This window comes from Triticum aestivum, chromosome 7A (genome assembly GCF_018294505.1).
Source record: "Triticum aestivum cultivar Chinese Spring chromosome 7A, IWGSC CS RefSeq v2.1, whole genome shotgun sequence".
Taxonomy (NCBI): Eukaryota; Viridiplantae; Streptophyta; class Magnoliopsida; order Poales; family Poaceae; genus Triticum; species Triticum aestivum.
The window spans coordinates 706,880,015-706,952,103 of NC_057812.1; the positions used below are offsets into that span (position 1 = coordinate 706,880,015).

Consider the following 72,089-nt stretch of genomic DNA (forward strand, 5'->3'; position numbering starts at 1 on the left):
CGGTAGCGCAAGTGGGGGACATGGGTCGCCCAAGTTTTTGACCCCGACACCGGAAAGACCTATTGGATAGGCTCCTTCCATATGACATCAAGTCGGTGCACCTGTACGATGCCTGCCGCTGTAACTTTCTCTTTGGCTGCCTGCCGCCATTGAAGTTGGTGGACCCTCAGGTGGCCACCCCATGCGAGAGATGGGAGGACTAGGAGGCCCGCGAGCATCTTGAGCCGGAGCACGCCGACGAGGCATAAATGGCGGAGCTCCACCAACGCTATCCGGGCACGTCGAGGTGGATCATATGCGGAGTACGCGGCGAGGAGGACCAGTGTCAATGACCTCTCGAAGGATGAAGGAGGCGACGGCGACAATGACTGCCCCAATCCAATGTTCGGCAGTTTGAGCAGAAGCGAGTGGAAGGAGCTCTCGGAAGAGTCGGACTAGGTTATATTTCGATTTTCTAGCCTAAATTTTGAATGTCATTTAGTATTTTTTATGTAATAGTTTGAACCTAATTTAGCACCAAATTTGCGTTCATGTGGCTTTCACTTTTTTACTCCGTTAAGTTTTGGGGTTCGGTTAAAAATGACATTTCTTTAGAGGAGCACTTGATCCTCTAAAGATTACTTAGCCGTTTACTCCTCTAAAATTTAGGAGATCGGCTAGAGTTGTTCTAACATGGCACACCAGCGAACAATACTCATGTTAGGAATAAACCTCATCAGGGCTTGTAGGATCGTTTAGAGCATCTCCAATAGCAGCCCTATTTTTGGACACGAAAATTGGGTGTTGTAAAAAATTCTGGGCACGAAAACACGTTTTTTTGGCACGAGCAAGCATCGTGTCCAACCACATCCCTATAATAGGGCACGAAATAGGGCACAACTGCTCCAATGGCTTGCTTAAAATAGGGCAGTCGCACGGCAGCTGCACCACAATTTGCATATGCTTTTGAATCACAACTATTCGTATTTAACATACACATTTTTATACCACAACTATGCAATATCACTACACACAATAAATGAAACAACAACATATAAAATTCATCTTCAAATTCACATATCAAGTTCAAATGCAAATCTGAAGCATAGTGAACCAACACAAACAAAACTGCATGACCAACATAAAGAAAAGATACATAGTCTCTCAACCATCCTTGCCACATGTGGTTTCTTTCTCCTCACCGTTGGCTTCATTATGATCACCGTATTTTCCTTCCTCGACTTGCTTTGTGCTATTCATGTCGCCACACATAGCTCCCATGCTACCATCCATACATCCAAAGCCACCTCCCATGGCATTCATCATACCTCCAAAGCCACATCCCATCATGCTCATCAAAACCACCAATTCAGCCACCCATGCCTCCCATGCCTCCCATGACGCCCACGCCGCCACTCATTCCTCCTTCCATGCCACCACCTATCAAGTTCATCAAACTCATGGAATTTTTTCGCCAACATTTGACTTTTGCACATCCCAACAAATTCCTTTACCATGTAGCCACACATGGCTCCCATGCCTCCCATGCCACCTATGTCTCCTCCCATGCCACCCATGCCTCCTCCCATGATGCCACTCATTTCTCCTTCCATGCCACCACCCATCAAGCTCGTCAAACTCATGACCGAAGGTCTATGCCTCTTCCCACACCTTCATATTGGGTTTCATCAAATTCTTGAGAGATAAATTCTTCATTTGCAACATTTGTATATATTAAAAATGCTTCATCATCAATGCTACATGCACACAATTGAACATAAAAATACATCACTACATGCTCCTTATCATTGCATCCATCAACTACAAGCACAATCAAAACGAAAAAAGCAATTTTTTTACCTTTCGGACATATCGTTGAGCATGTTGTGGGCACCAGTGGCCGTGGCCACGGGCGCCAATGGATCGTCCTCCATGGACACCGATGGGAAGGAGGAGGAGGAGGCGGTTGTGATGGCAGAGCAGCCACGATAGCCACATCAGTCGCCTTCTTGGCCGTCTCCATGGTCTTGTTCGTCGCGGCAACGACCGTCGGGTTACTGGTGGCCGCTTCACGCCTCCTCCTCGAGGCTTGGGTGCAGTGGTGGCCTTCTTTGGCCGCTGACGACCATCCTTTCCAGCAATGGCACCTAGTCACGAAGCCGCAAAACCACCATGGTGGCCATGGGCGGTGGCGGCAGCAGGGCCTTCGCTGGTCGTGGAGAGGAGGACGGGAGTGGCGGTGAGTGTATCGGGGTCCGCGGCGCTGGCCATGGCGCGTGGCAACCGGTGGGGGCATCTGAGGGTTTTCGGTTGCGGGCGGGAAATAGACGGTAGTGCTAGGGCGTCAAGATGTACCCTCGCATTTTTGCGACCGCAACCAAAGTATTGTATATTTGCAGCACTCTGCACTGCATTTTAGGGCTGCCTCGCAAAACATTTATGGTTGGGTGATACGTCTCCAATGTGTCTATAATTTTTCATTGTTCCATGGTATTATAGTATCAATCTTGGATGCTTTATATGCAATTATATGTATCATTTTTTGGACTAACCTATTAACCTAGTGTCGAGTGCTAGTTGCTATTTTTTTCTGCCTATTTTTAGTTTTTCGGAATATCAATATCAAACGAAGTCCAAATGCCACGAAACTATTTGGAGATTTGTTTTCTAGACAAAAGAGACCCTAGAAGGTTCGAAAGGAGACTAGAAGATGAAGGAGTAGCCCACAAGGCACCAGGGCTCGCCCAGGGGGGCTAGGCGCGGCCTGGTGTGTTGTGGGGCCCATGTTCAGGTTCTTTGACCTAATTCCGCCTCTATAAATTCTCTAAAATCAGGAAACCAATAGAGAGCCACCGAAACCCTTTTTCCGCCGCCGCAAGCTTCTGTTCTCGAGAGATCCCATCCAGGGGCCTTTTCTAACACTCTGCTGGAGGGGGAATCAACCACGGAGGGGTTCTACATCAACCTTGTCGCCCCTCCGATGATGCGTGAGTAGTTTACCGCAGACTTACGGGTCCATAGCTAGTAGCTAGATGGCTTCTTCTCTCTCTTTGATCTTCAATACAATGTTCTTGGAGTTTTATTCGATGTAATCACTTGCGGTTGTTTGTTGGGATCCGATAAATTGTGAGATTATGGTCAGATTATCCATATTATTATTTGAGTCTTCTCTGAACTCTTTTATGCATGACTATTATAGCTTTGTATTTCTCTCCGATCTATTGATTTGGTTTGGCCAATTAGATTGTTTTTTCTTGCAATGGGAGAGGTGCTTTGTAATGGGTTCGGTCTTGCGGTGCTCAATCCCAGTGACAGAAAGGGACATGACACGTATTCGTATCATTGCCATTAAGGATAAAAAGATGGGATTTATTAATGCGCGAGTTTACTTTGTCTGCATCATGTCATTTTGCTTAAGGCATTACTACGTTCTTTATGAACTTAATACTCTAGATGCATGCTGGATAGCAGTTGATGTGTGGAGTAATAGTAGAATATGCGGGCAAGAGCCGATCTACTTGTATCGGACGTGATGCTTATATACATGATCATTTCCTTGGATATCTTCATGATCATTCGCTTTTCTATCAATTGCCCAACAGTAATTTGTTTACCCACTTTATGCTATCTTCAAGAGAGAAGCATCTAGTGAAAATTATGGCCCCTGGGTCTATTTAAATCATATATTAGAATCCAAAATTACCTTGCTGCAATTTTACTTATGTTATTTTATTTGTATTTTTGTTCTATCTATCTATCACTACAAGATTTGATCCTTGCAATTAACCGCCAAGGGATTGACAATCCCTTGTTTGCGTTGGGTGCAAGTATTTGTTATTTTGTGTGCAGGTGCTGCTAACGAGGTGTTATGTGATTCTCCTACAGGATTGATAACCTTCATTCTTAACTGAGGGAAATACTTGTCTTTACTGTACTACATCATCCTCTCCTCTTTGAAGAAATCCCAACGCGGCTCACAAGTAGCATTGGGCAGCTGTTGGAGCATGACTTTTGCCCCCTCATGCCTAAACATGCCCCGTGCTCAGAAAATAGAGCTGCTATTGGAGATGTTCTTAGGCTAAGTCATGCAATTGAGCTATTTCACAAAAGAGGTTTACTTCAACTACCTTAGGTCATCTCGCGAACCCTCCGCCCGCAACCATTCGGATCGTGCGGTCTGGACGTGTTTTGCCATCCATGGTGGCCCTGTATCCGTCCACCGACTGGCCCGGACTTCCATTTTCCCGCAAACTAGGGGGCTTTACGGGAGTCCAGACAGCAGTCACGTAGGACTCTGACACACCAGACCCACCCAAAACACCTCCCAAAGCCCATCTGAAACCCCGCGCTTCCATCCTTCCATCTTTTCCTCCATTTGTTTTCTCTCTTCTCGACTCCGCTGCTCCACCACCCTGGCAACCCCGCTAAACCCTTCCCAGAACTCCGCGACACCATCACCTCCATAGCTACACCCAGGCTCCACGCCGCTTGTCCTCCTTAGCCAATGCACAACTCAGCTCTGTTCACCGCACAAGTACCATCTGCCCCAATGGTAATCACCACACTTGGCAATTGTTCGGTGAAATGCCAGTGCTAAATTTATTTGTCCCTTTTTCTTTGAAGCAATAGATTGGATATGGAGTACATATATAAGCACTATGTTGAGTCGTCTCACGACTCGTCAGATGTGGAGGACTACACGGATGAGATGGCGATGATGCAGGCAGTCCTTGTAGACGCGGAGCATGCGGAAGAGCATGTTCGCAATTTCAAGGGATCGATCAAGGGTCATTGAGTGTCATCGAGTTCTCAATCGCAATAGGGCATATGGCCATTTGACACTAATGGATGACTACTTTACCCCGGATGCCCTATTCGCTATCAATTTTTGTTGGTTCTTTCGGATGTGAAAAAATGTCTCTGGTTGTCTCTACCATATATGGTGTGCGGTCCTTCGATGACTACTTCTTATTGAAGAAGTATGCTATAGGAAGGATTGGATTCTTTGGTTACCAGAAGTGCAGGTCATATGGCAGATGCTTGCATATGGCACAGCCGCTGATTCGTGGGACGAATATCTACGGATGTCTGAGAGCACATGAGAAGATGCCATGATCAGATTTGTTACTGATATGGTCTCAGTGTTTGGACCTCGGTACATGAGAGAACCAACTGTCGCGGACATTGAGAGGATCTTGGCAATATCAGAAGCAAGGCGGTGGCCAGGTTTGCTCAGATCTCTTGATTGCATGCATTGGAGATGGAAGAACTGCCCAAAAGCTCTACAAGAGCAATGTCAGTGGCATGTTAAGAAGCTCACCATCATTCTTGAAGCATTTGCATTGCCGGTTTCTTCGGCATGCCTCGGTCTCACAATGACATCAATGTGTTGCACCGATCACCATTGTTTGCTAGGCTGACTGAAGGGCAAGCTCCTCCTTGCAACTATAATGCAATTGGGCATGAAAACAACATGGACTACTATCTGGTTGATGTTGTCGATCCTCCGTGGACTAAATTTGTCAAGACCATCTCCGAGCCACTTGATCAAAAAATGTCTCACTCCGCCCAAAGAGGAGAAGCAGTTAGAAAGGATGTTGATAGGGCATTTGAAGTTCTCCAGGCCCATTTTGCAGTTGTTCATGGACCTACTAAACAATGGGGTCTGGAGACCTTGTGGGAGATGATGACATGTTGTGTGATCATGCACAACATGATCATGGAAGACCAAGGTGAGGGATGCTTAAATATTTGAGAATTTTTTAGCTAAAGTAAAACTTGATATGTTGAGCGAGTGCGGAATTTTTAGGGGGGGGGGGATGTATGAGGCTACGATTGGATGGCCAGCTCCGCATCAGTGTCCGCTGACTGCTACCCCCCTGCCGTAGAGGGATGCAATGTTCAATTTAGGGGTCAGCATTAGAGATGCCCTTACGTCTTCTGTCGAGCACACACAATCATACTGTAGTGTGCGTTTGTAGGGTTTAGCTCGGAAGTTTCTAGCAACATGCATGGAGCTTGTGGATCGTGAGCTACATTGTAATCGAGAACAAAAGGGGGGAGGGAAATCAGAAAATTTGCAAGTTGAGCACCGCACAAAGAACTCCTTTTTTTCTTATTCGATATCTATTCTTTGTTTATTTTATTCTGCAATTTGTTATGTTGAATGTATCTTTGAGCTTATTTATATATAGATGGTGATGCTATAGCTGTCAAGAAGGCATTGTTTGTGGTATCAACCATCAGTCGACTTTGAAAACATCAATGATGTGAGCCTATTGCATCAAGCTATGTGTTCTTCCTGTGTTAATCGCCTCCTGGTTGTTGTGCGTGTGTAGATCCCGAGCTGATTTCCGACAAGGAATTTTTTTGGTTCGTGGCAATCACAATTCTGGATATTCGATGGCACTAAAACTTCACAAATTCGGTCTGTGCCACTAGCGCCTGTGTAGAAATTAGCTACATGCCCTTGGACGCCGTCTCCGCTCGTTGCCGTTAGGTAGCAATCTTCTTTGGACCGTTTCCACATCTTTGGAAACCGCGTCAATCACGACAACGAGGAGACCTGAGAGGCGGCCGATTTTCTCCTCACGTCAGCTGACTGGCACTTTTTTTAACCCTTGATTGTTATTTCGTGATCTCGTCGACACATGATGTGGCGGAGCCCTTCCCGTGTGCAAGGAGACTGTGTGGTAAAGCGGGAGAGTGGATAAAAGAGGAACGAAGGAGGCTGTGTACAATACAGAGGTGTCAAGCTGAGAAGATTGCTTTACTTCTTTTCTGGTGACAGTTGGAACGCGGGCGTTTAGCTTAGGTCAAAAGATGATCCAATGAGTGTTGTTTATCACTTCATTGAGATGAACTAATTATAGGCCAGACATTCCTAGTTTTTATGGGATTCTGTAGCATACTAGATAGATGGATTTTTTTTCTCTTCCAATCTTAGTGGTTAATTCCTGGAATCAATCTTCCATTTGTTTGATAAAGAAGCGATCTATACCGAAGATTTTTTCTGGTAATACTCCTATAATTATCTGAGATGCATGCTTTAATATGCGAGAATAACATGTGCATGTTGAAGAAAGTGCCACTGCTGTTTTGGTACATGCTTGATCATGTAAACATATACCCAAACCAAATATCAACAAATAAATTATACATTTGAATGTGTGAGTTTGTTCAAGACAAACGTGGCGGAAACTTGCAAGGTGAATCTTACCACTCTGGCTTGACAAAGTGACACAATATTCTGCCACAACATAGTGACACAATATGCATCTTCTATTTATCTTATAGGGTGTAGTAAACAAAAGATAGTTCTTATTTTAAGACCGGCGTGGGCATGTGATCCTTCACTGCTATTCAGTTTACTTCTGGTGAAAACGTGCAATCAATCGACACAATGAAATATCACAAACAGAAATTGAAACCGTAGGCTTAACATAATAACTAGCTTACGGCAATTGACTAGAATATGTAGTGTGCGTTGACTTAAATAATTGAATACCAGAGGAACCATTCAAGATTTAATTAAGAGTGCCTTATATATATCTGCCCAAGAACATAGATGATCAGTTGAAGCAACCAATTAGTCCTAAGACAAGGTAATGGAGTTGGTCACATGTGAAAGGATGATCTTTTAGCACCACGAATCCAGATGCAAGGATGAGCATCATGTCGATGGGCACTTTGGGCTGCCGTGCATTATCCTTGCAGAGGAAAATCACAACGAGAAAATGTGGAGTTTTTATGTGTTAAGAATGTTGCAACTGGAAAATAAAACACAATATGCTGTGAGCACAAAGAAACCCAATGGCAAATGAAATTCAGACAAGACAACCAACATCATTTAGTCTAGAAACCGTCTGATCCAAAACATATAGTTGTCATTGGCAATAAAACATAATACATGCTAAGCAGAAAGAAATGGCAAAGTACTTGATGCAGAGTTTAACTAGAACTAATAATTTGTACAACTAAACTCTATGATTCGCATGTCAACGCCACATTTTCGACAAAACATAAACAAGAACTAAGAGTTACATTTATGTTTCATCCACGAACATGCTAATAATGCATGCCAAACATATACTCACTAGAGTTGTGGTAAATATTGCATTGCACAGAGGAATATGCCTTGAAGATGTCATATATCTTCGCGCATCCGTAATTATTTCCCGAGGCCTCCCGTGAAAGCTTCACAATCATTTTTTTAAGCATCGGCACACATTTGAGTATCAGTTTCAGGAAATCAATCTCATGGCCGCATCCTTCGAACCCGTTGATCTCTACCGCGTCAAGAGAAGATAAGGAGATTACTTGAGATCTCCAGTTTGAAGGCTCACAAGGACAACCAAATGGGCATTCTTGTTTCACCTAAAACCAAAAATTATATGTGAATCAATTACTTTACAAATGTATCATTAGGGTATATAACTAAAACATAGAATTACCGTTGATCTCTGTAGGATGACCTTAAGCCTTCGCGTAGAACCACAAATTTTAATCATCCCAAGGAGATGAAACAGGAGTGCTCCAAAAACATGTACATTTGTTGTAAGATTTAGCTCCAAAACAGAAAACTTTGCAATCATATGCTTCTCTATCTCCTGCGCAAAGGTGTTCTCTTGGCCAAGTAAAAAATGCGAGCTCTATGAAAACAATTTGACATGATATATATATCATTCACGGATTTAATTATTTGATAAGGTCTGCAGTAAATTGAGCTGGAGAAGGGACGCACGGCACCGGCATAAATCTCCAGCGAAGGGAGCTGTCCTGCAGTCTGCAGTGTCACCTGTTGGAGTCGCCAAAGACCAAATGCCCTGTCATAGTTGAAGTACCAGCAGCGCCAATAGACCTTCTCCACCATTGGTACCAAGACAGACATGCTAACGTTCGTGGCGATAAATGACATGGTCAATTGCTTAAGCATCGGCGCGGTGATGTTGACACGGTCTGTCCGTTGGTTTGTGCGGTCAACGAAGAGCTCCTGCAGCGACACTGAGCTAACCCTCAGGTGGCCCCCGTCGTGCACAACGCTGCAGAGCCGGAGCGTGCGCAAGCGCGGGCAGCAGGAGAGCAAGGGGTTGAGATCCGGGACCCTGCCCGACAGAGACAGCGTCTCGCCGAGGAAGAGGAGACATGAGTCCAACTCGCGGCGGCGCACAGCAGCGAGTTGAGGCCGGCGGGAACGGGGACGGGGCTGGGACTCCAGTGGTAGGGGACGCGGATTTCCAAGAGGGAAACCGCGAGAGAGTCGACGCTGCCGAGCGCCGGTTCGAGCGACAGGAACGGAACGTCGCGGAAGACGATCTCGCCGAGGCGGGTCCAAAGGCCGGCGCTCCAGCGGCGCGAGAGGACGCTGGTGCGCGCGGCGGTGGCGATGCATCGGAGGCGGGCGAGGATCAGGAGGAGGAGGTCGTCGGGGAGGCCGCCGATGCGATCCTGTCCGCCGCCGCATGGGCTACCTTGCTGATGTTGGGAGGAACGGAGGCAGCGCCCCGATCTCAACTCCATCTTCGGGAACCCTACGTATACGTGGGCTACGTGCATTCCCCTCCCAGCTTCCCATTTGATTGTCCCGACTCACGAGGGACGTTTCCAACAAAAGATTGGCATGATGGTTCGGTCAGGTTGGGACACTGAAGCAGCACGGATCATCCCGGGATCCAACTGGTGAAACCGTGAAAGAGTGGTTTCCTAAAACCCTAGACCTCATGTCCTTTCCGATGTCGTGACAAGCCTGGTTTCCTCTGCCCCGGCCTAAATGCCTCTCGATGTCCTCCTCCCTTGTCGGTGCCGGCGGCTGTCACGGTAGCACCATGGCTTACCTCCATGATGGCTTCCCAGCGGTGGCATGTGGATTTGCGGGACGCACACTTACGGCTTTGTCAGTCGGCGGGTATAGGACCTCGACAGTGCAGAGGCAGGAAGTCATGATTGTTTTTTAGAACAACTTTCTTCTTCTAAACTTGCACTTCCTCCGTTTGGAATTTGTTGTCGCTCAGACAGATGTATCTAGCACTGAATAGACGGAGGGGGTACTTATTAAGTGACCACTCGGCAATATAATGAACGGATGCATCACAAAAGACAACAGCGTAGAAAAGACAATACCTTTTGTTGTTTAATGTTTATTATTATCTGATACAATATATCAGGAAACATGGACAAAGGCGTGATTCACACCATTTCAAATGATTTCATACCCAAATTATTGTTTCAGAGCGAAGCGAACATCTCATGGGTGCATTGAGCTTTGGTGTAGCCACAACTTTTCCAAAGTCTCAAATCTATACTCAAGATCGGATAATGCAATGCTTCAGCAGTTAATTGAGATGCCTCCATACAACAAACAAAATTCATGCTATGGTTTTGGTAAATTAAAGTGTTGAAAAAGACTTTCGCCTCGTTTTATGTATAAAGGAACACAACCGAACCGATACATGGTGATGAGGAGATCCTCTTACAAAGCAGATCAAAGGAAAAGAACATGAATATAGAGGAATCCACACCCTACCACAATAAAACCTAGACTACACACAAGGAGACTCGCTGCCAAGAGAGATTGCAAGACCTCGTTGCACAGCTCACTCCAAATTGCCTCCGAGAGGGCCCCTTGCCCTCGCGCTCTGGAGCATGGATCCCGAGCCTGCCTGCAGAAAACAAGGATTGCGAGGAGCAACTACGTGGGCCATGTAAATAATAGGAGGCAAGTGAGACCGCCCACACAAGAGCGAGGAAGCTTCATGCGAGGATTCGAAAATGTCCACCGATGATGACACGACATACTGGAAGAGACCTGGGCTCCATGACAATGCCCTTAGGAGGGAAACAACACTACACGTAGCCATTGTCGATACCGAGGAGACGATCAAGGGTTTTCACCTGAGGCCCTGGCTCGGCAACAGGGCCACAACAATGCCCTCAAGATCAAAAGATGCATCCATCACCGCCGCCACACGCTTGATGACAAGGCAATCTGAGTGAACGCCACCTGGAGCCGTTGCCCCGGCGTCCCGAATCACACCCTCGCCCCGCAAAACGACACCAACCCCCAACGACCTATCTTGCCGGTGGGATAGAAAGGCTCCTCCTTTTCAGTCCCACGGCATACCATGATGAAGGCGCACACCACGCGGTGCCCTAATATAGTGCAGTGACCAGCGAACCCAAATCGGTCAACGGGGAAAAAATTTGGCCAGCAGCAGCCGTCCACATCCTGCCCCACCCTGCAAAGATGGGCACGGTTGTCCACCCTGACGGTGCCCAGACCATCGAGGAAGACGAAGCAGTCCCGCCCCTGTCCATGGTCGCAAACTCCCAGGAGGATGAGCCCACAAAGTCAGAGGATCCACACACCGGATACCATCAAGCTCCACGGGCTGATGTGGAAGCATCCGGCGTTGCCATTCTCTGGCACGGCCGAAACTGTAGCTAGGCCAGCTAGAGCCATGCAGGAACTTGAGGAAGACGCTTCGGAAGCGAGGGGAGGAGGGTAGGATCACCTAGGCCGCACAGTCGTTGTAGACCATTGCCCGACCACACCGCCACCGCCCCGGAACGCCGCCCCGCTGCCATGCCCTGAGCTAGAGTGAGACACCCCCATCGATATGTCGCGCCTGCGTCGCCACGAACCAGACAAGGTTCAAGATGATCCCCGCCACCACCAACGCCGGTCGAACTTCACCTAGTAGCACCAAAGGGAATGGGGGAGATGGGGAACGGAGGTTGGCAGCGCTAAAGGTTTCACCCGGTCTCTCGCGGGAGAGACACAGACGAAACGGGTTCCTACCAACACAAACATCAGCAAATTACTAGTACAATTGCATGCATGAGTTTGTACAATACAATCATGGTGGAAATTTGAGAGGATGCACCTTCTCTTCATCATATAGGGCCAACTAGTTAGAAAAGGAGAAGAAACGAAAAGTAATTCTCAGTTCAAGGCACTGAGCTACTACATCATAGAGGTCATTTGGCTCATCTAACCAGAAATACAAGCATAAAGAGATGTAAGGTGAAGAACATTCACCGTTGCCCAATTTACATCCGGTGAAAACATGTCGGGCATCATCAAATAAAAACAACACAAATAGCAATTGATACCATAGGCTTGCCAATAACTAGCTTAGAGTAATCACTGGCATACGTAGAGTGCATTAACTTCAATAATTAAATGGTGTAGAAACCATTTGAGATTTAGCTAAGAGCACCCTATATATAGCTACATTACACTAGCAAAAGAGCAAGTCAGAGGATCGGTTGAAGCAAGCAAGCAAGCAAAGTCCTAACTCTCCTCGGACCAGGTAATAGAGTTGGTCGGCATGGGGAAGTATGATCTCATCAATTCAAACCATGAATCCACGGACGTAAGGATGAGAATCATGTCGACGGGCAATTTAGTTGGCGTGCATCAGCCCTGCAGAGGAACAAATTCAAACAAGCTTCGGTTACTGTTGCAATTAGAAGCTGTAATATGTGTTAAGAATGTTGTCACTCGCAAATAAAACACTATATGTTGAGACTAGAAAGAAGCCCAACTGCCAATAATATTCAGATGAGATAATTAACTTCAAGTAGTCTAGAATCTGTCTTTTTGCTACAAGATACATACGGGTGCAAAACAGATTGTTGTTGTTGCCAGGTAAAACATAATGCATGCTGACAGCAGAAAGAAACAACAAAGTAAATAATTTAACAACTAAAAATTTGTGCCAAACCACAAGGCCAATAAATTCAGATGAGACAACTTCAGTTAACTTACAAACTCGAATACATATGCAATGCAGAAGGGCATGATGTCAATAGAGAAGATTGCAAAATGTAAAGTAGAGCAATTTATTAGGTAAGGAAGCTCGTGTAAAATATTGAATTTCACTGAAATTCTTCAGAAATAAAGTATATCTAATTAGCTAATAAATGGATATATGCACAACTAAACGCTATAATTGGCATGCCATCACCACAGTTTTGACCAATCTTAGACAAGGATTATTTGTGTGTCATCTAGGAGTATGTTGATAATGCCTGCCAAACAGTATACTCACGGGAGTTGTGATAAACATTGCATTCCACGGAAGAATATGCATTGAAGATGTTGTATATCTTTGTGCTTGCAGAGGCCTTCCGTGACAACTTCACTGTCATCTTTTTAAGCAGTGGCGCACATTTGAATACCAGTTTCAATAAATCAAACTCATGGTTCTCTCCTTCGAACCCGTTGATCTCCACTTCCTCCAGAGCAGACAAGGAGATTGTTTGGGATCTCCAGTAGGAAGGCTCACAAGGACAACCAAATGGGCATTCTTCTTTCACCTAAAACCCAAATTGTATGTGAATTACTACACATTGTATCATTAGGGTATATAAGTAAAGCAAAGAATTGCCTGTGATCTATTTAGGATAACCTTCAGCCTCTGCATAGACCTACAAATCTGAATCACCCCTAAGAGATGAAACATGAGTGCTCCGAAAACATGTCCATTTGCTATGAGATGTAGCTCCAAAACAGAAAACTCGGCAATCATATGCTTCTCTATCTCCTGCGCAAAGGTGTCCCCTTCACTGTGTGAAGCATGCGAGCTCTGGAAAACAATTTGATGGGATGTATATATATCATTCACAGATTTAATTTGGTGGAAGCTTTGCAGTAATATAAATTGAGTTGTAGAAGGGACGCACGGCGCGGGCACAAATCTCGAGCTGTCCTTGTCTCTCTGCCGTTTGTAGTGTCACCTGCTCGAGTCGCCAAAGACCAAACACAATAGACGCCCTGTCATAGGTGCAGTACGAGCAGTCCCACCGAACCTTCTCCACCATCGGTGCCATGACGGAAATGGTGACATTCGAGGCGACAAATGAGGAAGTCAATTGCTTAAGCACGGGGGCGACGATGTTGACATGGCGATGGCGTGTCCAGTTGCGCGAGAGGTCCACGACGAGCTCGTGCAGCGATGCCGAGTTGACTCTCAGCTCGTCCCTGTCATCTGCAACCGCAATGCTCTCGAGCCGGAGTGTGCGCAAGCGCGGGCAGCCGGAGAGCAAGGGGTCGAGATCCGGGACCATGCCCGACAGAGAAAGCGTCTCGAGCGCGGGGAAGTCGATGCCGGCCGGCACGCGGAGGAAGAGGAGACGTGAGTCCAGCTCGATAGAGGTGGCGCGCTGGAAGCAAGACAGGTTGACGTCGATGGAACTGCTGTTTAAATGTCCGGGGAGGGCGAAGACTAACTTCTCTGGCGCGAGCCGCGCGGCGGCGTTCAGCAGCGAGCTGACGCCGGCGGGGTCGGGGCTGGGCATTCGCTGACGGGGGACACAGATTTCTAGAAGGGAAACCGCGGAATTGTCGACGTGGCCGAGCGCCGCTTCGAGCCAGCCGAACGGGACGTCGTGGAAGACGATCTGGCCGAGGCGGCACCAGAGGCCGCGCCACCAGTGGGCGAGGACGCTGGTGCGCGCTGCTAAGCGGGCGCAGCGGAGGCGGGCGACGGCGAGGAGGAGCAGGTCGTCGGGGAGGGCGCTGATGCGGTCCGGTCCGATCCACCGCCGCATGCGCTACCTAGCTGCTGCTCGGAGGAACGGTGGCGGCGCCCCGATCTCAACCCCATTGTTGAGGACGAAGCTTTGCAAAATAAAAACCCTACGAAGCTGCGAGTGTCGTTCCTTTCCCAGCGAATCTACTACCCGTATAAAAGCACGAGAGGGCGGAGAACCAAATCATCCTACTCATCGAAACCTCCAATCTAATGGTCTACATCCCTCCAGCATACTAAATGTGTTTTATACTTTAATTACCCACCATGCCATTACGGTAATTACTTACCCACCATTGCCATTGGGTTAACACCCCGTTCAAAAGAAAAAACCTCACCATCACGTCGCTGCCCCGACGGCGTGTGCAGTTTTCGCCCCACCTCTTCCCCAGATCCTCCCCGCCAGCCACCGCCCTCGACCTAGGCCTCCGTCTGCACCCGCCGCCGGACCGCCCCGTCCACGCGCCTCCGTCTACACGCCGCCGCCGGACCGCCCCATCCACGCGCCACCGCCCGGACCGCCCCGTTCACGCGCCGCCGCCCGGGCCGCCCCGTTCACGCGCCCGCCGCCCGGGCCGACCCATCCACGACGCCGTTGACATCGTTCTCTCCTCGCACGGCCGCCTACAAAGGTCCATCTTCAATTCCTTCACCGGGTCTGCATGGCTACTCCAGGATGCGTTGTTTGTCCTTCTCTTCATATCTCCTTTTAATGTGGATGCCCATGTCGTCGGGATCGATAAGTCTGGCCGTGAGCCGGCCGGCCTGCCGCACGTACGAATCATGTCCATACTCCCCTCATACCTGCTTCACGATCAATGAGATGTTTTCTGCTTTTTTTTCAGAATCCCTGTTGTTATGCAGCAGCTGGCCATTGCTAAAATTCATTCTATCCATGTGCTCAAAGGAGCTGAGCTTAATTTACATATGTATCTGAAGGAGCACTAGCTAGAACTATGTATCTGACATGCATACACACAATGGTTGATTTCATACCTGCTTACATTCTGCACCTTTTCACTAACAATAAATTAGCTATGATATTCTATTCATTTTTGTTATCAGGAACTACAGCTACGACATAGTATACAACAACTTGACCGGGCCGCCGCGTCCACGCGCCGCCAGGACACAGCCCACGCCGGACCTCCACGCTGTAGGTGCTTTACCCTCACATTCTTCCTGCTTGCTGTCGCAATTTTTGGTTTAATTGTACCATGTTCAATACCTTCTAATTTTTGTTGGTGTTTCTGCTGCTCTCAGTTCTAGGCATTGTTTGAGCCGGGTCAGATTAATCACATACGTACATGAGCTAAGTTAAATATGGAGAATCGATCTGTTCTTCACCAGATGCAAATTCGTCGATGCTTGAGTTGGATCATGAATTTGCTTTAGTTGCATATTTTTGTAGTAGTATACTCCTTTCTGACAATCAAGTACTCCCTCCGTTCGAAAATACTTGTCATCAAGATGGATAAAATGAGATGTATCTAAAACTAAAATACGTCTTGATACATCCCTTTTTATCCATTTTGATGACAAGTATTTACGGACGGAGGGAGTATATACTAATCGTATTGCCAGTATCATAGGTATATACTCCATATGGTACTATATACTCTGAGATTTGTTGTATACACCCTCATTTGTAAAATAATGTAAGTATATACTTCTTGATAATTAGCATAGTGGGTTAAATATTTTTTGGTCTTCTAACTCTCTAGGATAATTAACATCTCTGCGGTAAGGCCTTTTCATTTTAAAATAACCTATTCATTTGATCAATACAACAGCTCTCTTTTTAAATAGTGGTAGTTTATCTGAAGTTCTACTTATTTAATTCATTATTTTGGTGTCCAGATCCAATAGCCTTGCTGTTAATTAAAGCTTTGTTTATATCTTCTTATAATAAATCAATTTACAGTGCAAATATATGTATTGCTCGACTTTCAGTCCTGCACTTTATCTATGTTGCTTGCTCCGAACTCTGTAGTCGCACATTGCACATGATGTTCCAGCATCTGGTTATTGCATTTGCTTCTTCACCTCTTTGTGTACTTTGTTGATTCTTCTTAATATTTGTGTTTTTCCTATAAGATGACGTAGAGTAATTCAGACAAAGTTCCACAAATGACTACGCATCGTTCGCCATTTACAGACATAACGAACTCGTCTACCATTGAGAATGAAAGTGTCACTACTAATAGTCAACAAGCAAAAAAGAATACATGGTATGCCCGACTGTCTGATGAGAAGAAAGCAGCATTCTTCGAAAAACGTCGTATGTACCGACAAGAAAAGAAGGCTCAGACTCTGAATATTGTTAGTGGTCAACTAGCACCTGAGGCACATGCTTCGTTAGGATCCAAGGAATGTACCCCTTTGAGCAACATAACCAACACACACACAAATGGTATGTTCATACTTTGCATATCATAATTATTGAATGACCATTTACTCATTTTGCTTGTACGTCTGACTCCTTCGTTATGTCAGATGCAAGATGTACAGGGGACTCCACGACTACTGTTCGACATTCCGAAGATGCTAATGTTGGGCGAAAAAGGAGTGCCCATAATTGGTATGCTCGACTAACAGACGAACAAAGAGCAGAACACTTACATAAGCTGCGGTTGGCTCGCCTGCAAAAAAAGCTGTAGCTGACAGTGTTACTGTCGAATTACCTCACAGCTCGTACTCGCGATCTTCACCTGGTAATACCACCTTCAAATACCACTGTATTAATGACACATCTTCATCAGGGTTTATGAGTTTGTCTGCTCTTCTTCAAAACAGGTTCAGCCATTACGGTACAAATCTCCGAGGGTACTTGTCTTCCCATGGCACGACACAAAGCGACAACTGCAACCGGCGCTGCGAGTGTCAAACAGCGCCAACCATCTGCCGAGGAAGCGTCACCTGGTCAGAGCGCCAACATTTGTTTTCAGTTCATACTTGCAATGTCACATAAATTGTGGACTGAAGCTGGAATGCTTATCATCCCACAAGTTTCTACATCAACTGTAGGTATCACACATTATGGATTGGCACATTCCAGTATCACCCGTCTGGGACACACGCTGGTTGGAGAGCCAAAGACAAAGGAGGACGATTCTGATGATTGGTTGCACAGGAATCCAACTTAGTACGGGGAGCGAGGTCGACTGAACACAATAGTAACGTCTTACGGACTGGATCAAGGTCGGCTGAACACAATAGTAACGTCTTACAGGCAGGAGGAGAACACGGACAACATGACTTTGTGCCCACGAGTTTTATCTTCAGTCCGTCCATTGAACCACAAGGTATGCTGAAACTTACCAGCAATTATTCATTCTGTTATATTACAGCACAATGTCCTTTCGACATGACATGGAGACTTCTACCTTACGTTATATAGATTCAACTGCCCGCTACGAGAAGGAGCGCATTCGTAAGAGAACGAAATACTCGGAAATGAGCACGGACCAGAGAGATGCTTTATTATATCGGGTTCGCGAGTACAAGAAAAGAAAGTGGACGACTTGTGCCTCATCCGACCAGTACGACCATGCTGGTAAGACATCTGGATCCGTATGCCAGTCACCATGCACACCTGCCATACAAAACAACCATCTATGTATTTAACCGTCTGATTGAATTGCATAGTATGATTTGATGGGGATCTTAAACGCATAAGCCGCTTGATATTCACACTGAGAATGCTATTATACATTTGACAACTTTGTCTACTCTCTTGGGTTGGTTTTCCTATGTCTTCCAGGAGTCAGCAACATTGACGAGGACTCTGATGTAGCCGGAATTTTCGAGTCAATGAGACCGGATGCTCAAATTGAAGGTGTGTTGTCTTCCCTTCCATAATGGTACCCACATTTATTATATTTAGCTGATTCAATCATTGTGTTCCCATAGAAAACATGGGCACCTCCCATGAGGGAGAGACTGTGTATGATGATGATGATGATGATGAGGAGGAGGAGAGTAGCCGCTTCAGCGCACAAGGTTACTTATACCATGAGATTATAATTCATTACTATTGTGAGTCACTATTCTTTGCAACCCCAGATTTAATTCTTGCTCGTGACTTTCCAGGTAATGACTTCGAATCGTACAGAGTGACAACTGATGGTTCGTATGCTTTTGAGACTCATGATCCTTACGACTATGTCTACCACAATATACCCACCAAGCATCATGTTTTGAAGCGAGTAAAAGATTGTATCCATTGTGGAGCAATTAGGTTCCAGTACGAAGGTCCAGCCTTCTGTTGCAGAAAAGGTAAGGTCGAGGTATTTATCCCAGAGGTTCCTCAAGAGCTGCAACGATTATTTTCAAGTCAGGTAGATGAGGATGCAAAGTACTTTAGGCAGCACATTCAATATTTCAACTCCCACTTCTCCTTCACAAGCCTTGGAGTTACCCTGGACAAACGGGTCAACACCGCGGCAAGAACCGGTGTATACACCTTCCGTGCTCATGGTCAGTTGTACCACCGTCTAGACCATCTTGTACCAGGTGATCACGGCCCCAGGCATTTGCAGCTATACATTTATGATACAGATGAAGCCTTAGAACATAGGGTGAAGCGCTCTCCAGATCTAGATATCAACCTCACACAGAAGATTCTGCGTATACTGGAGAACAACCCATATGTCGAGACTTTTAAGAGCCTTGGTTCAGTTCCAGACCTAGCGGAATATAAAATTACACTAAACACAAATATAAAATTGGACCAACGGAGGTACAATGCCCCTACAGCTTCACAGGTGGCTGCAATGTGGGTTGAAGGTACTGACCCTCAACACACTTTTGAGAGAAGTGTTATTGTGCATGCAAAAGGGGACCGTCCTTTGTACATCAGAGCCTACTATGGATGCTATGATCCTTTAGTGTACCCATTATTTAACCCAGCTGGGAAGACAAGATGGAACCATTGCCTGCCATATGAGGGACCAACACCGGCTCAGGCAGGCAATAACGATGACGATGACAACCAAGACGATGAACGAGAAGCAGGTAATGGTATCGTAACAATTGGTGACCCATCCATGAATTCCTCTAATCTTTAGTAGTAGCATTATTCATAATTCTTTGCCGCAACCATCTTGTAGATGACAACGAAGAACAAGATGATGATGAAGCCACTGAGTCTAAAAAATATGTTAGTGTGAGGGAGTATTACTGTTTCAAGTTGCAGATCATGGAAGGAATTTTTAACATCCTATTGTTTGGGGGGACGTCTTCTCCAACAGTGGCTTGTTGACATGTACATCAAAATGGAGACTATGAGGCTTGATTTCTACTCGAAGCCTCAGAATCAAAAACTCATACGTGCTGAGCTATACTAGGTAACAAAAATCTCCCCAGTCTCATCAACATACTATGACAACTTGACACACACTGGTATGTTAGTGAATTACTATAATTAAACGTGAACCAAATATGAGCCTAATGTATAGTCTTGTTGGTTATCGGCATGCTTGTATTCTAAAAGCAAGAACCAATTATGAGCCTTATTCATTTGTTTCATAGGGTGTTGTTGACACCATTGCTTCTGGAGAGACGCGTGCTGCTCAGATTGGAAAAAGAATCGTGCTCCCTCGGACTTTTCCGGGAGGTGATCGAGACATGCAGCGAAGATTCCTTGATGCGATAGCCGTTGTTCAGAGATACGAGAAGCCTGATTACTTAATCACTATGACTTGCAACCCTTACTGGGAGGAGATAACTTCCAGACTTGCACCCGGACAAACACCACAAGACCGTCCTGACCTGGTGGCCAGAGTATGTAGGGCCAAGATGCGGAGTCTGAAAGATCTTATGATAAAAAAGAAGTACTTTGGTCCGGTTGCGGCGTATGCTCATGTTACCGAGTTCCAAAAAAGGGGTCTACCGCATGAGTACTTCTTGCTGATCATGGCCTCAGATAGTAAGCTGACAAATCCAGACGCCTATGATAGGGTAATCTCGGCAGAGATCCCTAGCCGTGACAAGTACCCTGTGTTGCATGGACTGGTTATCAAGCATATACTCCACGGCCCATGTGGTACTCTCCAGAAGAATTGTCCTTGCATGATAGATGGAAATTGTCGTTTTCGTTACCCTCGACAGTTTTGCCCTGCAACACAACAAGGAAAGGACTCATACCCTATATATAGGAGACGAGATGATGGCCGCCGAGTTAAAGTTAGGAATGCGGTGTTGGACAACAGATGGGTTGTCCCGTACAACCCCGGACTGCTTATGAGATATAATTGTCACATTAATGTTGAAGCTTGCTCGAGCATAAAATCAGTCAAATATTTGTACAAGTACATATACAAGGGGCATGATCGTGCTTCCTTCTCAGTTGACCCGGCGGCAAATGATGGTGTTGTGATAAATGAGATTCGGCAATACAGGGATGCAAGGTTTGTAACACCCCCAGAGTCTATGTACAGGGTATGTGCTTTCCGTATGTTTGGTGTCTCTCCTGCTGTATTGCAACTACAGCTGCATTTGCCCAACATGCATATTGTTGCATTCAATGGTACTGATAACCTAGAGGATGTTATGAACCGACCGTCCTCTTCCCAAACCATGCTCACAGAATACTTTAGGATGAATGAGGTGGACCCTTATGCACGAAACTTCTTGTATAAAGAGTTCCCAGAATTCTTTCGATGGATTAAGGGTAAGAAAAAGTGGCAGAAAAGAAGCCAAAGGGGGCGCGGGCAAGTTGGAAGGATTGTTTATGCACATGCTGCTGATGGTGAAAGGTACTTTCTGAGAGTGCTTCTGAATCATAGAAGTGGTGCCACTTCATATGAGGATTTGAGAACTGTAAATGGAAGGCTTTGCTCGACTTTCAGGGAAGCGTGTGAGCTCATGGGCCTAATAGAGACTGACAAATCTCTTGACGACTGCTTGACCGAGTCTGCTACTTTCAGATGCCATGTGCTCTTAGAAGGCTTTTTGCAACTATTCTTGTATTCTATGAGGCGACCAACATCCGTGCATTGTGGGAGAAGCACCTGGAGTCAATGTCTGAGGATTACCGTCGTACCCAGTCCAACCAGGCTGCGTTGGAACAGATGGTCCTTAGAGACATCTGGGATTTGGTGCATTCGATGGGCACATATATTAAAAGCTATGGCCTCCCGGAGCTGGTTGAGACCGATGATGGTTCCGGCGACCTCCTAAGGGAGGTTCGAGAGGAGTTGTCGGTCGGTGTGGATCAAGAGCATTTAGATCTGTATACATCCCTGAACATTGAGCAGAGGGCTGGGTTTGAGGAAATCTTGGATCACGTGGTGAACAATAGGAAACAGGTTTTCTTTGTTGATGGTCCTGGTGGCACGAGTAAGACTTATCTCTACAAGGCGCTTCTTGCTAAAGTGCGTTCATTGGGTAAAATAGCTATTGCAACCACGACATCTGGAATAGCCGCATCAATCATGCCCGATGGACGTACCGCCCACTCCAGGTTCAAAATTCCGGTTAAGCTCATGGATAATAGCATCTGCAGCTTCACCAAGCAAAGTGGTACTGCGGAGTTGCTTCAGAGAGCATCTCTCATAATTTGGGATGAGGTTTTCATGACGAAGCGTCAAGCAGTTGAGGCACTTGATAGGTCACTACAGGATATCATGGGATGTGTTATGCCATTTGGGGGGAAGGTTGTGGTGTTTGGAGGGGATTTTAGGCAGTTCCTTCCCGTGGTCCCGCGTGGGACAAGAGCACAAATCACTGACGCCACACTAGAATTAGACAAATATGCCTCACGCGTAATATGAGAGCACAGACTGACCCGTGGTTCTCCAAATACCTCTTGAGAATTGGCAATGGAACGGAGGAGACGATCGGTGATGATTATGTGCGTCTGCCTGATGACATTGTGATAGGTTACACACCTGGTGACGCACCAGTCATGAAGCTTATTGAACACATGTTCCCATCTCTTCATGAGAACGCATCATCCGATGCCTACATGAGCACACGTGCTATTCTTTCTACCAAGAATGAGCACGTGGACAACCTAAATGCAAAGATGATTGTCAGATTTCCCGGCCAAGAAAAGGTATACTATAGCTTTGATTCTGTCGATGATGATACACACAATAACTACCCAATTGACTATCTGAACAACCTCACTCCAAATGGCTCGCCTCCCCATATTTTGAAAGTTAAAGTTAATTGTCCTGTCATTCTGCTCCGGAATCTCGATCCTAATAATGGACTTTGCAATGGAACGAGATTGATGATTAGAGCTTTCCAAAATAACGCAATCGACGCGGAGATTGTTGGTGGACAACATGCTGGAAAGAGAGTGTTCATCCCTAGGATCCCGATGGCACCCTCGGAGGATATTTCATTTCTTTCAAGTTGAAGAGGAAGCAATTCCCTATTCGTCTGAGTTTTGCAATGACCATAAACAAAGCCCAGGGGCAAACCATCCCAACTGTTGGCATTTACCTTCCGGAGCCTGTATTCTCTCACGGTCAGCTTTATGTTGCACTGTCAAGGGGTGTTTCAAGGCAGACAACTCGGGTTCTGGCAAAGCCAAATAAAGAAATAGATCAAATTGGTAAAAGCACCAAAAACATTGTGTATAGAGATGTCTTGGAGGGATGAAGCAGGTTTGTCATCCATAAATATTGCTGTGGATTTCTACTATTGGACGTGTATTTATAATGTTTCTTAGAACTAACATCATATGTTTCTAAATGCAGATTTTTGTCAGTACACATCCTGTTGGCAGGATACAGAAGCCATCTTCTGTAAGTTGCATTGCGAAACATTTTATCGTTCAAAGTTAGCTCTTAACTATTTGTTGGTGTACCTAGCAGTCTCATTTATTCATGGTTGAAAACCTTTGTTGTGATCACACATGCTCCATCCTACATGATTATAATTCCTGAATTAATCATTAACTATCCTGTTATGACGAACGCTTGTCTCAGTAACACTTATTATTTGCTCTAGCAGCATTGCCAGGTTGTTTTTTATATGCAAATTTGTACTTTCGCTCTTGTCAGTCCAACATTTTTTAAATCTACCTCTACATACATATTTAAAAGGTCCATCTTATCTTATGTCCAGTTTGCACTATACAGAGCAGTTGCACACATGACTCCTTGGGGAAGTTTAGAATTTTTGAATTCATATTGCTGGAGTGTAGATGGAAGTTTCAGTGTGATATGGTGCTTCTAATTACTGTATTGGACTGACAAGACCTGACGGTCTGTGTTGCGACTAATGAAGATGTACATCATGTGGTGGGGAGATGCACACGAGTTCAAGCATTGTGTATGACTATTATAATTTCTCGGCACTACAAGATCTGCAGCATTTTACCTATTCTGGTCCTCATTGGCTTCTTTGTGATGACATTATTTTTTAGAAAGCCCAGGCTTCTATTGATTCCTCTGTTCAGTTCTTTTTTATAGGAGAAGGTTAATTTTTCAGATTTGTCCCTGCTTGCGTGCAGGGGACTCTGTTTTCTTATTTAAGAATTATGGTTAATATTTAATTTCATTGGCAGAGAAACTTTGTTATATAAATGTACATGTATCGATGTAGTAAGTATTGGAATATTGCTCTTTTCCTCTGTCAGAAGTGAATAACCCCAAAGAAAGAAGATTACCCCCAGCACGACATTTGTATCTACATATTTTACATATATATTGTTCGAGCATGATTTTGAGGCTCTGGCTAGCATCCTGAATGCCAATTTTGGTACATTATTGCCAATTTCTCCAAGCCGGACCTGATATCAGCCAAGTGATGGAGAAATGTGCTCCAGATGTCATTCTGGTGGAGAAAACAGTTTCGCGGGGCATACAGGAGCTTCTACTGAAACAAGGTGTCACTCTGGTGCTTCATATGAAGCTCGATCGGCTGCAGAGAATTGCACGCTGCTCTGGATCTCCTATAGTCTTCTATCTCTAAATAAAAAAAGGCTATATATGCAAAGGCAGGCTTGTTTGTCTTTTTTTGATTTGTAATATTTTCTGGTGCAACCAAACTATCTTTATATGCATATTATTCTCACATATATACTTGTATATTAGTCGAGACGTGCATTTGCACGTGCACGCTTACTAGTTACGTAAGCTGAACATGTAAAAAAACAAACAATTATACGTAAGACAAATTGTCATTACTGACAAGGGACCATCCCATGTAAAGACGATTGTCACAAGGATTCCGTCAGGTTGGAAAACCTGAAGATAGTCGCTTTTTTTTTTGCAACGAGGTGGTCCAAGTAGTGAAACAGTGTCTTCGTAAAACCCTACACCTCATGAAAGCCCAATTCCTCTGCCTGCCCTAATGGCTCCGATTTCCTCCTCTGTCCTCGGTGCCGCCGACGGGCAGCACCGTGGCTTATTGATGTCAATAAGATTTTGGAGAGTTTGTTGGCGAATTTGTCTGTGTAAGGGTGATTATTGATGTCAATAAGATTTTGTAAAGATTTGTGTGGATCACCAAGAGTCGGAAGACAAAATACTAGGTAGCATGTGCAAGTTGAGAAGCTCCTGACTTTTTTCTTTTCTTTTGTTGGTTGTTGGGCACCTCCGAGAGACTGATCCGGCACATCATCTTGAGATTGACGAAGTCGCATAGATGTCTTTGTAGTCGACGGAAATGTCTCCTACCACAGAACACACATCCCCGACAGACCTGGAATAAATTCAAGAAAATGTGAGCATCAGTGTCAAGTCTGGGACTTGAACTCTGGTGGGCAGGGGATACCACTGTCCTCCTAACCATCCACCACGGGTAGGTTCGTACATCAGAGAGATATTGATGAGTGTATTTTATACCCATATTTTGCTTGAGTTTAACCCTAATATTCTTCGGATTATAACACTAATTGTTACCATGTTAGTTCATTTCCTTTGTTTCACATTTTGTAGGGTTTTTAGGTTGATTATATCTTTCATGGACTTCTCCTGATAATTTGACCCATTCGTGGCATAGAACGAAGAGGAACCAAGAGCGGATTTCACCTAGAGGAGGTGGGGGGGGGGTGTCAGTGAGAGATTAGTCCCGAGCCATTGTCAATGCAACTTGGGCCACTAAATCTCCTTTAATGCCAATAATAAATTAAGCAACACATACACTTTGGTCACCGCCCCCTTATGTTGGGCACAAATTACAATGACGGGATTCAGTTCACACGATCCATCGGTGGGAGCCAGTTTGAGGCAGCCGTCTCGATGATCATCAGTGAGGCATGTAATCAGGCAAAGTTGGTCGGGCACACCCTTGGTTGATTGCACTCGCAATGTTCATGTTGAACTCCATACATGGGTCCACAAGTTTCTCAGTAGCACAAATCGACATATTGACAATTCAGAAAGAAGCTTGAGAAGGTGCGCTCTAGGCCATACACGATTGAGCACGAGCAAATTTGATATAATTCCATGTTTCTTACTTTTTGTGGGTAAAAATAAAAAAGTTAAGAAGAGATATATTGGCTAGAGAGCAAATTCGTTCTCCTTTTCCCCACAATGCAACAACACCATCTTGAAACCAACTCAAATTAAGAAACTTCTTGATGATTCTGATGTTTCGCGTGAAGGTATGGAACAACTGAAAAGTCATACCACTTGTTATTTTACTAAATTGTTCTCTTCTGATTAACCCATTCTCTTTTAAATTGATTGATCTAGATCAAAGTGTTTTATCTCGAGTTAAACGGTCCATGACATCACGATATGAATGACGCCTTACTGGCACCATGCTCCACTGAGGAGATTCTTGAAGCTCTATTTGATGTTGGTGATTTGAACGCACCATAATAGGGTGGGTTTACACACATTGTTTTCCATAAAAGGGTTTGTCCTATGTTGGCAGAGGATCTAACTGAAGAAGTATTGGAGTGGGATTCTTGTTCAATTCTCGAGGGGTGAAACACCAAAACAAATTGTCATGACTGACATGGGTCGACCATCCCAAGTAAAGATTGTCATGATGATTCCGTGAGGTTGGGAAACCTAAAGATAGTCGCATGTTTTCTTTTTGCAACGAGCGGGGTCCCAGCCCATCCTGATCGCGCAGTTGTGCGCGCGTACGCCCACACCCTCCCCTCGCCGTCCCCGTCGACGCCACTACCAACCATGAACGCCGACAGGAGGAGGAGCTCATGAGGAAGGTGCTCCAGGAGTTGAAGATCGAGTACGAATGCAGCCAGTGAGACAGCCTTGAGGAGCAGCTCGCACTATCGGCCACCGGCGATATGGCCATCCCGGAGCCACAGGAGGACTAGGGATGGTTTTGGAGCCTCCGGTCGCGCCCTGGGATCCGGCATTGGGGCAGTCATGGACATGGACGTCCACTCTGCCCTACACGCTAGACATCATTTATGCCCTGGCCTCGTGGGTGGGCGCCGAGCAGTGGTGCAGGCGCTGCCCGCTCAACCATGGTAGTCACCACAGGCTCCGCCCGCGCACCTTTCGTAGCCGCCACAGGGACCGCCCACCCACTTTTGGCAAGCACCGCCGTACGTCGACCTCACCATGGACGATGATGACGAGGACCTCGGCGAGGATATGAACTAAAGAAGGCCGGCACGGCGACGACGGCCGATCTAGGGTTTCTTTTTTTAGTTATTTTATGTCTTATTAGTTCGAGTCTAATTTTAATGTTCCGGGACTTGGACTTTTTGATGTAGTATAAGTTATCGTTTTTAATTATTTTGTGCCTTTTTGTTTAAATTTAAGTCACGACGGGCAGACACAATTTGAAATGCGCCGGCCGGTTGGGTGCACTGACGGATGGATGACAGCAAACGGATGCTCGTGTTCGTTTTGATTGATGCAAACGGACAAAAACCACGTCTGTTTGTGGTCATGCGATTGAAGTTGGCCTAATAAACTTGCTTCACAGGAGTGAAAGACATCAGCTTGGCGGTGCTGAACTCAGCGTCATCCTGCTCCATCCTCGTGTCCTGGAGGGTGGGGATTTAGTATAGATCAAAAGAAGATCCAATGGTTGTTGTTTCTTGGTTAACTAAGGATGCACTAAATTACTGGTAGACATTCATATTTTTATCTTCAAATCTTAAAGGTTAATTCCTGGAATCAAACTCCTCCTTCTCTCATAAATCTTGATCAGTAAAGAAGCGATCTATACCAAAGATAAACAAATGTAATACTCCTATAATTATTTGAGATGTCTGCCTATATCCAATATTAGCAGGTTTGTATTTAAAAAAGTGCCGCTGGTGTTTTGGGACATTGAAATGTTTGATGGAAACTTGAGAGGACATTCTCATCACTGACTTTACAAAGTGGTACAAGATTTTGCTACAACAAAGTGACACAGTATGTTCTTCTATTCATCATATAGGGTGCAGTAGTAAGAAAAGAGAGTAAACAAATTATAAATCTCAGTTTAAGACCGGACTGGCATGTTATCTTTCACTGGTGCTCCGTTTGCTTCTGGTGAAAACATGCAGTCCATCGGCACAATGAAGGATCACAAATAGAAATAGAAATTGTAGGCTTAACATAATAACTAGCTTACAGTAATTGACTGGAATAGATAGAGTGCATTAACTTAAATAATTGAATTGCAAAGAACCATTCAAGATTTAACTAAGAGTGTCTTATATATAGCTACATTGCACTGCCAAGAGAACACATCAGGTGGTCAGTTGGAGCAACCAAGCAAGTCCTGAGACTAGGTAGTGGAGTTGGTCAGCATGGAAAAGGATGGTCTTGTCGATGTGCACCATGAATCCACAAACATAAGGATGAGTATCGTGTAGACGGACAATTTTGCCTGTCCTGGATTAACCTTGCAGAGGATACAAAATGAAACAAAGCTCTAGTAACGATCACAATGAGCAAATGTGGAGTTGCTATATGTTTTAGGAATGTTCTCACCAGCAAATAAAACACAAGTTGAAATTGCACAAATGCGCAAGTTTTGGGGCTAAGGTAACATAGAAGCACAACTCTAGGGGATTTTGACAAGGAAGCCTACGTAAAATATTGACTTATTATTCGCTCCACCATTTGGTTTCTATTTCCAGAAAAAATATGTGGGTGGAGCACACAAATTTGGAAATATAACATGCTTAATTAGCTAATAAATGGGACGCATGGACAACTAAACTCTATAGTTGGCATGTCAACGCCACATTTTCAACAAATCTTCCACATGAAATAACAATGGGACGCATGCACAAATAAACTCTATGATGTTTAAGTTTCATCTGGGAGCATGCTAATAGCACATGCCAAAGATATACTCACCATAGTTATGATCCACATTGCATTGGATGGAGGAATATGACCCGAAGATGTTGTATATCTTTATGCATCCATCATTACTTGTTGATACCTCCTGTGACAGCTTCACAGTCATTTTTTTAAGCATCGGCACACATTTGAATATCAGTTTCAAGAAATCAATCTCATGATCATATCCTTCAAACCCGTTGATCTCCACCTCCTCGAGAGCAGACAAGGAGATTGTTTGGGATCTCCAGTTTGAAGGCTCACACTGACAATCAAATGGACATTCTTCTTTCACCTACACCCGAAAGTTATATGTGAATTACTACACACATCATTAGGTTATATAATTAAAGCAAAGAATTACCATTGATCCCTCTAGGATGACCTTAAGCTTCCGCACAGAACCACAAATTCGGATCATCCCTAGGAGATGGAACACGAGTGCTCTGAAAGCGTGTCCATTTGTTGTGAGATATAACTCCAAAATAGAAAACTCGGTAATCATATGCTTCTCTATCTCTTGTGCAAAGGTGTCCTCCTCTTTACTGCTGAAAACATGCGAGATCTGGAAAAACAATTTGACAGGATATACGTGTCATTCACAGATTTAGTCAGGTCTAAGCTTTGCAGTAAATTGAGCCGAAGAAGGGACGCACGGCGTGGGCACAAATCTCCAAGCAAGGGAGCTGTCCTTGTCTCTCTGCCATCTGTAATGTCACCTGCTCTAGTCGCCAAATACCAAACACAATAGATGCCCTGTCATAGGTGGGGTACCAGCAGTTCCACCGGACTTTCTCCACCATGGGTGCCCAGACGGAAATGATGACATCTGAGGTGATAAAGGACATGGTCAATTTCTTAAGCACGGGGGCGACGATGTTGACGCGGCATGTCCGCTTGCTTGAGCGGTCCACGACGAGCTCCTGCAGCGACGCCGAGCTGACGCTCAGGTCGCTCGTGTCGTGTGCAATGCTTCTGAGCTCGAGTGTGCGCTAGCGCGGGCAGCAGGAGAGCAAGGGGTCGAGATCTGGGATCCTGCCCGACAAGGTCAGTGTCTCGAGCGCGGGGAAGTCGACGCCGGTCGGCACACGGAGGAAGAGGAGACATGAGTCCAGCTCGATGGAGGTGGTGCGGTGGAAGCAAGACAGGTCGACGTCGACGGAAGGGCTGCATAAGTGCCCGGGGAGGGCCAAGACGAACTCCTCCGGCGCGAGCCGCGCGGCGGCACGCAGCAGCGAGTCGACGCTGGCGGGGTCGGGGAAAGGGTTGGGCATGCACTCGTAGGGGACGTGGATTTCCAGGATCGAAACCGCGGGAGAGTCGACGCGGCTGAGCGCCGCTTCGAGCGAGGAGAACAGGACGTCGCGGAAGATGATCTGGCGGAGGCATGCCCAGAGGCCGCGCCACCTGCGGGAGAGGACGCGGGTGCGCGCGGCGGCGCTGGCGCAGGGGAGGCGGGCGAGGAGGAGGAGGAGCAGGTCGTCGGGGAGGGCGGTGATGCGGTCCGGTCCGCCACCTCCTGGAGGTGGCTGCTGCTGGGAGGAACGGAGGCGGCGCCGCGATCGCAACTCCATCGGAGCTCTTATACAAAACAAAACAAAAACCCTATTTTTTGACAATCTACGTTCCCCTCCCACTTTTTTTTTTTGACAATCTATGTTCTGCTCCCAGCTATTTGGAGTTTGTACGACACAAATTGACGTCATGGACATTTTTTTCACGAGAAAAAGGTTCGCTCCAGGTTTTTGGAGCTATATATTGTAACGTTTTCACGTTCGATCACGCAACACCGTATGTCATCACGTCGCGGCTTCGACAGTCAGCGGGTATGGAAGCGTGGTAGTTATGTGGGGAAGGGAAGATAAGACTTTTTTGCAAGAAAAAAAAACCCGCACTGGACGCATGTATTGGCAACCAGGGTTTTTTTTTTGGTGTGTCTAGGGCACATCTAGATGTGCTCTAGTTATTGCACATCTAAGTGAGTGAATCAAGCATAAAGAGAAGAAAAAAGAGAAAGAAAATATTCACACGAATCTCAATGTAAGATCAATGACATATAACTTAGATGTGCAATACTTATGGCACATCTAGATGTGCTTTAGCAAAACTGTTTTTTATTTCGGGTAACAGATTGGTTATCGAGGTCCATGGAAGCGGTCGATTGACTTGTGCTGGATCATGTGCATGGACAAGCTAGTTCGTGTGGATCTATATTGTCTTGTCCCCATCATCGCCGGCGTGTGGAGGGTTTGGCGGTGTGCAGGAATGTCAGTGCGGTAGCAGGGCTAGCCTGCTGCAGCTCGTCTCTTGGCGAGACGCAGGCTAGCTTGGCTTCTCGGATTTGGGGTGATGGCTTCGGGTGGTGGGCGTGGCTGTGTTGGTGCTAATCTTGTTACAAGGTCTCAGCCAAATATTACATTAGACTTCAGCTCCATGCATTAGTTCAGTATAGGCTAGTTTGTACGCATGTGTTTGTACGTGCATGCATTGGTTTTTCCATTTAATTAGTTTGCATGTAGCAAATAACTGAGTAGGACCAGTCACATGTGTGTGCACGCACATGATTAGATCGAGTCGTAGATGAATTGGTCAGCCTTCTGGCGATCCTTCGTGGGATGGCACGGGGGAATAGGATCGTGCGGAGACTTAGCATGTAAAATGGCCATGTTCTGTTGGGCATGCAACCGAGAGAATAAAGGAAGGAAAAGAGAAAAGACGCAGAAGTTGCGCGTCGCAAAACGCTCTCCGTGTGACTGCGTTGCTCCTCTCCTACCTCGTGTGCGTGTGTTGAGTTTCAGCAAGAAAATTCACAGAGAGAGAATAGATCACAGCCTCAAAACTATCAGGCAGTATACCCGGACATACCTCGGGCCCGGCCGGGCTTCGGCCAGGACAAAAAAAGCCCGGTGCTGAAAACCCAGCCATGAGCCCGGCCCGGCCTGACCGTTGAGCCTACTAAATCAGGCCCGAGCCCAGCCCAAGCCCAAAAAAGCCCGAGATGGCCCGATCGGCCCGGCCCAACTATGGCTAAAATCCTGTTTCGTGCAAGCCTTGGCCCGGCCCGACCTGTCCGGCAGGCTTGATTTTCAGGCCTAAGCCCGGCCCGAGATTTTCGGGCCGGATCGGGTCGAGCCGTCCGGGCCGGGCTGCCCATGGCTAGGTATACATGGCAGTCACTGCCGGCTGCTGCTTTTTTTTTTGCCAGCGCAGGGCATCGTCTTCATCACTCCTTGAGTGCCTATGTGCGGATGTCGTTGGTTTATAGGCTGTGAGGGCGGCTAGGTTTCTTGCGTGAGGGCACTCGTGTGGCCGGAGTTGGCATCAAGGCAACTCTGGCCAGGGCAGGGCGCCGTCCTCATCACTCCCCTTCTACCGAGCCTCTCTGCTGGCCCTTTGGGTTGCATTTGAGGTCCATCCATCTGCTCTATCTAGATGTCTAACCGTTTTTCTGCAATTAAACTACCCTTGGGTGCAGAGGCAGCAAGGCATGACTTTAGTCTTTACAACAATCTTCCTTCTCCAAACGTATGCTTTACCAAGTCACTACCCAGCAACATAATGAACATAACATGTCATGGGTGCATCACAAAAAAATGCAGCGGCGATTCGGAGCATTTCAAATGATTTCATAGTTCATATATACCCACGGGGAGGCAGCACCAAGCATGTAAGCAGTACACATACACCAAATTGTTGTCTCACAGCGAAGCGGACATCTCAAATCTGTACCCTAAAATTCAAGATCGGATAATGCAATGCGCCTGCAATTAATTTGAGATGCCCGCATACACCAAACAGAACTGATGCTGCGGTTGCTTGATTATATATATCAACATGAATATTAGCAAGTTAACAGTACAACTAAATTTGTTGGTGTGCGCAACACAATCATGGCAGAAACTTGCGAGGAGAATCTTTTGTTCATCATATAGGGTGCACTAGTTAGAAAAGAGAGGAAACGGGAGATAATTCTCAGTCCAAGGCACTGAGCAAGCATAAAGAGCTGCATGGTGAAGAACATTTACCGCTGCCTTATTTGGCTCTTTTTTAAAATCCGGTTCCCTATTTGGCCCTAAAAATTTTATTTTTTCCTTTTTGACACAACAAATTCATTTCATTTCTTCCATGACACTACCGTCACTTTTTGTTGTTAACATCATCAAATGTGACTTGAAAAATCTTATTTACCCTTGCTGTAGCAGGTTAAAAAAACAGAAAAATCTAGTTTGACCGAACCGTACATATCCTCTCCCGATTCCCCTTAACCCTACCGCGCGGCGCGAGGCATGGAGGAGCGTGCGGCCGACGCTGCTACGGATGGCGCAGGGAAAGGCGATGGTGGGGAGGCGGTGGGCGGCCAAGCAGTGAAGGACGGATGACGGCGCTGCGCAGGGCAAGTCGCGGTGCCGGAGGTCCGTTGGTGGCAGGGGCGAAGCGGTGACCAAGAGCGGCCGTCGCTGGCCTTCTCACACTGCCAGCTGGACGACCACGTGGTGCGCGCCCGCCTTGCCCGACCAGCGTCCCCCAGCCGTGGTGCAAGTGAGTGCTTGACCGGCTTCCCACATGATACGCGTGCTTGTCGTGCCTCAGTGATGGGCGTGCTAGCTGGGTCGCTGTGGGTGCGTGCTTTCCATGCTTTAGTGTGTGCGTGATGTGATGTGTGTGTTGTGTGCAAAGAGAAAAAAATTGAGACATGGATTTCTTCTGTGCGATGTGCGTGAAAAGAGAAGCCGTGAGATTGTTGTGCGTGTGTGTACTGCTCGTACATGTTAGTGCAGTGGTTAACATGGGTTTCTCAGTACAATCTTGTAATAGTATAATTTTGTTGCAACTCCAATGCGCTGACGCATTGTGTCCGCATGCCGCCGTCGGCATTGCTTTTGACTTTCAGTTCATAATTTTGGTTCCGAAATACATCAGGGGTAAAATGGACTTTTCATGTTGTATTTAACGGTGTTAGTTGCCAAAACTGACGGAAATGTCATAAAGGTAACAAAATTAAGTTTGAGTGTCAAAACAGGAAGAAACCTTTTACTAGGGCCAAAAAGGGAATCAAATTTCAAGGAAAGGCCAAATAAGAAATTCTCTCGATTTACTTCCAGTGAAAACATACAGGGTGTCGTCAAAATAAAACAGTGCAAATAGTCATTGATACCATAGGCTTGACATAATTAGCTTAGAGTAATTGACTGACATAGGTAGAGTGTATCAACTTCAATAACTGACAGGCGTAAAAACCATTCAAATGTACTCCCTCCGTTTTTATTTACTCCGCATATTAGAGTTGACTGAAGTCAAACTTCATAAAGTTTGACCAAGTTTATAAAAAATAATATAAACATTTACCATAACAAATTTATACTATGTGAAAGTACATTCAGTAATAAATCTAATGATGTTGATTTGTTATCGTATATGTTAATATTTTTGTTTATAAAATTGATTAAAGTTTACAAAGCTTGACTTTGATCAAAGCTAATATGCGAACTAAATAAAAACGGAGGGAGTAACTAAGAGCGCCTTTGTATATAGCTACTACAGTACACTGGCATAAGAACACGTTAGATGATCAGCACAATGGTCAGCACAATGCACAATGAGACCAGGTCATGGAGTCGGTCAGCATGGAAATTGAATCAAAGGATGTGAATCACGTCCGCCAGCACTTTTGGCTGTTTGTGCATTAACCCTGCAGAAGAAACAAGTCGAAATAAGCAAATGTGGAGTTGCTAAGGTGGCACGACGAAGTATGTGTTAAGAATGTTGTCAAATTCAGATGAGACAACATGGGAAAACAGATTGTTGTCATTGGAAAATAAAACAGAATACATGCTGACAGCAGAAAGAAATAACAAAGCACGTATTTTAACTATAACTAATAACTTGTGCCAAAACCCAAGGCAAATCAATTCAGATGAGTAGCTTATAAACTCGAATACAAATGCAAGTCAAAAGGGCATGATTCCAATAGAGAAGACTGCAAAATGCAAAAGAGCAATTTAGGCAATGAAGCCTGTGTAAAAATACTAAATTTCTCGTATTGTCCACTCCACCATCCAGTTTCTATTTCTATGAAAAGATGACGGTGTGAGCACACAAATACGGCAGAAATATAGCATGTTTATTAGCGGATGCCTGCAGCATTCCTTGCCCGGTTCTACAGTATGCTGACGACACTCTTATCATTCTACAAGCTGACCATGAACAACTTCAAACTCTAAAATCTATTCTTCTTGATTTCTCAAACGCCACGGGTCTGGTGATTAATTTCCACAAAAGCACTTTTGCTCCGATTCATGTTGATCCGTAACTTGCATCTCAACTTGCAACTAGTTTTGGCTGCACGGTTGCATCGTTTCCTCAATCCTACCTTGGCCTTCCCCTCTCCACTCACAAATTAAACCTAAAAAATTTCTTCTTCATCATTGACAAGATTGATCGTCGTCTCGCGGGTTGGCGAGGGGTTCTCCTCACCCTAGCAGGTCGTGCTGTTTTGGTTAGGGCAGTGCTTCGAGCCTTACCAATCTATGCCATGACCGCTCTCCTGCTACCTATGGGTATTGTCCAGAAAACCGATAAACGTTGTAGGGCCTTTTTCTGGGCGGGTCAAGATAAAGTTTCGGGCGGACAGTGTAAAGTGGCTTGGGAATTTGTGTGTGCGCCGTTCTCTCGAGGGGGTCTAGGTTTTTCTTCTCTGCATCACTTAAACTCTTGCCTACTGCTTTCCCACCTAAATAAGCTTCACTCAACTTTTGATACTGGGGCTCGCTCCCACCTCGCTGTCAAGTATGGATGGTCTGATAACCGGGACCTTGATACTCCTCACCCCTTTGAATCTAATGTTTGGCACGACATCGCCAAGGGGCTTCAATTTTTCCGATCAATAACCAAGGTGCATATTGGCAATGGTATGACCACCGCCTTTTGGCTGGACCTTTGGGTTCATAACTCCACCCAAAATCTCGCAACAATTTTCCCTGCCATTTTCTCCCATTCGCTCAGACCCTCGGCCACAGTTGCCCGGGTTCTAAGCATTCCTACTTTTAATCTAGATTTGGCTCCGCGCCTTTCTCATGACGCTGAGCTGGAACTAGAAAACCTACGCGCTATGCTGGCAACTGTCTCCTTGAATGTGCAGGTACATGACAAACGAATTGGACGTATCGACGGCAAGCCGCTGACTTGCAACTCGGCTTACAAGGCTATCTGGAGCGACAAGCCTATCGACTACTTCGCTCCGTCCATTTGGAAAAATTATGCACCCAACAAATGCAGAATTTTTCTATGGCTCGCAAGTAAAAATCGACTCTTCACCAACGAAAGACGCTTCAACAGGGGCCTATCTGACTCCAACCGCTGCCCGTTCTGCCCAGCCTCTGAATCAACGAGTCATCTATTCCTTCAATGCTCCGATCTCCGCCCTCTTTGGCAGGAACTGAGCTCTCTTTCTGCTACAGTACCGTCGGACTTTCAGCATCTTTGGGCATGCACCTGGCAAACAGACCACGATCAACGGTCATCATTGCTATTCTCTGGAGTATCTGGAAAAGAAGAAATGCAAAAGTTTTTAGGCAGGATCTGCAACCTATCCACCTCATCGCCCGCTCAGCTGCTGACGACCTCATGCTTTGGTCCAACAGATGCTCCAACGAGCAGGCCGTGAACCTGTTCCACTTATCTATGAGATTGTAACCCAACTATTCTTGTAATCTCATCCTCACCCCCAACTCTCACCTTTGTAAATGTACTCTATCTTATAATGAAATGGTTCAGGCCGGCGTAAGCCCGCCGTAGCTCCGTCAAATATAGCATGTTTATAATTAGCTAATAAATGTAAGGATACATGCACAGCCAAACTATATCAACCATTAGCATGTCAACACAAGATCTTCGAAAAATCCTACAGGAGAATTAACAATTACATCTCTGTTTCGTCTAGCAGCATTGCAAATTATGCAGTCCAATCATATACTCACCAGAGCTCTGATAAACATCACATTCCACAGAAGAATGCACCTTGAAGGCGTTGCATATCTTTGTGCATCCATCATTACTTGCCGAGGCCTCCGGTGAGAACTTCACGATAATTCCTTCAAGCATCGCTTTAACATCAGTTTCAATGCAGGACGACCTTAAGCCTATGCACGCAGCGGATGACAGAGGAAAGGTTCAGCACCAATGCACGGCGAAGGTGGCGCGGCGGAAGCAAGACCAGTCGTGGACGAGGGAGCCGTCGATTAAGCCGGAGTGGAGTTCGAGGACGAGCTCCTCCGGCTCGAGCCGCGCGGCGGCGCGGAGCAGCGAGCTGACGCGGGCGTTGTCCACCCGGTGCTCCTCGGGGACGCGCCCGCACCCATGGTTGCCGGTGACGCAGATGTGGAGGAGGGAAACCGTGGGCGGGAGGCGAGCGCCGCTTCGACCGAGGGGAGCGCGACCTCGCGGAAGACAAGCCGGCGGAGGCGGGCCTAGAGGCCGCGCCACCGGCGGGAGAGGACATTAATTTTTTAGTTTCGGGAAAGAAATTGGTGTTGGATATTAATTTACTAAATATTTTACAATGTTCTGTAAATAAATTATATTTTTTTTCTTGTTATTGTTTTCTCCGCTTTTGCGATCTATAAAGATACACTATTTATACTACCGTTGTTTCTAAATGTGAAACGTTTTGACAGTTTAAATTAAATTGTCGAAACGTGTTATATTTAGAAACAAAGGGTGTGATCAGTTGTATGATTTTTTATTTTTTACTTTAAGTCATCAAATGCACATTTGACCGAGAGAGGACAACCATGTATCGAGGAACTTCTATCTCCTAGATTAACTCTATGATTATGAATAAAACTATTGTATCCTCGCAAAATGAAAACTTGCACACACAAAATGTATTTCAAAGTTTCAAGCAACTGAAAATGATAAACAATACCTTTAGGATTGGCCGTTAGTCTTCCACCTCGAGAGCATTCCCCCACACATCTTTAAGTTCTCATTTTCTTTCTCCTATATAATTTTCCTCCTACTGATGTCTCGCCTCTACTCCCCGTTCCTATCACACTTTACAAGACGCATAGCTTGTTCTCGATGCAACGATGGCGGCGACCGATTCACCGGGGAATGGGGATGGTTGGACATGACATGATGGGACTGTTGGAATATGGTATCAGTTCGGACTTTTGAAGCAACTATCTGATGCATGAATTCAATATGGTATCCAAGCCAAAAGGTCATGAATTCATGTCATCGAAAGAATGTACAGGTTAGTGATGGCAATACAAAGGCGGGGAAGGCGATAACCCAATTGTTGATGGCAGGACAAACTCGGGGAATATACATGGGAGGCCAAGTCATTTGTCACGTTGAAGCAGCAACGGTGCCCCTAGCCGGTGGCTGATGACTTTTTCCTAACAATATGGGATCCTCAAGGCGATATTTCAACTATCATACTCACTGAAAAATATTGTTTCAAATAGAACTAATTTCACAATGCAAGAGTTACATTTCACAAACGAATGAATATTTATTTTAAATCCGGCTTGGTGTTATCGACGTCTCGACATTATTTTTCTTCTCCAACAGCGATAAAATCTAGAAACATTTGACTTGTTGAATTCTAAAACTACCTACATTGCGGTGCAAAATGTTCGGCTGGCTGATTTATTTTTTGTGTGTTATCCCTCTTTCGGTTGGACGGTCTTTTAGCTTTGGCAGGCAACACAGCTATTACATAACTCGGCGTTTTCATGTACAGCAGAAAAAAAACATAGTCGCGTGAACATATATCTGAATGTAAGCAAAGGATGATAAGACAAAAGAAAAGGAAAAAAACAAATGTACAGCCCATGAATAGCACCTCAAAAGAAAAAGAAAAAAATGCAGAAGTGGAAATATTTTCTTACAGCCAGTCAGCTTCCTTCATCACCACTCCAGAATACAGTTTATACAAACACCAGTGCATCAGAAAATACCAAATGGGTGTCATATAAGGCAACACCCGCAAAACCTCTTGTCGTCCCGTATAACGATATCCTCCGCAAAATGAATGAGAAATGAAGAAGAATGCAGCTTAAGCCACAGTGAAGCTACTAATCAATTTACAATTTCCCTGAAATTTACAAATTACAGCTACATTTTCCCAAGTGTGTATATGATGCCGAATAGCTCGATTGTACTCCCGCCGATCCTGACGGGTACGGGAATGTTGAAGACTGTCACGCCACTGCACGCCTGCATATGCAAAGAATTTGCTATCCTGTTCTACATAGTAACATTTTCGAAATGCAGACTAGCGGATATCCGTGAGCCCATTGTTACAACCCATCTCCTGTATAATATGAACACCTAGCGCCCAAAGATATGAGCATGTCCGAACATGTCCACAGTAGGCTAAATGGACGATGGAGCCTCAGCAGTGAGCGTGTACGATCTACTGCGACAACTCACAATCTCCAAGCGACGAATCATAGTGGAAGAAGATTCCGGATATACTGCCGGGAAGCACTGTTTCGTCCAAGGCCGAGCCCTAGGCCGAATGGTGTCCTCTCATTCTTCTTGCTGTGGTCGCAACACTGAGAGGAACCACCTTGACTGTGAGAGTTTGAGTTGGCATGTGAATCAGCACAAGCATGGTCATCGCAATTACCATGATGGGAATGACCCTCGCCATTCTGTGAGACTGCACTTGTCATCTGTATCATTCCTATTTCTTCGTCAGTGCGCGATGCATGCTCGAGCCGCTCAACGTCCTCATTGTACCCGTTTACCAAGAAGTCTGAGCAGTTCTTGCGCACCCCATGGTCGAACGGATTTCTGAATCTGCCAGCTGGACCTCTTAGATAAGTGTATCTCATGGAATTGGCCATCTCGTTGGTTGTGATGTTCTTTGCTATCTACAAGGGAGAGAAATAAGGCATGAAGAAGAATACATGGTACAGATCAACATGTCCCTCCTGTAGTCCAGCGAGGCTATAACTACTGGACGGAAAACATGGTCCCACACACAAACCTCACAGATAGCTTCATAAATCAAATAAGCAGACAATGATGTTTCGCATCTGGCCTTGATTTTAGCTCTGTTCAGTAATTGCATTCTTGACTTTGCTATTGAATTCCAAACATGATCCAGTTTTATTGACAAATGTTTAACTATATTGCCTGACCTATAATGTTGTCTTCATACTTAACAGGTCATATACTCATGAATGAACTGACAACGACATGCCAATCTGACATATCCAGAAATTTCCATTAAAAAATGATCCAGCAAGGCACAAATATCTGGGAAAACTCTAGTAAAGGTGTTACCACAGTAGCGTACTCTCCGTAAAAAAAAGATACAGCAAGGCACAAATAACGTTATGTTCAGGATGTTTTATGCAAGTTCATGCCTTAGTTTAGTTAGCAATCAAACAATGTTGAAGATTGTGCTTGTGCACACAATGCACAAGCATGTCAGTGGCTTCACGATTTTAGAATAAAATAACAAATAACTTGGTTTTCTTAGGTAAAAACATCAAGATTTATAACATTAAAACTTTAAATACCTGGTATGCTTGAACTCCAGTTAGACATGCAACACCAAAGAAAATGAAAAGGTCCATCATGAAAAAAGAAACAGCTCCAGTATGGTAAACAACAGAATAGCCAAGCCAATCACCAAAGGATGCTGGAGAAGCTGGGTCACTGACAGTCCCTGCCAACAAACACAGTAATGAATCATACGGAACATTTCCAGTCTATGTTGCAAGGAAAAGCCACAGAAGACTTAAGACTATACTTATGATGGCAGCAGAACCAGTAATGATCATTGCAATTACTTCTAGAGTGATGAACATGAAGAATTCCCATTTGTTCTTCTGCAGTTACATTCCACTATAGATCAGACTGAAGAACAAGCAGATATGAAGAGAATAACAAAATTCAAACAAAAAGTAAAGAAAGAATCAGCAAGTGATAAGCACGGGCTCTTCATAGCGTTACTTTCTTAAAAGTAAGGTGGTATCATAACCTTCTGTCTACATAATATTCATCAAGCAACATAAACTGTCCAGTACATCTTCAGAATAGGTGATAAGTTTTTTTTCTTTTTCGAGAAAACGCAAGAGACCTTTGTGTTTCATTGCATTGAGAAGAGAGAGTTTGTTGTTACAATCCTCCTAGGAGGTAGGTTACGGAGCACAAGAAAGAAACTAATGCACATCCCAGGTCAAACGCAGAATGGCAAGAGGTGATAAGTTGATAGCTACATTTGATCACATGTAGGCACATATGACATGACTGAAAGCCTACCTTGCCGACACAATTAGATACCCAGGGGCAGTGATGGTCAAACTGCTCAACACAGCGATCACATGTAGAACAATGTTTCGAACGAACAGGTCTGACAATCTGTAGAACGACACGTTCAGAAATCAGAGACCTAAGAATATAATTCTAGGACAGAGACAACTAATTCATCACTGTATAATGTAGTAATGTACCACTTACTTTGCAGGTTATACAAAGCTGTGACCAGTTACCAGTCAGAAGTGCAGGATTGTCTAACTCCATCTTCAACAAGGGTTCCTAAAGCAAAATGGGATTGCAACATTTTGGAATATGCTTAAACCTTAAATTTGGTAACGCGTCTAGAATAGCAAATGACCATAAAGGTGCTTGCAGCAAACCAAATTACTAATCTTTCAAACTTACATCATCCCTTTGATTATGTGAGTCTCTTGTATTCGCACTGATGTAGCCAGGGTCTTTCCTGCAGAAAGTAAAAGCAAATTTTAGATCATAGTGGTGTTGCTTAATGATAATTAGGTCGCTTGTCTCTAACTGGGTGGTAATAGGGAAGTAACACTGTATTTTAATAGAGAAAATTTGCAACACATATATACGTTGCAATGGCAAAAGAATAATGTTTAAATAATTTGCCATGTACGTAACACATACAAGAGTAATCTAAACAGGATGTCATATATGAGTGCAAATATGCAAGCAGACACATAATGAACTCTGCCACTGTCTGAAAGTATTGTCAAGAAAAGTGGTAACTGACAAGAACCAACATGCTTGGTGGATTCAACTTTTTCATAACTACTCCCTCCATTCCAAAATACTTGCCGTGGTTTTAGCTCAGAACTAAAACCACGACAAGTATTTTGGAACAGAGGGAGTACTAACCAAATGCTTCAGTACCTGCTACATTTATAGAACATGACCAAGCCAGCAGTTGCAACGAAAACTCCGGACCATGCAAATAGCCCAAATGCTGGTGTCATACCCATGTTATATTGTCCTGGTAAAAAGGAAATATAGTAAGCACCGCAGTACGGAAGAACAGGGCGAGTGAAAAGACATTAGAAACGCTACTTACCTGCTATAACAGAATGTATATATGTAGCAAGCAATACAACAGCAATACACCAAAGAAGAGGAGCAAGCCCTACTTTTGATAGCTTTGCAAATGTCGGATTCCCATTACATCCACTGTCATGTACCCTTCTAGCATTGTCCTGTAAGTAATCAAGCAAATCAAGTCTTCAGATTCTTCTTGGAAACAAGAAAATACATTTCCCCAGTTCAAATATCAGCAATACAAGCCCTTTCAACTCAAGATCAACATGATCGCTTTTTTGCAGATAATATACATTGAGGGATAACTGAAACGGTTAATCTACAAGGCATCATAAATAATTAAAGTGAAGAAGTCTTAATCCATGAGTGCAATCAGCCAACCACATGTAAATACTAAACAGTTAATCATTTCAATTCCTAAGTTCAAATGGAATCTGCAAAATATCTGTGAGACAGTAAGAGGATAGGTCACAAAGAAGAAAATACATTTTTCTCCTCGGTTGCATCTATGTACATACAAGTACCAGTTTCTGGTATTTTCCAGCCAAACCAGTATCTGCTTTTTGTTGTAAATATAGCCAATTAGACATGTCATTTGACTGTACTTTTATCAAGTCTACACATAAAATTACCAGGTCCCAAAAGCATGTGCACCATTCAACAAATTCGCCAACAATACCTCATCATGAAACTCAGCCTTCCTTAACGATTTTAAACAATTAGAAAGCAGGCATACAAAATCTATAATGATGCAAATTAATATTGCTTATAGTTTTTGTCTTTATGCAAATCAAAATAATTACTAGACAGAATCTCTATTAGATGATAGTGCTTGTGCATTGAGCCTCCGAGGTGCTGGAAAATAGTAGCTCAAGTAGACTATAGAACAGAAATGACACGGTCCATGTTACTCACAAGAAAAAATGCAACTTGTCGATGATTCTTATCAGCAGCAAGCTGCGCTGGAGTTAAACCAGTTTTGTCTTTCACCATCAAGTCATCCTTTTTCCCAGCCTGAACTAGCACAGTGCATGCCTCTAGATTACCCCGGATAGCAGCCCAATGTAAAGGAGTACAACCTACGGCAGCATTTGTCATAAAGAAATAAAAGTCAAGCTCCATGGCTAAGTTGCTGTGTTCTATTTAACGGCAGAGCAGTGAATAAATTTAGCACATGCCTTCCTTATCCTGCCGCACCCTATGAGCATCCAAATACAAAAGAAGACGTATCGAATCTGCGAACCCCTTGTAAGCAGCCCTACAAGGTAAGCAATACATAAGAAAACAGAAATGTAAATGTAAAAGCGGGTGCTGAAGTTCTGTTCAGACATATGTTACATAATGTACCAGCAGAAATAATTGGTAGGCTAATGAGTTACTCAAGACTCAAGAGCATAAGGTACGAACCAGTGCAATGGGCTTCTTCCATCGTTGTCAGGGACATCTGGATCGGCATTCCATTTTGCAACAATGTGATAAATAAATGCTGTCTGACCATACTGCGCTGCAACATGTGTGGCCTGCAAACAACAGTATATATTGATTTAAAGAGTTGTAATTAATTCAATGCCACATGTGAATGCGTTGATTCTTGCCTTTCTTTTCATGTAGAAAAAATCTTATAGCCAAAGTTTTGTTTGTCTATTACAAATCTCTTATTGTGTAACTTGCAGACAGACAATATGAGAATAGTTGATTGATTTGGCTGGCAAATATCCAACGATTAGTTGTCTATCAGTTGTGAATGAACATTTGACACCCAAAACCAAACGCAAAGGCAAAACAAGGGCCAAAGACGCGGAAGAAATCAATATGCAGACCTGATAGCCATATAAATCAGCAGCATCCACCTTAGCTCCTTCTTTCAGAAGTAGTTCAGCAACTTGTATGTGACCACGTACGGAACTCCAGTGAAGTGCTGTCTGCCCAGTGTGATCCACGGCATTTACATCTCCACCATGCTGTCCAAAGACCACAAAATCGTCACCCAGCCAAATAAAGCACATTCAGGCAACTTCAACTACCAGGAACAAGCACTGCGTAGAAAGCCCGTTCACGCACTCAAGTACAAAACAGACATATTATCGATCGCCATGGGGTACACTACATTCTACAAGCAGACTATCTCGAGCCCACCATGCGCTCATTCGCTTATACGTACTTGAAACTGTGGAGGAATTAAAACGGAAACAAATGGCGAATGCGACAATGAACAGGCTGGTGCCCTCGAACGAATCCACGAGCCACAAATCCATGCGGTTAACCAACTCAAATATACGGCCTTGGGAAAATTCCCCTCGTTGCAAGCATGGCTGCCCAAACCTACCCAGCCACAGCACTAGGACATTCAATTATCCCCTCAACTGAGACACCAAATGAGCAGCTAAAGAAACTCCCGCCGCCGCATTCCAAGTTCACACATGCTCCATACAATCCTACTAAGGCGCATGTCCAATTCCAAGCGTGGTATCGCGGAAGTAAAGCTGGGAGGGTGCTGGCACCTCGAGGATGTACTGCGCGGCGGCGACGCGGTTGTTGAGGACGGCCCACTGGAGCGCGTAGTAGCCGGAGGCGTCGGTGCCGCCGACGGGGCGGCCCTCCGCCTCCACCAGCCGCTGCAGCTTCTCCAGATCGCCGTACGCCGCCGCCGTGTACACGTCGTCCTTGAGCGCCTCCTCCGCCGCCGCCGCGGCCGCCTCCAACGGCGCCTCCGCCACGGCGGAGGAGGCGGCGGCGGTGGTGTCCTCGAGCACCTCGATCTCCGACGCCATGGGTGGGATCGGGGCGGGGGTTTTGGGGAATTGCGAGGCCGGTGGGACGAGGGGAGCTTGGCCCGGGCTGCTGCGGTGGTTGGGGAGAGCGTGCGTGCGTGCGTTTGACTGGGCGTTGGCGGCGAGGTGACGGCCTCCGGCGACGCGGGCGGACGGGCTGGTCTCTGGTGGTGGGCCGGAGGCGGAGAACGCGAGAGGGGGCGGGGGAGGGGAGACCCGGACCGGAGAAGGGGGACGAATGTGGGGAACTTTTGCGTGCCAGGACCTCTGTTTTTTCCTTATTTCCTAACCGGGCTACGAGATTTCAATTATTTTTTGAAAAGGATGAAATTCAAATTAATTTACAGCCTCAACGCTACATGTCTGATTTTCAAATCAATTTACAACTTCAATTAATGATTGTTAGAGCTAGATTTACGCATAGGTGGAGACAAAAGCGTTTACCAAAGTGGGTTGCGCCGCGTTGATTTTGTGGTTTGGGTTTTTCCTTATACCTCTCGAACCACCTGTATTATTTGAATTTGAAATAAACTCGTCCGAGTTTAGATAGCGAATGCGTAAAGATGGGCAGAGCGCCATCGCCTATGGACACTCTGCCCATATCCCTTTGCCATTCTCGTTTTTTCCAATGTTACGTATTCGCTGCAGCTTTTATTTACATGTCTACTCCATAGGTACAATTGGCTGAGACGTGGCCATAGCTGGCCAAATGGGCCGGGCCTGGCATGCCGACCCACAAGCACGCTGGCACGGCACGTGATGGGACAGACCCGACACGCTCTAATCGGGTCGTGCCAGGCACGCCGCCCGCCTTGGGCCATGCCTGGGCCTGAAGGCTGGGCACGCGGGCCGGCACGGCACGGCTCATTTATCTTTTTTTATTTTTTATCCAGATTTTTTTTATATATAACACATAAAAAACAGCCCAGCGGGCCAAAATCAGCCGAAGAAACAACCTAGCAGGCCATCAAGCTAGTGGGCCAGCGTGCCTGGCGTGCCATCGGGCCGGCCTGTTTGGCTCCTGGGCCGTGCTTGGGCCGGAGGGGGCAGAACACGGCACGGCCCGACTAATAATCGTGCCATGGCGGGCCGGGCCGTGTCAGGCACGATTAAGATGGGCCATGCCGTGCCGGGCCGGGCCGGCCCGTTTTGCTAGCTATGGACGTGGCCTTTTCGATAACTCGGCCTACTTGAACAAGGAGTGTTTTCTATATGCTCCACCTCAAAGTACATAAAAATTGCACTTGATCTAAGCATGGCCTAATTATCGCTGCCGGTTCTCCATGTTAAATTCGTGGTACATTTTTCCTTTTTTGAGAAGCACACCTCCTTTTTCTTGATTATCTTAGTTATGTAGTGTTTTTTCTTGATAATCTTAGTTGTGCAGTGATTTTCTAATAACGCTTTTTCGATGCAGTGACTGCTATTAATGTGAGATGGAGATATTGATATCATACTTTGTTTGGTTTCTAACTTGTTAGATGATGCTATTGAAAATTTGAAATGACATTACGATCCAGTTAAGCCTTAAAGGATCCTGATAAACAACTATACTCGGATGCCTATCCTTTTGTTTACTCCATTGACCCTGAGAAACAACACATGCTTTGACGCCTATCCTTTTGTTATACTCCAGTCATCAGTGACCCTGTGTGATGGCCTGGCTTATTAGGGATGATAGACTACTCATATTAATAAGGAATTCCTTCTTTTCCGGGAGCCCATTCGGACAGAACTCCAAAGTTAAGCGTGCTCAGCTTGGAGTAGTGTCAGGATGGGTGACCATGCGCACGAGTGAGGGTTCACCACACCTCAATTGGAGCAATTTGACACAAAAACATAGACCACAATAAGTCTGCATTGCATCCACCCAATCATCTACAAAATGATAAGAGTAACTCCCACCGAAAATTCAAGACATGAAGGTCCAAACAATTTCGCTTGGCCCGTGTGTCGTGGACATTTGAGGTGTCCGTTTTGATGTACCGTGTTGGAGTTGCGATTGATTGTTTGGCATGCATGCTTGGATGGGGAGTATTTCCTATGCCTCCGCTCAAAGTAGACAAAAATCACACTCAACCCAAGCATGGCCTAATCATTGCTGCCAGTTGTTGGCTGTATAGTTTTCCATGTGTAAATGAACGCCTCGCACACCTTTTTCTTGATTGTCTTACTCGTGCAGTGTTTTTCATTAAGACGTTGCTCTCATTCCCAACTAACTAGGTGATGCCATTGAAATGACATTACGATCCAGTTAACTAAGGACCCTGGGAAACAAGATGGATTCTGAATCATGTCCTTTTGTTATACTCCAGTCACCAGTGACCCTGACCAGACATTGTACCATCCTAGTCCCTGAAGCAGCTACTTTTCACGAAAGTGCTTTTCTAAGCTCGAGCGTTTGTGAGCTCGGGTGAACAGTAAAATAGAAAGAAAAAAATTGCAAAATTTCACCACGAAATGACATTCGTGAAAAACATGAGGGAAAATTTGAAGAAAAAAAATATTATTTTACTGTTCACTCGAGCTCACATAAGCTCAGTTTACCCTCGTCCCTACTTTTATGCTTTCCGAGAAATTCAACACAAAAACATTCCCTCGAGAAAGAAATTCGACGCAAAAACATAGTCCGCACAAAGTCATATTGCATCCATCCAGTCACCCACAAAATGATAAGAGTAGCTCCCATTGAATTCAAAACATGAAATCTGCAATGTGCATACAAGATTCATCATCATCGTCATCATCATCATCATCCATCTACAGGCACAATAGAACCCCCAAGACACTCTAGTCCAAACCTGTCGAATGGCCATTCATTTCGCTACCCTCTGCTACCACTACTACATCTACCGGAACAAAAACTAGACAAGTTCAACATGATGGTGAAAGACCGGGAACAACGGAATGTAAAACACAAGAGGGCCATCATCTGAAGGAGCTCCATGACATGTAGATGAAGTAGCACGCTCCCCACTGGCAAAACTAGATAGTCAATCTTCTCGCTCTAAAGATACTTAAAGAGGATGCCTCCATAGGTGGCGAAGAAGGGGGCGAACACGAGGGACTCGACCGCCATGAGCTTGATGAGGATGTTGAGCGAGGGGCCCGAGGTGTCCTTGAGAGGGTCCCCGATGGTGTCGCCGATCACAGCAGCCTTGTGGCAGTCTGAGCCTTTTGGGCCCAGGCTCTTTGCGTGCTCAGATGCGCCAGCCTCAATGTATTTCTTCGCGTTGTCCCAGGCACCACCAGTGTTTGATGCTGAAATGGCAATCTGAATAAAAACAACACAGTTTTGAGTGGAACGTCAACATAGTTATGAATGCAACATGCTCCAAAAATACAATGCTAAGTATACTCCTGAAAACAGAATGTTCCACCAACCTGAACACCAGAAACCAGAGCACCGGCAAGGACACCAGAGAGGGTCTCAACACCGAAGAAGGTCCCGACGATAAGAGGTGTCAGCATGACAAGAGTACCCGGGGGGATCATCTCCTTGATGGACGCATCGGTGGAGATCTTCACACATGTCGCATAGTCAGGCTTGGCGGTGCCCTCCATGAGCCCAGGGATCGTGTTGAACTGCCTCCGCACTTCCTCCACCATCTTGAGAGCCGCGCTTCCAACACTCTTCATGGTCATCGCAGAGAACCAGTACGGGAGCATAGCGCCAACAAGGAGGCCAATGAAAACGTTTGGTGTCAGAACATCAACAGTTGTGATCCCAGCACGGCTCACAAAAGCACCGAAGAGAGCAAGGGACACCAAGGCAGCTGAGCCAATTGCGAATCCCTACAGGTAAAAAATTATGGTAAACAGAATTTAGTAGTCTGACATGAAATTTGTGGAAAAAAATTATAACTGAAGAAAGTATTTTAGTTACAATGGATTGGTAGTTCCTTGAATGTGATCTAGGTCATTCAGCTAGCAAATTGAAGTGGTAAGATAGGCATTGTACCTTTCCAATGGCAGCAGTTGTGTTTCCTGCAGCATCCAGAGCATCAGTTCTTTCACGAATTCTGTGGCTCATGCCAGCCATTTCAGCAATGCCTCCAGCGTTGTCACTGATAGGGCCATAGGCATCAATGGCAAGACCGGTCGCAATTGTGCTGAGCATTCCAAGAGCAGCCACAGCAACACCATACATCGCGGCAAGGCTGAAGCTGAGGAAAATACTGAAGGCAATGGCAAAGATAGGGATAATAACTGATTTGTATCCCAGAGCAAGACCAAAGATGACATTGGTTGCAGCTCCAGTTCTGCAGGAATCAGCGACATCCTGCACAGGACTGAAAGGGTCGAAGTGTCAGGAACTTGAAACTCATGACGTAGATCACAATCATTATTAATTATATGACCAAAATTGCAAGTACCTGTATGCATTGCTTGTGTAGTACTCTGTGATAAATCCAATGACTAGGCCAGCCCAGAGACCAACCGCCACACATAGAAATAGTTGCCTGTAAAATTTAAGGTGAAGTGAGATCATGAATTTAATGAGCAAGGTCTGAACAAAATTATATAAATTCGAATTGAAAAGATGGCAATACCAGCTATGCACCGTCTTCTGGGCACCAAAGTTGAATATTGTGAAGGTATATGGGAGACCTAACCAACTGACTAGTGCAATGCCAACGGTCATCACGGCAGTGGAGATAATAAGCTGTTTTTTAAGGGCAGGCTCTATTTGATCTACCTCCTTCACCTCAAAGAAATCGGTTGCAAAAAGAGTTGTTACCAAACAGGCTATTATGCCCACTGAGCTAATTAGGAGTGGGTACATCATGGGAGTGAATTCACGGTTGATTCCAAAGGAAGAGATTGAGGCAACAACAAGAGCAGCACAAGATGACTCGGCGTAGGAACCAAAGAGATCTGAACCCATTCCAGCAATATCTCCAACATTGTCACCAACATTGTCTGCAATGACCTGCATGAAGGAAGGAATGGTCATTCTCACATGTAGATAAAAAATACCTATGGAAATTTTAATACTCTGTTCAACAACAGAGGATGGACACTTACGGCCGGGTTCCTCGGGTCGTCTTCAGGGATGTTCCTTTCTACTTTCCCAACAAGATCAGCACCAACATCAGCAGCTTTGGTGTAAATCCCACCGCCTACACGGCCGAAAAGAGCCATGGAAGAACCGCCAAGACCATAACCGGTGATAGCCTCGAAAAGACCCTCCCAGTCATCGCCATAATAAAGCCCAAACAAGTTGATTGCGACGTAAAGAACAAAAAGGCCACTTGCAGCAAGAAGGAAGCCCATCACAGCACCAGAGCGGAAAGCAACGATAAACGCCTTCCCAACACCCTTCCTTGCCTCGAGAGTTGTCCTGGCATTCGCGTAAGTCGCGATCTTCATTCCAAGGAAACCAGACACCAGAGAGGTGACCGCACCCAGCACAAAGGCAATTGTGCTGAACGCGGCATTAGCAAGAGCCGGCTTGCATGTCTTGCCCACGCTGTAATGGCAAGGCTGACTCTTTGTGCTGAACCCCTCGATGGAGCCAAGGAAGACGAAGATCAGGACCGCGAAAACGGTCATGAACCCTCCGGCATACTTGTATTCAGTGAAAAGGAAGGAGGTTGCCCCTGTTTACAAGAGAGCACGAGTGTTCAGACCACAAATGCATATAGAACAAAGGTAGATACACATTTTCAGGAGGGAGTTTATCAATAATAAAACATCGAGGCAAATACAAAATGCCAAAGGTGGGAGTAATGACAATGTACTGTGGCACACATCAACTCATCAGATCCAAGGTATTGTCAGCCATACAGCAATCTGTCGGCTTTTATCCAAAAAAAAAACACCGACCCGACACATATTGTAGATTATATTTAACCCTGTCAATCCCTCATTTTTATTTACACCGGCAAGCTCTTAAAACAAACTTATATATCACTAATCATTAAGAATATAGTCTGCTAACAACAACCCAGGAGCCTTGTGCAAAAACAGAGCACTGAAATCAGCAACACCTAACATTCCTCCCCAACTGCCTTGCATGAAAACACTCATCAACAGGACACAAAGATCCGGCCCATCCATGTGCGCTCCTAGGATTCCTTCCAAGTTAACAAGCATGAATATGCATGTGCGGGAGCTAACTACAGCCTGCTGCTATAATGCAGGTACACAGAAAATTTGTCGCCGTGTCTTACTAAGATGGCAGCTGGGAGGACCACGGTTGCAATAACTTGTCCTCTTCTTCATGCGGTTAGCTTATCCTATCTATCCCTGCAGGCCAGCGTGGTCGCTGCTGGGCTTTGTTGGGTCCGGGGACCTCACTTCTCAAGCAAGAACAAATCACTTCCACTAGTTTTTTTTTCCCTAAGTTGAACCAAGAAAAAACACTTCTGATTTACTGTCAAGTGTCAACCATCCCCACAGGTCTGCATCCCCACTCGTTCCCACAAGAAATATCTCCAGGGAAGAAAAATCTTGTCGGGAGCGACGGATGGTTAATTAATTTAACCACGATTAGCGCACGCTGAAGCAAGAACTGCTATTATAACGCGTGCTGCGCAAAGCGGGGACATCGATATTATAATGTCTGCTACTACTCCTAGTAGATAGATCCACCTAAAGCGCAGGACTAATACTTTAACAGTTGGTACAAGTACATAACCAAGCACATAACAAATTCAGAAACAACAGTAAGACTCGGTAAAACAGTACAGAATTACGAATCCATGTATCAAAATATGAACAAATTACTGCTACAGAACACACCAAAAATATGAAATTACCGCTACACGACACATCAAAATATGAAATTACCGCTGCAGAACACACCAGTATTATGCTGGATTATGATGCTACACGCTACGCGCCGCGGCGGATTCAGACGGGAAAAGTCTCTGACGGGTTCACGCCGCAAGCGAACAGAAAGCAGTCAAACCGGCAGAGAAACTACTCCTGGCGCCCGGTTCCTGCGCGCTCGGAAGGCCAGAGCCACCGCCGAAATGGCCGAGATCTACCTACCCACCCACCCTCGGAAGTCGGATCGATCCACGGCCGCCGCCGACCGGAGCGCGAACTACTACTACCAGCTACGGCCGCCGAGCCGAACCATCTGTGTGTGTGTGGGCGGGCGTGGCTCACCTTCGGAGATGGCGGTCTGGATCTCGGCGCACTTGAGGACGACGTTGTGGTCGTTGAGGCCCTCCTCCTCCTCGATGAGGTACTCGCTGGCGCCGTCCTTGCCCCCGGCGCCGGCTCCTCCTCCGGCCGACCCGCCCTCACCGCGCGGCTCGGGGGCGACCTTGACCTTGGAGACGAGCACCCACTGCAGCACCGCGAACGCGATGCCGACCGCCGCCGCCACCGGCACCACCAGCTGCGTGGCCAGCTCCGGCAGGATCGCCGCCGCCACCACCATCTCCTCCGGCGAGATCAGGACGCGCGCAAGACCGGTTCTTTTCCGTTCCGTTCCCCCACCTTCAGCGGAGGATTAGGTAGTGCGAGAGCGAGGGAGGGAAGGGAGAGCGGAGAGGAGCGCAGGTGCGGGGAGCGGCGGGTTTTATAGGCGGGGAGGAGAGGAGAGGAGAGGGAGGCCGGGACTGGGGAGAGGAAGAGGATGGAGTTAGAGTGTAGGAGGTGACGTGGAGGGCCGGAGTGGCAGTTCCGTGATTTGCGGGGTCTTTGGGCTATCGCTCTGTTCCGTTTCACCTCCCTCCCTGGTCAAGAGGGTGAAAAAAAATCGCCTCCGAGTCTTATCCTATCCTGGTCAAGAGGGAGTGTGAGCATTCTTCTGGATAATATGGCGGTAAAAAAATTAACATGAATATTTTACGGTTTTGCGGGGTTGTTGGCGGTTGAAAGTCAGGTTGTTGTTGCTTTGGATTTTTGAAGGTTAACAGCGGTGGTTATGCGCCGTTCGCCAAAGGGTCAAAGTCTTTTGGCTTGGTGTCTCGGGTGCCTCGCGATGAGCTGGATTTTCTTGCATGGCGGACAAGGGGAAGGTGGGGTGACTTCATCGGTCTTCGGACCTCGCGACTCCCGAGAGTGGGTGGGCGGCGGATGTCGTGTATGCGCTATACTTGGCAGTTGGGAAAGCGGTAATGAATGATAGCTGCGAGGCCGTGGTAACGTCGGATAGTTGTTGACAGTTGCTGGCACGATGCGCGTAGAAGATGTTTCTGACTTTCATGGAAGGAACCGAGAGCAAGCACAACCATATAGGTTGATCCGGTGTTCTTTGCGGTTAAAAACATGAGATCGGTCAGGTGCTCAGTATCGGTGATTATCATTGTTCACTCAAGGGTCAAAGTCTTGGCTTTGACATCTCGAGTGCCTCACAATGCGCTAAAATTTTCTTCAATGATGGACGACGCGTTGTTGGCAACGGGAAGTTGTGGGGACTCCATCAGTCTTTAGACCTTACAACTCCCGAGAGTGGAAGAGCGGCGGACGGCGTGTATGTGTTTACTCGGTGGTTGTGAAAGCAATAATGAATGCCAGCTGCAAGACCTTAGTAACGTCGGGTTTTTCTTTGTCGTGACACTTTAAATAGTTGCTAACAGTTGTTGGCATGATGCACATAGTAGATGTTTTGACTTTCGTGAAAGGAACCAAGAGCAAACACAACCATATTAGTTGATCTCGTGTTGTTCGCGGTTAAAAACCACGATATCAGTCCTGCGCTTACCTATGATTATGTGTCGTTCGCTCAAGGGTCAAAGTCTTGGCTTTGACATCTCCAGTGTCTCACAATGAGCTAGAATTTTCTTCCATGATGGACGACGCGTTGTTGGCAACAAAAAGTTGTGGAGACGTCGTCAATCTTCAGACCTCACAACTCGCGAGAGTGGGAGAGCAGTGGATGGCGTGTATGCGCTTACTCGGCGGTTGTGAAAGCAATAATGAATGACAATTGCGAGACCGTAGTAATGTCAGGCTTTTCTTTGTGGTGACCCTTAGGATAGTTGTTTACAGTTGTTGGCATATGATGCACATAGAAAATGTTTTGGCTTTCGTGAAAGGAACCAAGAGCAAACACAACCATATTAGTTGATCTCGTGTTGTTGGCGGTTATAAACCACGATATTGGTCCAGTGCTTATCGGTGATTATGCGTAATTCACTAAAGAGCCAAAAGTCTTGGTTTGACGCCTTCGAGTGTCTCACAATGAGCACGATTTTTCCCCATGGTAAATGGCGCGTTGTTGGCAACGGGAAGATGTGGTGACTGAGTCAGTCTCCAGCCCTCACGACTCCCGAGAGTGGGATGACGTAGATGGCATGCGCATGCTATACTTGACGGTTGTGGAATCAATAATGAATGTGAGCTGCGAGACCGTAGTGACATTGGGATTTTCTTTGTCGTGACCTTTAGGATAGTTGTTAAGAGTTGTTGGCATGACGTACAAGAGAAAATGTTTTGACTTTTGTGGAAGGAACTAAGAGCAAACACTAATACATTTTAAGTTGATCCGATGTTGTTAGTGAAGGAAATATGCCCTAAAGGCAATAATAAAGTTGTTATTTATATTTCCTTATATCATGATAAATGTTTATTATTCATGCTAGAATTGTATTAACCGAAAACTTAGTACGTGTGTGAATACATAGATAAAATGAGTGTCACTAGTATGCCTCTACTTGACTAGCTCGTTAATCAAAGATGGTTAAGTTTCCTAGCCATGGACAAGAGTTGTCATTTGATGAACCACATCATTAGAGAATGATTTGATTGACTTGATCCATCCGTTAGCTTAGCACTTTGGTCGTTTAGTTTACTGCTATTGCTTTCTCCATAACTTATATATGTTCCTATGACTATGAGATTATGCAACTCCCGAATATCGGAGGAACACTTAGTGTGCTATCAAACATCACAACGTAACTGAGTGACTATAAAGATGTTCTACAGGTGTCTCCGATGGTGTTTGTTGAGTTGGCATAGATCGAGATTAGGATTTGTCACTCCGTGTATCGGATAGGTATCTTTGGGCCCTCTTGGTAATGTATATCACTATAAGCCTTGCAAGCAATGTGACTAATGAGTTAGTTACGGGATGTTGCATTACGGAGCGAGTAGAGAGACTTGCTGGTAACGAGATTGAACTAGGTATTGAGATATCAATGATCGAATCTCGGGCAATTAACATACCGATGACAAAGGGAACAATGTATGTTGTTATGTAGTTTGACCGATAAAGATCTTCATAGAATATGTAGGAACCAATATGAGCATCCAGGTTCCGCTATTGGTTATTGACCAAAGATGAGTCTCGGTCATGTCTACATAGTTCTCAAACCCGTAGGGTCCGCACGCTTAACGTTCGGTGACGATTGATATTATGAGTTTATGTGTTTTGATGTACCGAAGGTAGTTTGGAGTCCCGGATATGATCACGGACATGACGAGGAGTCTCAAAATGGTCGAGACATGAAGATCGATATATTGGAAGGCTATGTTTGGACATCGGAATGGTTTCGGGTGAGTTCGGACATTTACCGGAGTACCAGGGGGTTACCGGAACCCCCCGGGGAGTGTATGGGCCTTAGTGGGAGAGAGGAGGAGGCGGCCAAGGTGGAGGGCGCGCCCCCCTAGCCCAATCCGAATTGGGTGGGGGGCTGGCCCCCCTTCCTTCCTGTTGGGGAACGTTGCAGAAAACAAAAAATTTCCTACGGTTTCACCAAGATCCATCTAGGAGTTCGTCTAGCAATGAGTGATCGGATTGCATCTACATACCTTTGTAGATCACGCGTGGAAGCGTTCAAAGAACGGGGATGAGGAAGCCGTACTCGACGTGATCCAAATCACCGGAGATCCTAGCGCCGAACGGACGACACCTCCGCGTTCAACACATGTACGGCCAGCGTGACGTCTCCTCCTTCTTGATCCAGCAAGGGGGGAGGAGAGGTTGAGGAAGATGGCTCCAGCAGCAGCACGATGGCGTGGTGGTGGTGGAGCTGCAATACTCCGTCAGGACTTCGCCAAGCTCTATGGAGGAGGAGGAGGTGTTGGAGAGGGAGAGGGAGGCACCAAAGGCGTGGGGTGAGAGGCCCTCCTTCCCTCCCACTATATATATATAGGGAGCCTAGGGGGGCGGAGGCCCTAGGAGATGCAATCTCCTAGGGGGGGCGGCGGCCAAGGGGTGGGGGGCTTGCCCCCCCCCCCCAAGCAAGGGGGCGCCCCCTTTAGGGTTTCCCCTACCCTAAGGGAAAGTGGCGCCCCAGCCCACTTTGGGCTGGATCCCTTCCCACTTTAACCCATGGGGCCCTCCGGGATAGGTGGCCCCACCCGGTGGTCCCGGTACAATACCGGTGACCCCGAAACTTGTCCCGATGGCCGAAATAGCACTTCCTATATATAATTCTTTACCTCCGGACCATTCCAAAACTCCTCGTGACGTCCTGGATCTCATCCGGGACTCCGAACAACTTTTGGGTTACTGCATATACATATCCCTACAACCCTAGCGTCACCGAACCTTAAGTGTGCAGACCCTACGGGTTCGGGAGACATGTAGACATGACCGAGATTGCTCTCCGGTCAATAACCAACAGCGGGATCTGGATACCCATGTTGGCTCCCACATGCTCCTCGATGATCTCATCGGATGAACCATGATGTCGAGGATTCAAGCAACCCTGTATACAATTCCCTTCGTCAATCGGTATGTTACTTGCCCGAGATTCGATCGTCGGTATCCCAATACCTCGTTTAATCTCGTTACCGGCAAGTCACTTTACTCGTACCGTAATGCATGATCCCGTGACCAGACACTTGGTCACTTTGAGCTCATTATGATGATGCATTACCGATTGGGCCCAGTGATACCTCTCCATCATACGGAGTGACAAATCCCAGTCTTGATCCATGTCAACCCAACAGACACTTTCGGAGATACCCGCAATATACCTTTATAGTCACCCAGTTACGTTGTGACGTTTGGTACACCCAAAGCACTCCTACGGTATCCGGGAGTTACACGATCTCATGGTCTAAGGAAAAGATACTTGACATTGGAAAACTCTAGCAAACGAACTATACGATCTTGTGCTATGTTTAGGATTGGGTCTTGTCCATCACATCATTCTCCTAATGATGTGATCTCGTTATCAATGACATCCAATGTCCATAGTCAGGAAACCATGACTATCTGTTGATCAACGAGCTAGTTAACTAGAGGCTTACTAGGGACATGTTGGTGTCTAAGTACTCACACATGTATTAGATTTCCGGATAACACAATTATAGCATGAATAAAAGACAATTATCATGAACAAGTAAATATAATAATAATCCTTTTTATCATTGCCTCTAGGGCATATTTCCAATACTTCCCTCTCTCTCCCCCTTCCTTTCTCTCCTACTCCAATAAGGGAAGGGGGAATCCTACTCCCACCAGGAGTAGGACTCCCCCCTTGGGGCGCTCCATAGAGGGCCAGCCCTCCCCTCCTCCACTCCTTTATATATGCGGGAGGGGGGGCACCCCATAGACAGACAAGTTGATTGTTTAGCCGTGTGCGGTGCCCCCCTCCACAGATTTCCATCTCGGTCATATCGTTGTAGAGCTTAGGAGAAGCCCTGCGTCGGTACCTTCATTATCACCGTCATCACACCGCCGTGCTGATGAAACTCTCCCTCGACCTCAGCTGGATCTAGAGTTCGTAGGACGTCACCGAGCTGAACGTGTGCAGGTCACGGAGGTGCCGTACCTTCAGTGCTAGGATCGGTCGGATTGTGAAGACGTACGACTACATCAACCGCATTGTCACGCTTCCGCTTACGGTCTACGAGGGTACGTGGACAACACTCTCCCCTCTCGTTGCTATGCATCACCTAGATGGCGTAGGAAATTTTTTGAAACTACTACATTCCCCAACCGTTAGCAGTTAAAACCACGAGATTGGTCGGGTGCTTAGTATCGGTGATTATGCGTCGTTCATTAAAGGGTCAAAGTCTTGGCTTGACGTATCAAAGTGTCTCACAATGAGCTGAAATTTTCTTCCATCGTGGACGGCGTGTTGTTGGCAACGGGAAGATATGGTGACTTCGTCAGTCTTCGAACCTCGTGACTCCTGGGAGTGGGATGAGTTAGATGGCGTGTATGTGTTATACTCGATGGTCGTGGAATCTATAATGAACGCCAGCCACGAGACTCTACATCGGGCTTTTCTTTGTTGCGACCCTTAGGATAGTTGTTGACAATTGTTGGCATGAAGTACAAGAGAAGATGTTTGACTTTTGGGGAAGGAACTAAGAGCAAACACCAACACATTTAGTTGATCCACTATTCTTACCGGGTTAAAAACCACGAGACTGGTCTGGTGCTTAGTACCGGTGATTATACGTCGTTCACTAAAGGGTCAAAGTCTTGGCTTGACATCTCGAGTGTCTCACAATGAGTTAGAATTTTTTCTATGTTGTCGGCGTGTTGTTGGCAATGAGAAGATGTGGTGACTCCATTAGTCTTTGGACCTCATGACTCCTGAGAGTGGGAGAGCGGTGGATGGTGTGTATGCGTTATACTTGGCGGTTGTGAAAGCAATAGTGAATGCCAGCCGCAAGACCGTAGTAACATGAGGTGTTTCTTTTTTTACTAAGAGCAAATACCAACACATTTAGTTGGTCTCATGTTGTTAGCGCTTAAAAACCACAAGATTGGTCCGGTGCTTCGTACCGGTGATTAAGTGTCATTCACTAAAGGGTCAAAGTCTTAGCTTGACGTCTCGAGTGTCTCGCAATGGGCTAGAATTTTCTTCCATGGTGGACGGTTGTTGTTGGCAACAAGAAGATGCGGTGACTTCTTTGGTCTTCGGACCTCACGAATCCCGAGAGTGGGATGAGGTAGATGGCGTGTGCATGATATACTTGGTGGTTGTTGAATCAATAATGAACAACAGCTGCAAGACTGTAGTGACATCGGACTTTTCTTTATCATGGCCCTTAGGATAGTTGTTGACCGTCGTGGCATGACGTACAAGAGAAGATGTTTTTACTTTTGTGGAAAGAACTGGAAGCAAACACCATAGGGTCAAACACATCGGACTTTTCTTTATCATGATTTGATTTTGATAGCAGTTAAAAACCACAAGACTGGTCTGGTGCTTAGTCCCTTGATTATGCGCCGTTCACCATAGGGTCAAAGTCTTGGCTTGACATCTCGAGTGTCTCACAATGAGCTAGAATTTTCTTCCACAGAGGACGGTGCATTGTTGGCAATGGAGAGATATGGTGACTTCGCAAGCCTTCAGACCTCACAACTCTCAAGAGTGCGATGAGGTAGATGGCGTGTACATGTTATACTCGATAGTGGTGGAATGAATAATGCATGCCAGCTGCGAGTGTTGGGTTTCGTAGTAATTTCAAAAAAATTCCTACGCACACGCAAGATCATGTGATGCATAGCAACGAGAGGGGAGAGTGTTGTCTACGTACCCACGCAGACCGACTGCGGAAGCGCTGACACGACGTAGAGGAAGTAGTCGTACGTCTTCACGATCCAACCGATCAAGCACCGAAACTACGACACCTCCGAGTTCGAGCACACGTTCAGCTCGATGATGATCCCCGGACTCCGATCCAGCAAAGTGTCGGGAAAGAGTTCCGTCAGCACGACGGCGTGGTGACGATCTTGATGCACTACAGCAGCAGGGCTTCGCCTAAACTCCGCTACAGTATTATCGAGGAATATGGTGGCTGGGGGCACCGCACACGGCTAAGGAATAGATCTCGTGGATCAACTTGTGTGTTCTAGGGTGCCTCTACCTCAGTATATAAAGGACTAGAGGGGGGAGGCTGGCCGGCCAAGGTGTGGCGCGCCAGGAGAGTCCTACTCCCTCTGGGAGTAGGATCCCCCCCCCCCCCCAAATCCTAGTTGGAATAGGATTCCTTGAGGGGGGAAAGAGAGAGAGGGGGCCGACCACCTCTCCTAGTCCTAATAGGACTAGGGGAAGGGGGGAGGCGCACAGCCACCTTGGGCTGCCCCTTTCTCCTTTCCACTAAAGCCCACTAAGGCCCATATAGCTCCCGGGGGGTTCCTGTAACCTCCCGGTACTCCGGTAAAATCCCGATTTCACCCGGAACACTTCCGATATCCAAACATAGGCTTCCAATATATCAATATTTATGTCTCGAACATTTCGAGACTCCTCGTCATGTCCGTGATCACATCCGGGACTCCGAACAACCTTCGGTACATCAAAATGCATAAACTCATAATATAACTGTCATCATAACCTTAAGCGTGCGGACCCTACGGGTTCGAGAACAATGTAGACATGACCGAGACACGTCTCCAGTCAATAACCAATAGCGGGACCTGGATGCCCATACTGGCTCCTACATATTCTACGAAGATCTTTATCGGTCAGACCGCATAACAACATACGTTGTTCCCTTTGTCATCGGTATGTTACTTGCCCGAGATTCGATCGTCGGTATCCAATACCTAGTTCAATCTCGTTACCGGCAAGTCTCTTTACTCGTTTCGTAATACATCATCTCACAACTAACATATTAGTTGTAATGCTTGCAAGGCTTATGTGATGTGCATTACCGAGAGGGCCCAGAGATACCTCTCCGACAATCGGAGTGACAAAACCTAATCTCGAAATACGCCAACCCAACATGTACCTTTGGAGACACCTGTAGTACTCCTTTATAATCACCCAGTTACGTTGTGACGTTTGGTAGTACCCAAAGTGTTCCTCCGGTAAACGGGAGTTGCATAATCTCATAGTTATAGGAACATGTATAAGTCATGAAGAAAGCAATAGCAACATACTAAACGATCGGGTGCTAAGCTAATGGAATGGGTCATGTCAATAAGATCATTCTCTTAATGATGTGATCCCGTTAATCAAATAACAACTCATTGTTCATGGTTAGGAAACATAACCATCTTTGATTAACGAGCTAGTCAAGTAGAGGCATACTAGTGACACTTTGTTTGTCTATGTATTCACACATGTATTATGTTTCCGGTTAATACAATTCTAGCATGAATAATAAGCATTTATCATGATTATAAGGAAATAAATAATAACTTTATTATTGCCTCTAGGGCATATTTCCTCCAGTCTCCCACTTGCACTAGAGTCAATAATCTAGTTCACATCGCCATGTGATTTAACAACAATAGTTCACATCGCCATGTGATTAACACCCATAGTCCACATCGATATGTGACCAACACCCAAAGGGTTTACTAAGGTGTGATCATGTTTTGCTTTGTGAGATAATTTTAGTCAACGGGTCTGATATATTCAGATCCGTAAGTATTTTGCAAATATTTATGTGAACAATGCTCTGCACGGAGCTACTCTAGCTAATTGCTCCCACTTTCAATATGTATCTAGATTGAGACTTAGATTCATCTAGATTAGTGTCAAAACTTGCATCGACGTAACCCTTTACGACGAACCTTTTTATCACGTCCATAATCGAGAAACATATCCTTATTTCACTAAGGATACTTCTGACCGCTGTCCAGTGATCTACTCCTAGATTACTATTGTACTCCCTTGCCAAATCAGTGCAGGGTATACAATAGATCTGGTACACAGCATGACATACTTTATAGAACCTATGGCCAAGGCATAGGGAATGACTTTCATTCTCTTTCTATCTTCTGCCGTGGTCGGGCTTTTGAGTCTTACTCAACTTCACACCTTGTAATACAGGCAAGAACTCTTTCTTTGACTGCTCCATTTTGAACTACTTCAAAATCTTGTCAAGATATGTAATCATTGAAAAAACTTATCAAGCGTCTTGATCTATCTCTATAGATCTTGAAGCTCAATATGTAAGCAGCTTTACCGAAGTCTTTCTTTGAAAAACTCCTTTCAAACACTCCTTTATGCTTTACAGAATAATTCTACATTATTTCTGATCAATAATATGTCATTCACATATACTTATCAGAAATGCTTTAGTGCTCCCACTCACTTTCTTGTAAATACAGGCTTCACCGCAAGTCTGTATAAAACTATATGCTTTGATCAACTTATCAAAGCGTATATTCCAACTCTGAGATTCTTGCACCAGTCCATAGATGGATCGCTAGAGCTTGCATACTTTGTTAGCACCTTTAGGATTGACAAAACCTTCTGGTTGTATCATATACAATTCTTCTTTAATAAATCTATTAAGGAATGCAGTTTTGTTTACCTATTTGCCAGATTTCATAAAATGCGGCAATTGCTAACATGATTCGGACAGACTTAAGCATAGATACGAGTGAGAAACTCTCATCATAGTCAACACCTTGAACTTGTCAAAAACCTTTTGCGAAAATTCTAGCTTTGTAGATAGTAACATTACTATCAGCGTCCGTCTTCCTCTTGAAGATCCATTTATTCTCAATTGCTTGCCGATCATCGGGCAAGTCAACCAAAGTCCATACTTTGTTCTCGTACATGGATCCCATCTCAGATTTCATGGCCTCAAGCCATTTTGCGGAATCTGGGCTCACCATCGCTTCTTCATAGTTCGTAGGTTCATCATGATCTAGTAGCATGACTTTCAGAACAGGATTATCGTACCACTCTGGCGCGGATCTTACTCTGGTTTATCTACGAGGTTCAGTAGTATCTTGTTCTGAAGTTTCATGATCATCATCATTAGCTTCCTCACTAACTAGTGTAGGTGTCACAGAAACAGTTTTCTGTGATGTACTACTTTCCAATAAGGGAGCAGGTACAGTTACCTCATCAAGTTCTACTTTCCTCCCACTCACTTCTTTCGAGAGAAACTCCTTCTCCAGAAAGTTTCCGAATTTAGCAACAAAAGTCTTGCCTTCGGATCTGTGATAGAAGGTGTATCTAATAGTTTCCTTTGGATATCCTATGAAGACGCACTTCTCCGATTTGAGTTTGAGCTTATCAGGATGAAACTTTTTCATATAAGCATCGCAACCCCAAACTTTAAGAAACGACAGCTTAGGTTTCTTGCCAAACCATAGTTCACATGGTGTCGTCTCAACGGATTTAGATGGTGCCCTATTTAACGTGAATGCAGCTGTCTCTAATGCATAACCTAAAACGATAGTGGTAGATCGGTAAGAGACATCATAGATTGCACTATATCTAATAAAGTACGGTTATGACGTTCGGACGCACCATTATGCTGTGGTGTTCCATGTGGCATAAGTTTGTGAAACTATTCCACATTGTTTTTAATTGAAGACCAAACTCGTAATTCAAATATTTGTCTCCGCGATCAGATCGTAGAAACTTTATTTTCTTGTCACGATGATTTTTCACTTCACTCTGAAATTCTTTGAACTTTTCAAATGTTTCAGACTTATGTTTCATCAAGTAGATATACCCATATCTGCTCAAATCAACTGTGAAGTTTAGAAAATAACGATACTTGCCGTGAGCTTTAACACTCATCGGACCGCATACATCAGTATGTATTATTTCCAATAAGTCAGTTGCTCGCTCCGGAGAACGGAGTCTTAGTCATCTTACCCATGAGGCATGGTTCGCAAGCATCAAGTGATTCCAAAATCCCATCAGCATGGAGTTTCTTCATGCGCTTTACACCAATATGACCTAAACGGCAGTGCTACAAATAAGTTGCACTATCATTATTAACTTCGCATCTTTTGGTTTCAATATTATGAATATGTGTATCACTACGATCGAGATCCAATGAACTTGTTTCATTGGGTGTATGACCATCGAAGGTTTTATTCATGTAAACAGAACAACAATTATTCTCTGACTTTAATGAATAACCGTATTGCAATAAACATGATCAAATCATGTTCATGCTCAACGCAAAAACCAAATAACACTTATTTAGGTTCAACACTAATCCCGAAAGTATAGGGGAGTGTGCGATGATGATCATTTCAATCTTGGAACCACTTCCAACACGCATCGTCACTTCACCCTTAACTAGTCTCTGTTTATTCTGCAACTCCCGTTTCGAGTTACTTATCTTAGCAACTGAACTAGTATCCAATATTGAGGGGTTGCTATAAACACTAGTAAAGTACACATCAATAACATGTATATCAAATATACTTATGTTCACTTTGCCATCCTTCTTATCTGCCAATCACTTAGGGTAGTTCCACTTCCAGTGACCAGTCCCTTTGCAGTAGAAACACTTAGTCCCAGGCTTAGGACCAGACTTGGGCTTCTTCACTTGAGCAGCAAATTGCTTGCTGTTCTTCTTGAAGTTCCCCTTCTTCCCTCTACCTTTTTCTTGAAACTAGTGGTCTTGTCTACCATCAACACTTGATGTTTTTCTCGATTTCTACCTTCGTCAATTTCCGCATTGCGAAGAGCTTGGGAATCGTTTCTGTTATCCCTTGCATATCATAGTTCATCACGAAGTTCTACTAACTTGGTGATGGTGACTAGAGAATTCTGTCAATCACTATCTTATCTGGAAGATTAACTCCCACTTAATTCAAGCGATTGTTGTACTCAGACAATCTGGGCACATGCTCACTAGTTGAGCGATTCTCCTCCATCTTTTAGCTATAGAACTTGTTGGAGACTTCATATCTCTCAACTCGGGTATTTGCTTGAAATATTAACTTCAATTCTTGGAACATCTCATATGGTCCATGACGTTCAAAACGTCTTTGAAGTCCCAATTCTAAGCCGTTAAGCATGGTGCACTAAACTATGAAGTAGTCATCATATTGAACTAGCCAAACGTTCATAACGTCTGCATCTGCTCCTGCAATAGGTCTGTCACCTAGCGGTGCATCAAGGACATAATTCTTCTGTGCAGCAATGAGGATAAACCTCAGATCACGGATCCAATCTGCATCATTACTACTAACATCTTTCAACACAATTTTTCTCTAGGAGCATATCAAAATAAACATATGAAAGCAACAACGCAAGCTATTGATCTACAACATAATTTGCAAAATACTATCAGTACTAAGTTCATGATAAATTTAAGTTCAATTAATCATATTACTTAAGAACTCCCACTTAGATAGACATCCCTCTAATCTTCTAAGTGATCACGTGATCCAAATCAACTAAACCATAACCGATCATCACGTGAGATGGAGTAGTTTTCAATGGTGAACATCGTTATGTTGATCATATCTACTATATGATTCACGCTCGACCTTTCGGTCTCCGTGTTCCGAGGCCATATCTGCATATGCTAGGCTCGTCAAGTTTAACCTGAGTATTCTGCGTGTGCAAAAACTGGCTTACACCCGTTGTAGATGGACGTAGAGCTTATCACACCCGATCATCACGTGGTGTCTGGGCACGACGAACTTTGGCAACGATGCATACTCAGGGAGAACACTTCTTGATAATTTAGTGAGAGATCATCTTATAATGCTACCGTCAATCAAAGCAAGATAAGATGCATAAAAGATAAACATCACATGCAATCAATATAAGTGATATGATATGGCCATCATCATCTTGTGCTTGTGATCTCCATCTTCGAAGCACCATCGTGATCACCATCGTCACCGGCGCGACACCTTGATATCCATCGTAGCATCGTTGTCGTCTCGCTAATCTTATGCTTCCACGACTATCACTACCGCTTAGTAATAAAGTAAAGCATTACATCGCGATTGCATTGCATACAATAAAGCGACAACCATATGGCTCCTGCCAGTTGCCGATAACTTGGTTACAAAACATGATCATCTCATACAATAAAATTTAGCGTCATGCCTTGACCATATCACATCACAACATGCCCTGCAAAAACAAGTTAGACGTCTTCTACTTTGTTGTTGCAAGTTTTACGTGGCAGCTACGGGCTTAAGCAAGAACCAATCTCACCTACACATCAAAACCACAACGATAGTTTGTCAAATAGACTCCGTTTTAACCTTCGCAAGGACCGGGCGTAGCCATACTTGGTTCAACTAAAGTTGGAGAGACAGTCGCCCGCAAGCCACCTGTGTGCAAAGCACGTCGGGGGAACCGGTCTCGCGTAAGCGTACGCGTAATGTTGGTCCGGGTCGTCTCGTCCAACAATGCCGCCGAACCAAAGTATGACATGCTGGTAGGCAGTATGACTTATATCGTCCACAACTCACTTGTGTTCTACTCGTGCATATAACATCAACATATAAAACCTAGGCTCGGATGCCATTGTTGGGTTTCATAGTAATTTCAAAAAAATTCCTACGCACACGCAAGATCATGTGATGCATAGCAACGAGAGGGGAGAGTGTTGTCTACGTACCCACGTAGACCGACTGCGGAAGCGCTGACACGACGTAGAGGAAGTAGTCGTACGTCTTCACGATCCAACCGATCAAGCACCGAAACTACGGCACCTCCGAGTTCGAGCACACGTTCAGCTCGATGACGATCCCCGGACTCTGATCCAGCAAAGTGTCGGGGAAGAGTTCCATCAGCACGACGGCGTGGTGACGATCTTGATGCACTACAGCAGCAGGGCTTCGCCTAAACTCCGCTACAGTATTATCGAGGAATATGATGGCTGGGGGCACCGCACACGGCTAAGGAATAGATCTCGTGGATCAACTTGTCTGTTCTAGGGTGCCTCTACCTCAGTATATAAAGGACTAGAGGGGGGAGGCTGGCCGGCCAAGGTGTGGCGCGCCAGGAGAGTCCTACTCCCTCTGGGAGTAGGATTCCCCCCCCCCAATCCTAGTTGGAATAGGATTCCTTGAGGGGGAAAGAGAGAGAGGGGGCCGGCCACCTCTCCTAGTCCTAATAGGACTAGGGGAAGGGGGGAGGCGCACAGCCACCTTGGGCTGCCCCTTTCTCCCTTCCACTAAAGCCCACTAAGGCCCATATAGCTCCCGGGGGGTTCCGGTAACCTCCCGGTACTCCGGTAAAATTCCGATTTCACCCGGAACACTTCCGATATCCAAACATAGGCTTCCAATATATCAATCTTTATGTCTCGAACATTTCGAGACTCCTCGTCATGTCCGTGATCACATCCGGGACTCCGAACAACCTTCGGTACATCAAAATGCATAAACTCATAATATAACTGTCATCGTAACCTTAAGCGTGCGGACCCTACGGGTTCGAGAACAATGTAGACATGACCGAGACACGTCTCCGGTCAATAACCAATAGCGGGACCTGGATGCCCATACTGGCTCCTACATATTCTACGAAGATCTTTATCGGTCAGACCGCATAACAACATACGTTGTTCCCTTTGTCATCGGTATGTTACTTGCCCGAGATTCAATCGTCGGTATCCAATACCTAGTTCAATCTCATTACCGGCAAGTCTCTTTACTCGTTCCGTAATACATCATCTCACAACTAACATATTAGTTGTAATGCTTGCAAGGCTTATGTGATGTGCATTACCGAGAGGGCCCAGAGATACCTCTCCGACAATCGGAGTGACAAAACCTAATCTCGAAATACGCCAACCCAACATGTACCTTTGGAGACACCTGTAGTACTCCTTTATAATCACCCAGTTACGTTGTGACGTTTGGTAGTACCCAAAGTGTTCCTCCGGTAAACGGGAGTTGCATAATCTCATAGTTATAGGAACATGTATAAGTCATGAAGAAAGCAATAGCAACATACTAAACGATCGGGTGCTAAGCTAATGGAATGGGTCATGTCAATAAGATCATTTTCTTAATGATGTGATCCCGTTAATCAAATAACAACTCATTGTTCATGGTTAGGAAACATAACCATCTTTGATTAACGAGCTAGTCAAGTAGAGGCATACTAGTGACACTTTGTTTGTCTATGTATTCACACATGTATTATGTTTCCGGTTAATACAATTCTAGCATGAATAATAAGCATTTATCATGATTATAAGGAAATAAATAATAACTTTATTATTGCCTCTAGGGCATATTTCCTTCAGCGAGACCGTAGTGACATTGGGCTTTTATTTGTTGTCACACTTAGGCCCTGTTTGGTTCAGCTTTTATCGACGGATTCCGCTACCGCGCAGCAGAATCTGAACCAAAGGACGAACCTAGCAGAATCCGATTTCAGAAATCCGCTGCCAAAATCTGAACCAAAAACGGAAGCAGCTCAGGACATGCTTTCCAAAATCTGATTCCGCTGCGAGCCAAAATCTGAAAAAGTTGTATCAGCTGGTTTGTCAAATGACCTACATCTTTTTCACATCAGATTTTCCACAACTGTTTTTTCACAGCAGATTTTTCACAGCTACTTTTAGAAATCCACAACCGAAGCAAACAGGGCCTTAGATAGTTCTCTACAGTTGTTGACATGGCGTACACAAAAGATGATTTGACTTTCGTGTTAGGAGCCAAGAGCAAACTCAATCATATTAGCCGATACATGAGAAAATAGCATTATACAGAATGGTAATATTTAACGTAATTTTACAGAAGACAATCACATCTCCCACTATAATGCCATGGCATTGCATATATTGTGATTAATCTTGTACTTTGCAACGAGCTGGACTTTTCTTTCATGGAAGACAGTCTTCAGAACATACGATTTCCGAGTGGGAGGGGAATAGTGTGCACATGCTATACTCAACGGTTGTGAAAACAATAATGGATGACAACTGCGAGACTGTAGTGACGTCGAGCTTTTCTTTGTCGTGACACTCATGATAGTTGTTGACATGACGCACATATAAGATGTTCCGATATTCGTGGAAGGAACCGGGAGCAAACACAACCATATTAGCTAGTACATGAGAAAATAACATTTTGCAAATGGTAATATTTGGCATGAGTTTCAATCCTTGTAATATTTGGTGTGAGTTTCAATCGCCTCTCCCACTACGATACCATGACATTCCATGGATTGTTATTAATCTCGAAGAAGATAATTCTCCCATTGAAATCTCGGACGAATGCGGTAAGAATAGCTAACATACAATGAGTGATATCCATCAGCATGCGTTCCAACTGAATCCAGCTATACAGCTTCTAATGCATGTTTAAGTGATCAAAGAAATTATTTTGTAACATATATAGTACACATAAAAGGCAAATAATTAATATGGCAACTGGGCAATTGAATGGCAATTGAATAATATGTAGCTCGTGCTTGAAAGCCAAGCAACTCCTATGATACTTAGTCAAGAGATGGCCGTACGCCATCCACCCATGATCAAAAGTACCGATTTGACAGTGAGCTAGATAGTTGTGACTACAAGTCAAATCGATGGATATTAGGTATGAGCCTATATCATTTGCCCCGTATTACATACTAATTATTTTCTCTCGGATAAAAAGCAAGTATAAGTATAAACCAGTATTAAATAAGAATCTATGGCATCCAAGAAACAAGATAATATACGTATAGTAACAAAGTTCTTCAGTGAAAGCTCAACTATACAACTATACAATGCATTTTATTATATCAACCGAAGGGCACATCAGTATCTCTGAAACATCATCAATCTCTAATCAGATGACTCATCGCTGACTCATGTTAATGGAGAATCGGCAAGAAGCTATCTCAAATCGTTTGGATAAAGGTTCTCCTGACCGGTAAGAATTATAAATTTGAACAACATAGTTGACCCATACCGTGTTTATGCAGGGAGAGGAAATATGAAGAAAAAACTTAACAAAAGGGGGAAATGAAAATAACTGTAACACAATTATGTTTAGTTAGGATTAACATTTTCTATAAAAAGAATAGAGTAAACCCTTGATACATTACACATAGTAACTAACTCCTTCAACAATCCCGGAAAAAAACTAACTCCTTCAGCAAAAGGGTTAAGCAGACATCAAAATCAAATGATGTTAACATTTCGTGGAGTGACGGGGCAGTGGCGAAGCAGGCATCCGAATCATACTTCGACCCGTTGGATGAACACGAGCAAAAAGCATGGAAATATACTTTTTGGCTAAAGAAAAGGCAGGAGAAAGGTATATGAACGAAAGACGGACGAGGTGAGCCGCCACATGACACTCCCCTCTTCCATAATTCTGTTTGCTAGATCACGCTTTTGCGAAACTAATTTAATTAGTCACGGTGTTAAGAAAATGAGTACGTGTGGTACATGGCCATATGCTATATTAATCACTCTTGTAAGCTTATTAAATGAGAGTTGTTGGTGGCTCATGTGCACATCACCTTGCTCTTATCTTTCTAAACACTTCTAAAAATAACAAATGAACTAACGGAAACACTCCTAAGCTCTTTCAACAAAAACAATTTAATCACTTACTTAAAATTCTCTAAGAAAACTAGGCATAACAAATGGGGGAAAAATGCCTGCTACTCAACTCAAAAGAAAGCGACGCGAGAACTGAGATATTGAAAATGATTTAACATGAATGGTTGTGTATGTTTTTTCTAGCATAACATGGGTTCTTAGTTTATTGGGCTTAGGTGATATCTGTTTAATTATGATTAGGCGTAGGTGATCTCTCTCTTAGTAGCATTCTTTTTTCCCTCTTTTTTTACGTTTTTCTTGGGGGGATTTACATCACTGTTCCAGCTAGATATGCATGGTCCTGGCTAGCCTAGCAGCCTGCATTATGGCTTCATCTGCATGTGTTTTGCTTCTGTTATGTCTATATTGTTTGCACCTGGCAGTAGGTCACAAATCGATGTCGGTGCCACCTTGTGCAGTACCTAAAATCTGTCTGTATTTGCAGCATTTTGGAATGCACATGCATGCATATTTTTAAGCCAATTAGAACTGGATCTAGCATGATGCTATTTCAGCATTTCTCACAGCAGTGTCCATGTCTTTGTTTCAATCAAGAAAAGAAAAAGGCAGTGTCCATGTCAACAATAAATTAGTTGCATCATATCAAATCAAATGTGGCCTGTGCTTTAAACGCTCTTATATTTCTTTACGGTGGGAGTAGTATACATCATAGTTAAGTACAGTAGTTAACTATATTATGTATGGGCAACTGCATGTGGCCTGTGCTTAGTAAAGAGTAAGACGGTACAGTGGACAACGATTTAATAGGTAGCCGGTCACACAGCGCAGTGGTGGTGATCACTGTCTGTCAAATGAGTTAATTAGTTGAGAGTGGCTGCCACTGGTGGGTCTAGAGGAGACATCAGCTGCATCACTGGAATAGAAACACTTATCCTAACATTAGGTGGGGATCTAGATCCAGATATGTGGCCAATCTGTTTAGATCATAACTGAAGTCAGGAACATATGTCTGCTGCCCAGTGATCTTGCCAAAGCAAAAAAAGATGGATATCAAGCATTTCTGATAACTATAAAGAGCAGTGAAAATGCTAAGGGTATGCCTGGCTTTAATATTTGTGGCCCTGTTGATAAGTAAGCAAATGTGGTGGGAGAAATATGTAACTCTGGAACAACTATTGGGAACTTGAACTTTAAAAAAAAAAGCATTGCTCAGTCAAACTACACCTTTATATTTTTCCCCGCAAAGGGAAAAAAACTCCACCTTATATTTTGAAACAGATGTAATGAGTAATAACGGTGCAACATTTGCACAATAAATACACCCAGGAAGAAATGGGATCAAGAAGATTGATCCCGTTGCAATCTAGTGCCCCTTGAAGGTTTTGGAGATTGTTGGGCAGACGCTACTGAACATGTGAATGTCCAACTCACATTAACATGTGGGCAGAGGCTACTCAACATGTGAATATCCAACTCACATTAACACAGAGTAATTAATCCTAGGCCATGCTAATTCATCTATAAATTCATATGGTGCACACATGTCCAAATCAAGGTGGTTCCTCACACACCCCACCATGATGGATGGTATGGTAGACAGGTCCACAAGATGTTTTCCCCCTTAATTTCATCAAATGTTAATCTTTTTCTTGTCTTGACTTAATGGTAGGTGAGACCCTTGATGCTGATGTTCTGTCTACTTTCTAGATTCATGGGAGCAACACATTTCCATCACGGTACTGGAGACACTTTTTCTTCTCTGCAATGAACAATAAACAAAGATACAGAGGGGAGGGTAGATACAGCTCAGAATGACAGAAGTTTGCTAGATTTGGACACTGGAGGAAGGCCTAACTGCAATAGTTTAGGTTAAATAAGATCTGCATCTCCATGACCCAACAGTTACCAGGCAGCTTCCATATGCAGCTTAAAATATATAACCAATTCCAGCTATTACTGCCATGTTGTCTGTTACTAGTAAGCAGCCAAGAGGCAATACAAGTGACATGTCCAACTCACAGTGATAGAGGAAAATAACAAATGAATTACTGCTATTGATGTGCATTGTCAGTAGTGCAGCAAGTGGCCTGCTGCTGGTGCAGCTAAAATACAGATTGCCCCAATTACTCCATCTCCTTATCATAGACTTCACTGCCGCAAGTGGGCTTCGATTT

At 45.0% G+C, this 72,089-nt stretch overlaps 3 protein-coding genes and 1 long non-coding RNA gene across 6 annotated transcripts; 1 reads left to right on the forward strand and 3 right to left on the reverse strand.

Annotated features, from left to right (window-relative positions):
• Window positions 1–12,990: 12,990 nt before the first annotated feature.
• On the reverse strand, window positions 12,991–14,532 carry LOC123153807 (uncharacterized). The gene is made up of 3 exons (XM_044572740.1): window positions 13,666–14,532; window positions 13,371–13,568; window positions 12,991–13,299 (listed from the first exon to the last, which is right to left on the reverse strand). The coding sequence occupies exons 1-3, from the start codon at window positions 14,530–14,532 to the stop codon at window positions 12,991–12,993; spliced, it is 1,374 nt and encodes a 457-aa protein (XP_044428675.1).
• A 2,255-nt stretch (window positions 14,533–16,787) lies between these two features.
• LOC123148108 (uncharacterized) lies at window positions 16,788–18,351 on the forward strand. Its single transcript, XR_006473649.1, has 5 exons — window positions 16,788–16,926; window positions 17,017–17,227; window positions 17,310–17,818; window positions 17,914–18,069; window positions 18,277–18,351. It is a non-coding gene; the product is annotated as an uncharacterized lncRNA (long non-coding RNA).
• Window positions 18,352–38,599: 20,248 nt separating this feature from the next.
• Window positions 38,600–45,045, reverse strand: LOC123149538 (protein S-acyltransferase 24). Of its 3 annotated transcripts, XM_044569219.1 has the most exons (14): window positions 44,581–45,043; window positions 43,900–44,040; window positions 43,487–43,599; window positions 43,258–43,337; window positions 42,995–43,158; window positions 42,099–42,237; window positions 41,921–42,020; window positions 41,429–41,486; window positions 41,225–41,302; window positions 41,027–41,125; window positions 40,515–40,593; window positions 40,282–40,430; window positions 39,381–39,627; window positions 38,600–39,306 (listed from the first exon to the last, which is right to left on the reverse strand). In XM_044569219.1, exons 1-14 carry the CDS (start codon window positions 44,848–44,850, stop codon window positions 39,281–39,283), a joined length of 1,743 nt encoding a protein of 580 aa, XP_044425154.1. In that variant the 5' UTR covers window positions 44,851–45,043; the 3' UTR covers window positions 38,600–39,280. The 3 variants fall into 3 exon arrangements, 2 of the variants coding, with proteins under 2 accessions (XP_044425154.1, XP_044425153.1); XM_044569218.1 differs by having other exon boundaries at window positions 38,600–39,627; window positions 44,581–45,042; XR_006474744.1 differs by lacking the exons at window positions 38,600–39,306; window positions 40,515–40,593 and having other exon boundaries at window positions 39,382–39,627; window positions 44,581–45,045.
• A 2,475-nt stretch (window positions 45,046–47,520) lies between these two features.
• Window positions 47,521–52,537, reverse strand: LOC123149539 (pyrophosphate-energized vacuolar membrane proton pump). The gene is made up of 7 exons (XM_044569220.1): window positions 51,970–52,537; window positions 49,879–50,453; window positions 49,404–49,783; window positions 49,227–49,313; window positions 48,812–49,142; window positions 48,235–48,645; window positions 47,521–48,124 (listed from the first exon to the last, which is right to left on the reverse strand). Exons 1-7 carry the CDS (start codon window positions 52,244–52,246, stop codon window positions 47,858–47,860), a joined length of 2,328 nt encoding a protein of 775 aa, XP_044425155.1. The 5' UTR covers window positions 52,247–52,537; the 3' UTR covers window positions 47,521–47,857.
• Window positions 52,538–72,089: the final 19,552 nt, after the last annotated feature.

Coding starts and splice junctions, on each gene's coding strand:
- LOC123153807 (XM_044572740.1), bottom strand. CDS start 14,532: ATGCGGCGGTGGATCGGACCGGACCGCATCAGCGCCCTCCCCGACGAC. Junction 13,569..13,665: donor TCGAGATTTGTGCCCGCGCC/GTGCGTCCCTTC, acceptor ATTGTTTTCCAG/AGCTCGCATGCTTCACACAG. Junction 13,300..13,370: donor TTATCCTAAATAGATCACAG/GCAATTCTTTGC, acceptor TTTGGGTTTTAG/GTGAAAGAAGAATGCCCATT.
- LOC123149539 (XM_044569220.1), bottom strand. CDS start 52,246: ATGGTGGTGGCGGCGGCGATCCTGCCGGAGCTGGCCACGCAGCTGGTG. Junction 49,784..49,878: donor ACGACCCGAGGAACCCGGCC/GTAAGTGTCCAT, acceptor TCCTTCATGCAG/GTCATTGCAGACAATGTTGG. Junction 49,314..49,403: donor CAGAAGACGGTGCATAGCTG/GTATTGCCATCT, acceptor TAAATTTTACAG/GCAACTATTTCTATGTGTGG.
- LOC123149538 (XM_044569218.1), bottom strand. CDS start 44,850: ATGGCGTCGGAGATCGAGGTGCTCGAGGACACCACCGCCGCCGCCTCC. Junction 42,238..42,994: donor GACAAGTTGCATTTTTTCTT/GTGAGTAACATG, acceptor GATTACTTACAG/GACAATGCTAGAAGGGTACA. Junction 40,594..41,026: donor TATCTAATTGTGTCGGCAAG/GTAGGCTTTCAG, acceptor ATGTAACTGCAG/AAGAACAAATGGGAATTCTT.